A 72,089-nucleotide genomic window follows, 5' to 3' on the forward strand; every position below is an offset into this window, starting at 1 on the left:
TGGGTTGCGCCAATCCATGTGGTGCCTAAAAAGACCGGAATCACGTTGGTGAAAAACAAAAATGATGAGCTCATTCCTACTCGCATCTCGAGTGGATGGAGAATGTGTGTTGATTACAGAAAGCTAAATCTTGCTACACGTAAAGATCATTTTCCATTACCATTCATGGATCAAATGCTTGAACGCCTAGCAGGTAAGTCTTTTTATTGCTTTCTTGATGGATATAGTGGATACAATCAGATTGTTATTAATCCTGAGGATCAAGAAAAGACTACATTTACATGTCCATTTGGTACATATGCATATAGGAGAATGCCCTTTGGTCTCTGTAATGCACCTGCAACTTTTCAAAGATGCATGATGAGTATTTTTTCTGACTATGTTGAAAGAATAATTGAGGTTTTCATGGATGATTTCACGGTGTATGGTGATTCTTTTGATAAATGTCTAGAAAATTTATCTTTGATCTTGAAAAGGTGCATTGAAACTAACCTTGTCTTAAACTATAAAAAGTGTTATTTTATGGTAGAACAAGGAATAGTTCTTGGGCATGTTGTGTCTTCATGTGGATTAGAGGTTGATAAAGCTAAAATAGACGTTATTTCATCATTGCCTTACCCCTCCTGCGTGAGGGAAATTCGTTCTTTTCTTGGCCATGCAGGTTTCTATTGACGCTTTATCAAAGATTTCTCAAAGATTACAGCACCCTTGTGCAAACTATTAGCCAAAGAAGTGGATTTTGTGTTTGATCAAGCATGTAAAGATGCCCATGATGAGCTTAAGAGGCGTGTCACATCTGCCCCTATCATCCAACCACCAAATTGGGATGAGCCTTTTGAGATAATGTGTGATGCAAGTGACTATGCGGTAGGGGCTGTCCTTGGGCAAAGAATAGGGAAGAATTTGCATGTTATCGCCTATGCTTCCCGCATGTTGGACGGAGCACAATGCAATTACCATACAACTGAAAAGGAACTTTTTGCAGTGGTGTTTGCTCTTGAAAAATTTAGGTCATATCTACTTGGTACAAAAGTCATTGTTTTTACTGATCATGCAGCTTTAAGGTATCTTTTGAAGAAAAAGGAGTCCAAACCAAGATTGATTAGGTGGATCTTGCTTTTACAAGAATTTGATCTTGAGATCAAAGACAAAAAAGGTGCCGAAAATCATGTGGCTGATCACTTGAGCCGACTGAGGACTGAGGATATACAAACCGAAAACAATACGAGAGACATTCCCCGATGAGCAGTTGTATGTGTTACATTCCTCTACAAGACCATGGTATGCTGATTTGGTGAACTATTTAGTCACCAAAGAATTCCCTCCAGGTTTGTCTACATCCCAAAAAGACAAGTTAAGAGCTGATGCTAAATATTATTTTTGGGATACTCCTTATCTGTGGAAATTTTGTGTGGATCAAGTAGTTAGGAGATGTGTACCACAAGATGAATTTCATTCCATTCTTACCTTTTGTCATTCTCATTCTTGTGGTGGGCATTTTGGAGCAAAAGAACGGCCCACAAGGTACTTGAAAGTGGTTTTTATTGGCCTTCTATTTTTAAGGATGCATATCATTTTTGCAAATCATGTGAAAAATGCCAAAAAACAGGTAATATCACTCATAAGAATCAAATGCCTTTAACGAATATTCTTGTGAGTGAAATTTTTGATGTTTAGGGTGTTGATTTTATGGGTCCATTTCCTTCTTCTTTTGGCAATCTTTATATCCTTCTTGCTGTTGATTATGTGTCCAAATGGATTGAGGCGAAAGCCACACGAACTAACGATGCTAAGGTTGTTTTAGATTTTGTCAGGACTCACATATTTGACAGGTTTGGAATCCCTAAAGCTATCATTAGTGATCGTGGCACTCATTTTTGCAATCGTTCAATGGAAGCATTGTTATGCAAATATCATGTGACTCATCGAACTTCCACAGCATACCATCCTCAAACGAATGGCCAAGCTGAAATTTCAAATCGAGAAATCAAGTCCATTTTGGAGAAGACAGTGCAACCTAACCGGCGAGATTGGATTCTACGACTTGGTGATGCACTTTGGGCTTATTGGACTGCTTACAAATCACCTATAGGAATGTCACCTTATAGGATGATTTATGGAAAAGCATGTCATCTACTGGTGGAGCTTGAACACAAAGCTTTTTGGGCCATTAAAAAATGTAACATGGATTATGATGCTGCTGGGATTGCAAGAAAGTTGCAATTGCAAGAGTTGGAAGAGATTCGAAATGATGCTTACGAGAATGCAAGGATTTATAAAGAAAAGACTAAGAGTCTCCATGACCGAATGATTACAAGAAAAGAGTTTAATGTTGGAGACAAAGTCCTTCTTTATCATTCGCGTTTGAAACTTTTTCCTGGAAAGTTACGCTCTCGTTGGATTGGACCATTTGTTGTTTCTAATGTTTTTTCTTATGGTGCAGTTGAAATTACAAGTTTAGAAACCAACAAAGTACTCAAGGTCAATGGGCATCGCTTGAAACCTTTCTATGAAAGTTGGACGACAGAACTCACCGCTTCTGCGGAGTTAGCTGAACCAATCTATGAAGAATGAGCATGCAACATATCGAGCCAATGACATAAAATAAAAGCGCTTACTGGGAGGCAACCCAGCACACAAAAAAAAAAACAGATTTGCTTTCTTTTTCCCTTATCTTTTATTTTTTGCATTTTACTTTATTTTTGTCATTCTCCAATATTCCTTTTCTTTTATTTCAACATTAAGGACAATGTTGTGTTTTAAGTGTGGGGGTATTGGGAGAATGTTGGTTTTCTAATTTTGGTTTTCTTTGTTATTTTTCAAAATAAAAAAAAATTATGTTTGATCTTTTGAACTCCCATTGGTTTTTGAGAATATGAGTATTATGTATGAGAATTAGTTGAGATAGATGAAGATATAAATCAAATGAAGGAGTGTGCATGCAAGTTTTAAGGTTTAATTGGTTTAGGAATTGACTTTGAGAATATGTCATGTTGACTTTTATAGTGTTATACCAATGCAAGCTTTTGAGCCTTCAACATTATATTCTTTGATTGTGCCTTCTTTCAATGATATGTATCTTTAGAACTTGCTTCATATCTTGTTGAGATTACATTCATATTACATACATACATGAAGATGATAAAGGCAATAGGAATTTTAACCACTTGAGCCAAAAAGCCAACCTAAAGCATATTATCCTTAGTAAACCCCTTTTGAGCTTGTTTATCTTTTCTTTGCTTTATCCATGTATAAGCCTTAACTTTATATATGTTTTCCTTTTCCCTTGGCCAAGGATTAGTAGAGCATATACTAGTGATATTTCATGGAATTATGGTTGGAAATTATGTGAAAAGAAAGAAGAAGTGATGTTTGATGAAAAGATGGGCAAAGTTGCCAAAGGTAAAAAAAAAAAAAGGAAAAAAAAACAGAAAAAAGAAAAGAAAAGAAAAAGAAAAAAGTGTTCCTTTATGTTCTTAAGATTTTATATTGAAAAAGCTTGAAATCAAAAGAAGTTAAGCATTGGTGATTAAAGATGGAAAATTTATGTGCTTTGATGGAATATCTTGTTTGAAATATCATTTTTCAGAATGCTCTACTTTCTTTAGTTTGAACCTTTTCTTTTACTCTCTTTTACCTCACCTTTACCTCACCTTTACCTTAGCCCCATTACAACCAGAAAATAAGACCTTTTGATTCATGCATTGTTTGTAATATGTTATTAATGGAGATGAGATTAAAGAGCAAGCTTATGGTAGAACATATTCATTGATTGAATTTGAGAGATTTAAACACATAAGCCCTAAACACGTGAGTGTTGGAGTGTTTATCAATGAGAGGACCTATCACTTTGGCATGACATAGCTTTCATTTAAATCCCGACGATTAATTGAATTTTGAAGTATGTAAATAAATAAATTCATGAACATTTATACTCTTTATCCTTCTTAATTGTGTTCTTGTTTATAATGCATATATTCTTGGATATTGATGGGAGATTAGAAGATTAGTCATAGTGATTTCATTTAATTTAACTTCAATTTGATTTTACCTATCCTTTCTCGAGGACGAGCAAGAGCTAAGTGTGGGGGTATTTGATGCAACCATATTATTCAATAGTTTCACCCACATGTAACTAGTGTTTTGCCTATGTTTTATATATAAAATGCCTTGATATTCTTTGTTTTATGTTTTGAAGGCACTTTTGGATGAAAGATGCAAAAAGGAGTAAATTGGAGATAATTGGCAGATTTGACCTTCAGTCGATGTTTTGTGCATTGCGTGAGCTCTAGATGTTGAAATGAAGTGATTCCAGTGGCATTAAAAAGCTAACATCCATACCTTTCTGGAAATCTAAGGCAAGAAAATAAAATAAGGAAGATCATGGAAATCGCAGCCTTCAAAGTCAAATCTCGCAATTTGCCAGTGTTGACCTTCGGCCATTCCAACTTGAATATCTGGAGCTAAAGAAGTCCAATTGATGCAAACTCAATTTTTTTGGATTCATGACTAAAATTTATATAAACTCTCCAAATTGAAGCCAAAACCGATGTCATATGAGGGAGATATGATTTTTCAAAGATGACATCTGAATTCTGCCAGCAAACAGGTTTCGTGAAGAAACGAGTCCAAATTACGTTCCGAAGCATCTAAACCGATATCCAAGTTTTTATTTCAGCAATTTAGCTCCTCTAAGTCAAAGCTTGAAGATTTCATGCAAAGCTATTTCTCCTTTTTTAGGAAAATAGTTATTGAAGTACTTAAATGTAAACAGTCTACTTAATGGAGGACTATTTTGTAAAATAGAGACCTAGGGTTTCCTAAGATATAAAAAGAATGAGAGAAGAGAAGGGGGGCAGCCAGCCAAGAAGAGAAAAACGCCCCCTTCCTCTAAGAAACCTGAAATTATGCATTCTTCCTTCTTTTTGATTAATTGTTCAACAAACATGAAGGCTAAACACTTTTTCTTGGTTGCAAGGACACGGAAACCTTCGGATTTCAAGAACTGTGAGATTTATTTTACCTTTTCTTTTCAGTTTATATGATGAATATGTTTGTTCTCCTATGCTTATTTTTCCTATGATTGTTTATTTTAATTGCTAGAACGGACTCTAAGTTATTATTGTAGACAATCTATTGTTAAGTTTGATATCAAAACCGGAGTTGTGGTATATGAACTTGTGAAGCAACTGAGTTTAATAATTATGACGGATCTACGTTATTAATCTTAGGGAGAACATTCAATCAAATCAAACATAGACTGCGGACAGTTATGTTTTCTTGATTAATCAACTTATCTAGTTTTTAAGGTTGCCATTGAATTAAATTACTAGTGCGGACACTGTGGTTGTTTGATGGTTAGGGCTAGTTATACGGCGGATCCGTTAACTAACCAATGTTAAGAAGAGATAAATATTCAGAATATAAATTGATGTTTCGTTTCCATGATCAGTTTTGATTTCTGTAGGTGGATGTGTGCTTGTGACCAAGGTTTGTTCTCTTGATAATTTTCTGATTTTATTAAATTTAGTTTGATAGTTTTCTGTTTTCTTTTGCTTTAGCCTAGATAACGTCCAAAACCCCCCCCCCCAAATTGCATATCATCTAACATAAAAATCTGACTTGAATCTTCCTCGTGGGATCGACCCCTTGCTTACTCTATACTATCTTGTGTGTTGTGTTTGAAGCTAGGGTAATTAATTTGTGCGACCGCGACATCGCAACAATAATTTTAAAATATTTATACTATCTTTAAAGTATCCTAAACAGAAATCCTACTTACTTTTTTTTATAAATTATTTTTATAATCTTAAAACATTTAAACTATCCTTCAAGTATCATAAATAGAAATCCTACTTAATTTTTTTATCAATTATTTTTTAATTTTAGAACATTTAACATATCCTTCAAGTATACTAAACGGAAATACTACTTACTTTTTTATACAAATTATTTTATTATTTTAAAATATTTATACTACCTTTAAAGTATCCTAAACAGAAATCCTACTTACTTTTTATTATAAATCATTTTTATAATTTTAAAACATTTAAACTATCCTTCAAGTATCCTAAACAGAAATCCTACTTATTTTTTTATAAATTATTTTTATAATTTTAAAATATTTGTACTATCTTTAAAGTATCCTAAACAGAAATATTACTTACCTTTTTTTATAATTTATTTTTTGTAATTTTAAAACATTTAAACCATCATTCAAGTAACTTAAACAGAAATCCTACTTTTATTTTTTAAAAAAATTATATTATAATTTTAAAACATTTATCCTAAACAGAAATCCTAATTACTTTTTTATTCAAATTATTTTATTATTTTCAAATATTTAAGCAATCCTTCAAGTATCCTAAACAGAAATTCTACTTACTTTTTTATACAAATTAATTTATAATTTTAAAACATTTAAACAATCCTTCAAGTATCCTAAAGAGAAATCCTACTTACTTTTTTATACAAATTATATTATAATTTTAAAACATTTAAACTATCCTTCAAGTATCCTAAACAGAAATCCTACTTATTTTTTTTATAAATTGTTTTTATAATTTTAAAATATTTAGCCTATCCTTCAAGTACCCTAAACAGAAATCCTAGTCACTATTTTTCATATAAATAATTTTTACAATTTTAAAACAATTAAACAATCCTTCAAGTATCATAAACATAAATAGAAATCCTACTTCATTTTTTTATCAATTATTTTTTAATTTTAGAACATTTAACATATCCTTCAAGTATACTAAACGGAAATACTACTTACTTTTTTATTCAAATTATTTTATAATTTTAAAACTTTTAAACTATCCTTCAAGTATCCTAAACAGAAATCCTACTTACTTTTTTTTTTAATTTATTTTTATAATTTTAAAACATTTAAACTATCCTACAAGTATTCTAAACATAAATCTTACGTACTTTTTTTATAAATTATTTTTATAATTTTAAAATATTTAAATTATCTTTAAAGTATCCTAAACAAAAATACTACTTACCTTTTTTAATAATTTTAAAACATTGAAACCATCATTCAAGTAACATAAACAGAAATCTTTTTTATATTTGTTTTATAAATTATTTTATAATTTTAAAACATTTAAACTATCCTTCAAGTATCCTAAACTTAGTCACTATTTTTCATACAAGTAATTTTTATAATTTTAAAACTTTTAAACAATCCTTCAAGTATCCTAAACTTAATCACTATTTTTCATATAATTTTTTTTTGTAATTTTAAAACATTTAAACAATCGTTCAAGTATTCTAAACAGAAATCTTACTTCCATTTTTATACAAATTATATTATAATTTTAAAACTTTTAAACTATCCTTCAAGTATCCTAAACAGAAATCCTACTTACTTTTTTTTTTAATTTATTTTTATAATTTTAAAATATTTAAACTATGCTTCAAGTATCCTAAACAGAAATCCTTCTTATATTTTTTATATAAATTATTTAAAATTTTAAAATATTTAGTCTATCCTTCAAGTATCCTAAACAGAAAACCTAGTCACTTTTTTTTATACAAATTATTTTTATAATTTTATAACTTTTAAAATATCATTCAAGTATCCTAAACTTAGTCACTATTTTTCATGTAAATAATTATTATAATTTTAAAACATTTAAACTATCCGTCAAGTATCCTAAACATAAATCCTACTAACTTTTTTTATAAATTATTTTATAATTTTAAAACATTTAAACTATCCTTCAAGTATCCTAAACTTAGTCACTATTTTTCATATAAATAGTTTTTATAATTTTAAAACTTTTAAACAATCCTTTAAGTATCCTAAACTTAGTAACTATTTTTCATATAAATTGTTTTTGTAATTTTAAAACATTTAACATATCCTTCAATTATTCTAAACGGAAATCCTAATAACTTTTTTTTTATAAATTATTTTTGTAATTTTAAAACATTTAAATTATCCTTCGAGTATCCTAAACAAAAATCCTACTTACTTTTTTTATAAATTATATTTTTAATTTTAAAATATTTATATTATCTTTAAAGTATCCTAAACAGAAATACTTCTTACCTTTTTTTATAATTTATTTTTATAATTTTAAAACATTTAAACCATCATTCAAGTAATATAAAGAGAAATCCTTCTTATATTTTTTTGTAAATTATTTTAAAATTTTAAAATATTTAACCTATCATTCAAGTATCCTAAACAGAAATCCTACTTACTTTTGTTTATAAACTATTTTATAATTTTAAAACATTTAAACTATCTTTCAAGTATCTTAAATAGAAATCCTACTTACTTTTTTTTTTAAATTATTTTTTTAAGTTTAAAATATTTAAATTATCTTTCAAGTTTACTAAACAGAAATCTTACTTACTTTTTTATATAAATTATTGTCATAATTTTAAAACATTTAAACAATCATTGAAGTATCCTAAACTGAAATCCTACTTTCTTTTTTATACAAATTATTTTATAATTTTAAAACATTTAAACTATCTTTTAAGTATCCTAAACAGAAATCCTACTTACTTTTGTTTATAAATTATATTGATAATTTTAAAATATTTATACTATCTTTAAAGTATCCTAAAAAGAAATACTACTTACCTTTTTTTATAATTTATTTTTATAATTTTAAAACATTTAAACCATAATTCAAGTAACATAAACAGAAATCCTTCTTATATTTTTTTATAAATTATTTTAAAATTTTAAAATATTTAACCTATCCTTCAAGTATCCTAAACAGAAATCCTAGTCACTTTTTTCAAATAAATTATTTTTACAATTTTAAAACATTTAAACTATCCTTCAAGTATCCTAAACTTAGTCACTATTTTTCATATAAATAATTTTTATAATTTTAAAACATTTAAACAATCCTTCAAGTATCCTAAACAGAAATCCTACTTACTTTTTTATACAAATTATTTTATAATTTTAAAACATTTAAACAATCCTTCAAGTATCCTAAACAGAAATCCTACTTACTTTTTTTTATAAATTATTTTTATAATTTTAAAACATTAAAACTATCCTTCAAGTATCCTAAACAGAAATCCTACTTACTTTTTTTATAAATTATTTTTATAATTTTAAAATATATATACTATCTTTAAAGTATCCTAAACAGAAATACTACTTACCTTTTTTTATAATTTATTTTTATAAATTTAAAATAATTAAACCATCATTAAAGTAACATAAACAAAAATCCTTCTTATATTTTGTTTTAAATTATTTTAAAACTTTAAAATATTTAACCTATCCTTAAAGTATCCTAAACAGAAATCCTAGTCACTTTTTTTATATAAATTATTTTTATAATTTTAAAATATTAAAACTATCCTTCAAGTATCCTAAACTTAGTCACTTTTTTTCATGTAAATAATTGTTATAATTTTAAAACATTTAAACAATTCTTCAAGTATCGTAAACAGAAATCCTACTTATATTTTTTTTATAAATTACTTTATAATTTTAAAACATTTAAACTATCCTTCAAGTATCCTAAACTTAGTCATTATTTTTCATATAAATAATTTTTATAATTTTAAAACATTTAAGCAATCTTTCAAGTATCCTAAACAGAAATCCTACTTACTTTTTTATAGAAATTAATTTATAATTTTAAAATATTTAAACAATCCTTCAAGTATCCTAAACAGAAATCCTACTTACTTTTTTTATAAATTATTTTTATAATTTTAAAATATTTATACTATTTTTAAAGTATCCTAAACAGAAATACTACTTACCTTTTTTATAATTTTTTTTTTAATTTAATACATCTAAACCATCATTCATGTAACATAAACAGAAATCCTTCTTATATTTTGTTTTAAATTATTTTAAAATTTTAAAATATTTAACCTATCCTTAAAGTATCCTAAACAGAAATCCTAGTCACTTTTTTTATATAAATTATTTTTATTATTTTAAAACATTTAAACTATCCTTCAAGTATCCTAAACTTAGTCACTATTTTTCATATAAATAATTGTTATAATTTTAAAACATTTAAACAATCCTTCAAGTATCCTAAACAGAAATCATTCTTACATTTGTTTTATAAATTATTTTATAATTTTAAAACATTTAAACTATTATTCAAGTATCTTAAACTTAGTCACTATTTTTCCTCTAAACAGTTTTTATAATTTTAAAACTTTTAAACAATCTTTCAAGTATAATAAACTTAGTCACTATTTTTCATATAAATTTTTTTTGTAATTTTAAAACATTTAAACAATCCTTCAAGTATGCTAAACAGAAATCCTACTTACTATTTTTTATATAAATTATTTTTATAATTTTAAAACATTTAAACTATCCTTTAAGTATCCTAAACAGAAATCCTACTTACTTTTTTTTATAAATTATTTTTATAATTTTAAAACTTTTAAACTATCCTTCAATTATCCTAAACAAAAATACTACTTATCTTTTTTTATAATTTATTTTTATAATTTTAAAACATTTAAACCATCATTCAAGTAATATGAACAGAAATCCTACTTACATTTTTTTTATAAATTATTTTAAAATCTTAAAATATTTAACTTATCCTTCAAGTATCTTAAACAGAAATCTTAGTCACTTTTTTTATATACATTATTTTTATAATTTTAAAATATTAAAACTATCCTTCAAGTATCCTAAACTTAGTCACTATTTTTTATATAAATAATTTTTATAATTTTAAAACATTTAAACAATCCTTCAAGTATCCTAAACAGAAATCTTACTTACTTTTTAAAACAAATTATTTTTATAATTTTAAAACATTAAAACTATCCTTCAAGTATCCTAAACAAAAATCCTACTTACTTTTTTATACAAATTATTTTATAATTTTAAAACATTTAAACAATCCTTCAAGTATCCTAAACAGAAATCCTACTTACTTTTTTTTATAAATTATTTTTATAATTTTAAAACATTAAAATTATCCTTTAAGTATCCTAAACAGAAATCCTACTTACTTTTTTTATAAATTATTTTTGTAATTTTAAAATATATATACTATCTTTAAAGTATCCTAAACAGAAATACTACTGACACGATCAAAGAGTTGATGTCTTATCCCAAGTGCAGGAGTGTCACAGTAATAAATAACCCGGCAAGACCGGGGTCGAACCACAAAGAGGTTAATTGTATAAATTATAATTAATAAAACAACAACAACAACAACAATAACAACAATAATAGTAACAATAATAGTAATAGTAATAATAATAATACTCAGTACGTGGCGTTGTTATACCTGAGAATGATCTAAAAGATCGGGTCACAGGTTTCCAGCCTATATACTGAGTTTATGAAAAGATCAAAGAGATATATTATATAATATAAACAGATTTCTGATGCGAATGAACAAGGCAAGACCAACAATGTCAGGATCCTTGATCAAACACAAAGCATACTTAAAGTACATAAAATATAACACGAATATAAATAATAATAATAATAACAATAATAATAATAATAATAATAATAATAATAATAGCAATATTAGTAGTAGTAGTAGTAGTAGTAGTAGTACTAATAATAATAAAGAAGAGGAGGAAGAAATTAATGAGAACTTTGAGATGGAAGATTAATGTAAAGATTAAACAATGATAAAAAGAAATGTCAAGGTTAGAGGATCCACTAATAGTATTAGAGATAAGTAAAGTATAAACTCTTTATAAATTATCAACATAATCATATTAATCATCTTATTTACGTAACACCATACTTATAAATTTTATCAGGTATTCATGATGCTAACTTGTGTTGACAACAAATCAAGTTCCTCTCATAATAACGATGTCGGCCGAAGACTATGAAGGATCAAGTATTTGATGTACCAAGTGTTATACAACACAAATCTAGATTAACCATTTAACAAGCAAGGTATTAAAGATTAATAAGATAAAAATGATAAGACATGTTAATAGCAAACTTGTTTAGGATTTAAGCATTGAAGTCCATGTTGAGTTCATATTTTACTTATTCTAACACCATTAGTGAAACCTTGTCACCTTGACATAATTAACTTAGCTAGACATAATAAAGAAGAAAAACATAAATAAACAATATAAGAACATAAACATGATATAAGTTAACTAAGTATAGTAAAGGAAATGAAAAGCATGAACAAGAGATTAATGAAAATAAAACTTAAGCATTACAACAATAAAGAGAGAGCAAGAACATGATCTTGATCTTAGAACCAAGATTTTTAAATGAATGGCAAATGCCTCCTTTTATAGGCTAAAATTCAGAACTATTCATTTGGTAATTGATTATTGATGTAGTGGCCAACTATTGATTTAGTGGACTTGGTGGACAGCAGCACTCAAGCACTTTGGCTGGATGAAATGACATTGATCCATTCAGAATTTGGCAAAGTGTTCTTCATTAAAGTTGTTGGAAATCATCTTATCTTTTCACCCATAAAATTTCAGAGAATTTGGATCACTAGAGCTCGAGATATGGCTAAAATACTGAGTAGTGCTGTTGGTGGACGTGGTGGATAGACCTCAAGCTCTTGTCTGGACGAAATGTCATTGTTACCATCCGAATTTGAGAAAAACTTCTTCATGAAAGTTGTTGGAAATTGTCTTTTACTTCCACCCACCAAATTTCACGTCATTTGACCTTCTAGAACTCCAGATATGGGTAAAATGATAAGCAGTGTTTGGGCTGGATTACAGGACAGATTCCGACTTCTCTTTTGTGGCCAAACTTTGAATTTGAAAACGGAAGATTTGGGTCTTACACTATTCATGAACATTGTAAGCCTATTTCTTAGCTTTCCATCCATATAAATTAAGCTGAAATCCAAGATCTACAGCTCCAGATATGACCCAATAACTGAACAGTGTTCCAATTTGAATTGAATCGGCATCTCCTTTCTAAGCTTAGCCGTTTCTTTGTCCTTTCACTTTCAATAGTTAATCACATCAATCAATCCTTTGAATTGTGAGATATGCCTGCATTTAAAATGAACATTTACCATAAATTAAAGCTATCTTATATTATCAAATCTGTCATTTGGTCTTAGGGCATTAGGTGTTGAGACACCCCTTCGAGCTTAATAACTCGGGTTGCAGATACTGATACGTAGATAGTGCAATGTTTGATTCCCTTAAGCTTTTCTCCTTAACCCATGTAACAAGCTTTGGGCCAATAGCTCCCAAGTCAGTTGACTTTAGGGTATTAGGTATTAAAACACCCCTTCGGGCTTAATTGCTTAGATTAGGGAGGCTACGAAACCAAACTTATCTACGTTTTTTTTTTATTATTATTATTATATATACTTTTTTTTTTGTTTTGTTTTTTTTTTTTTTACTATCCCTTTTCCTTAGTTGTTACCTTTAACAAAAGAACATAAATAATGTAATAATCCAATATGCAACCCACAATCATATGTTAAAGTGTGTGTGTGAAAATGAAGGTTTACGAATACTTGTTAAATAAGTACATAAGCAGAGTCAAGTGATAACAATGCGAGAGTTTGTAAACCTGAATATTTCAAGAAGTGTAATAATAGACCTTGTTATGAATGTTTACTAAGATGCGTCTCAAGAGTCAATACTCATTACTCTGCCATCTTAATAACAGTTTTGCAAATAGTTTATGAAAAAGAAAACACATTAGGTTTTTTTTTTTTTTTTTTTTGTTAATATCAACTACTACCCTTTCCCCCCAACCAAAATGAGACATTGTCCTCAATGTCCTAAGGTAGAAAGATAGAGTATAGAAGACATCACCTGAAACAACGAATACTGACAAACCTGAAACACACTTAAACAAATATAAGAAATAACAAAACAAAATAATAAGATATGAATAAAACCAAAAAACACAAGGTTTCACAAACGAAGGCTCAAATCCAATCTAAGCTTTTTACGGCTTTCCTCAGTTGACCAATGTATGCGACTCATAGAGGGATCAATGATAGGGATGAAAGATTGTAGTTGGTCAATCAATTGTTCAGCAGTAGCAGAAGAGATTATGATTTGTCGTGCCGAAGATGTTAGAAATTCCTGTTCCACAGCTTGATCAAGAAAAGACAACAATTTATCATAAAAACCATTAACATTTAACAAACCTATAGGTTTATGGTGAATGTGAAGCTGGGCCGAAGAGGAAATATGAAAGATCTCTTCCAATGTGCCCAGACCACCTGGTAAGGCAATGAAGGCATCAGCATGTTTAAACATTGTATTCAATCGTTCAGACATTGTGGAGACCTGTAGTTCCTCTTCAATTGTTTTTCCAAGGAGGTCCTCTTTTGCTAAAGCTTTGGGGACGACCCCCAAAACTTTACTGCCTCCTAAAAATGCAGCTATTGACACACCCCCCATTAACCCAAGGCTGCCTCCGCCATACACTAAATGAATCTTTCTCTCAGCTAATACCTGACCAAGATGATTTGCTGATTCTAAAAACTCTATTTCTTTCCCAGGACTAGATCCACCGAAAACACAAATATTTTTTATTTGATGACTCGAGGAACCTGCCATTTCTACACACTTCGATATCTGTTGAATGTGTAAGTTGAGTAGAAATAAAGGGAAGGAAGAGAAGAATTTATAGATGAGAAATTGAAAATGCAATCATACCACCTATATGTAGGCCAGCTGGAGCCTCTCTCTCTTTATTATTTTTTTTATTTTTTATTTTTATTTTTTTATTTTAAAAATATGTATGTACAAGCAGTTGTGATTGTGGCTCACATCTTCCCTTGGTTTTACGTCCAAGAACGGCTTAAACGCCCTCTATGGGTCGGGGATATGCTTCCCATCCAGTTTTCTTAAAAACTGACAAACATGGTCTTTTTTAGTCAGATTCCCAAGACTATGTCGAGCATGTTCTTTATGGAATTGTGGCCATAAATCATGAATTGCACGATGCACATCTCCACTAGGGTGCGTCTAAAGAGTCAATAGAAGATTATCTAAAGACTCCTTACTCAGGCCATCCTTAATGAACTGTATTTTATCTTCACGATTTACAGATACCATTCCTAAAGAATGACATTTTGCATTACAAGTCCATCTGGCACATCTGTGACAGACTTGCAGTCGTTTTGCACGACGTTTCTTTGCAAAAGTGCTTTTACCTGTTCCAGGCATGTATGAAATGAAAGAATTGGAGGACTCACCTGATAATCGGACCTTTGCTTCAATTAGCCAGCGAATATCTTCAGGAATTCCATGGTTCATTAACAATCGCAATCTTGCACATCTGGCACGGTAAATTTTTGTAATCGCATTCTGAGGCAGAGCAGGAAAATACTTTTTCAATTTTTCAAGAGTGGTGTCCATTTTTTTAGATGAGAAGTGGAAAAGAGATGCAAAGAAAGGAGAAACAGCAAAGAATTGCACAAATATATACACAGATATCAGTTATCATGGGAAACTGAAAGAACCGACTTAAGAGTCACGGAGTACCGTTATCCGCCATTTGACCGGGGTGAGAGAAACTAGCAAAACAAAAGTCACACAAAAAGAAACACAAAAACAATGTGAGAAAAAGAATCAATCTTTATATACAGGAGTACCCAATTCAATAGAGTCATTTTCAACTGAAAAATTGTCAAAGTAAACTTTCAAACGATGTCCATTTACCTTGAAAACATTACCATTCTTTGGATTCTCGATATCACAGGCCCCATATGGATACACATGTTTCACAATAAAAGGACCACTCCATCTTGATCTTAGTTTTCCAGGAAATAAATGGAGTCGAGAATTATAAAGCAAGACTTTTTGACCAACATTGAATGTTTTTCTAAGTATTTTCTTGTCATGAAACTCTTTGATTCTTGCTTTATGAATTCTTGAATTTTCATATGCATCATTTCTTATTTCCTCAAGCTCATTTATTTGTAATTTTCGCAGCTGACTAGCATCATCAAGGTTTGAATTGAAAGCTTTAATAGCCCAATAAGCTTTATGTTCAAGTTCCACAGGCAAGTGACAAGGTTTTCCATAGACTAGTCTATAAGGTGACATACCTAATGATGTTTTATAAGCAGTTCGATAAGCCCAAAGTGCATCATTAAGTCTTAAAGACCAGTCTTTCCTATTAGGGTTCACTGTTTTCTCCAAGATCTGTTTGATCTCCCTATTAGCAAGTTCTACTTGTCCACTTGTCTGAGGGTGATAAGGGGTGGCAACTTTGTGTGTGATTCCATATTTCTTCATTAAAGACTCAAATGACTTGTTGCAGAAATGTGTTCCACCATCACTTATCATGGCTCGAGGAATTCCAAATCGACTCAAGATATTTTCTTTCAAAAACTTGATCACTGTTTTATGATCATTATTTCGACTTGGAATTGCCTCTATCCATTTTGAAACATAATCTATTGCGACCAATATGTACATAAAACCAAATGAAGGAGGAAATGGACCCATGAAATCTATACCCCAACAGTCAAATATTTCAATGACAAGGATAGGATTTAAAGGCATCATGTGACGTTTTGAAATAGACCCCAACTTTTGACAATTTTCACAAATCTTGCAGAATGCATGCGTGTCCTTGAACATGGTGGGCCAGTAAAATCCACTTTGTAAGATTTTTGCAGTTGTCTTCTTCGATGAGAAATGACCCCCACATGCCTCAGAATGACAAAACTTAATGACACTACTTACCTCGTTGTCAGGAATGCATCTTCGAAATATTTGATCAGGACAATATTTGAATAAATAAGGGTCATCCCAATAAAAGTTCTTCACTTCGTTCAAGAACTTTCTTTTGTCTTGGGTGCTCCAATGAGCTGGCAAATATCCTGAAACAAGAAAATTAACAATATTAGCAAACCAAGGCATTGTAGAGACAGAAAATAAAGATTCATCAGGAAAGTAGTCATCGATTGGTGTGATGTCGGATCTCGAATCTGTTGTTAATCTTGACAAATGATCCGCGACAACATTTTCGGTGCCTTTCTTGTCTTTGATTGTGATATCAAATTCTTGAAGTAACAAAATCCATCGTACTAATCTAGCCTTAGAATCCTTTTTTGAAAGAAGATATTTCAAAGCTGCATGATTACTAAAAACAACAACAGGTGAGCCAACAAGATAAGATCTGAACTTGTCACATGCAAATACTACTGCAAGTAATTCCTTTTCAGTGGTAGTGTAATTCATTTGAGCACTATTTAAAGTTTTACTTGCATAGTAAATCACATAGGGTTTCTTATCTTTTCTTTGTCCTAAGACAGCACCTACGGCATAATCACTAGCATCACACATTATTTCAAAAGGTAATGACCAATCAGGAGGTTGAATGACAGGAGCAGAAGTAAGCAAGTTTTTAAGTTTAACAAAGGCTTTTTCACATTGTTCAGTCCATTCAAAAACATTTTCCTTTGTTAGAAGGTTACACAATGGCTTAGATATGACACTAAAATCTTTGATGAACCTTCTATAAAAACCAGCATGTCCTAAGAATGATCTAACATCTTTAACAGATTTTGGTGTTTGTAAGTTGGCAATTAACTCAATTTTAGATTTGTCAACCTCAATTCCTTTTGATGAAACAATGTGACCAAGTACAATGCCGTTTGTTACCATAAAATGACATTTTTCCCAATTGAGCACAAGATTCTTCTCTTCACACCTGCTCAAAACCTTTTCTAAGTTAGTCAAACAATCATCAAATGAATAGCCAAAAACAGAAAAATCATCCATAAAAATTTCAAGAAAACAGTTCAACCATATCACTGAATATGCTAAGCATGCATCTTTGAAACGTGGCTGGTGCATTACATAAACCAAAAGGCATCCTTCTATATGCAAAAGTACCAAATGGACATGTGAAAGTAGTCTTCTCTTGATCTTCCAATGCAATTTCAATTTGATTATAACCTGAATAGCCATCTAGGAAACAATAAAATTCATGACCTGCAACTCTTTCTAGGATTTGATCCATGAAAGGTAAAGGGAAATGATCTTTTACTAGTCATTGAATTAAGTTTTCTATAGTCAATGCACATCCGCCAACCAGTAATGGTTCTAGTTGGAATTAACTCATTTTTCTCATTTGTCATCACAGTGACTCCAGACTTCTTGGGTACAACTTGGGTAGGACTTACCCATTTGCTGTCAGAAATAGGATAAATGATTCCATTATCAAGAAGCTTAATGACTTCATTTCTCACTACTTCTTTCATATTAGGATTAAGCCTTCGTTGCATTTCTCTAGAGGGTTTAGCATTTTCCTCTAAATAAATCCTGTGTGTGCAAATCAAAGGACTAATTCCTTTTATGTCAGCTATGGTCCATCCTAATGCATTTTTGTGCATTTTCAGAGTTTGTAATAACTTACCTTCTTGATGTGCATTAAGTTTGGAAGAAATTATTACCGGAAAAGTTTCATTTTCTCCCAAAAATGAGTATTTGAGATTGAATGGTAACGGCTTCAAATCAGGTTTTGGAGGTTGAACACTGGAAGGTATGTACTCAATCGATTGTGATGGCAATTCCTCAATTTGTGGTCTCCAATTACTTGCCTTTGATTCTTCCTGAAAATAAATCATTTGCAAATTCTCAGATTCATTAAACTCAATTTCACTTGGAAATAGTTTCAAATTGATCATGAACTAATTTTTCAATAAAGTCCACTTCCTGTAAATCAGTATTATCTCCAGGTTAGCTTGCAAATGTTGAAAATATTCATCTCCAATGTCATGTTTCCAAATGATAACTTCATTAGTCCATTCCTACAATTAATCAATGCATTAGAAGTTGCAAGAAACGGACGTCCTAAAATAACAGGAATTGAATTACATGTTTCAACAGGTTGTGTATCCAAGACAATAAAATCCACAGGATAAATGAATTTATCAACTTGAACTAACACATCTTCAACTATTCCTCTAGGTACTTTTACAGATCTATCGGCAAGTAAAAGAGTTACAGAAGTTGGTTTTAACTCACCTAGATTGAGACTCTGAAAGACTGAATATGGAAGTAAATTCACACTAGCTCCAAGATCAAGTAAAGCTCTTTCAATTTTATGTTCTCCAATAAAGCAAGAAATTGTAGGACAACCAGGGTCTTTATACTTCAAAGCATTATTGTTATGAAGAATGGCACTTACTTGTTCAGCTAAAAAGGCTTTCTTTTTCACATTCAGTTTTCTCTTCACAGTGCACTAGATCTTTTAAAAATTTAGCATAAGAAGGTACCTGTTTAATAGCATCTAACAAAGGAATATTGATCCTTACCTGTTTGAAAGTTTCAAAGATTTCAGAGTTGTGATTGACTTTCCTTTGTTTGGTCATGGCATGAGGAAATGGAAGTGCTGGCGGGAAATCAGTCTTTTCTTTGCAATGTTCAGATTCAACCCCTTCCTTACCCTTGGAGATTAACTCATCTTTCTCACAAGGTTCAAGAGTGGGTTTTTCAATAACCTTACCACTGCGAAGAGTGATGACTGATTTGACTTGATCTATGTGTTGGCTTCCAGAACTACTTGCGTTTGCATTGTATTGCCCCTTGGGATTTTGCTGTGGTTGAGATGGAAACTTACCTTTTTCTTGAAAACTCAGAGCAGATGTGAATTTTGCAAGAGCATCTTTTAAATCTGCCATGGTTTGAGCATTTTGAGTGTTGATTGTCTCCTGCTTTTCAATGAATGCATGCAATGTTTCCTCAAGATTTCTTCTAGGAGGTGGAGCATAAGGAGGTGCATATCCATGAGAATTTTGGAAATTATGGGGTGCTTGAAACGGTGGTTGTGAAGTTTGTGCATTATTGTTACCACTCTTCCAACTGAAATTTGGGTGATTTCTCCAACCAGGGTTGTATGTTTGCGAATATGGGTTATGACTGGGCCTTTGGAAACTGTTTAAAACATGGGCTTGTTCATGGAGGCATTCCTTGAAAGAAGGCAAAGTTGGACAGTCATTGGTTGCATGGTCATTGGTTTCACAGATTTGACACACAATGTCTTGAACAGATTTTAATTGACCATTCTTTTTAAATTCAAGTGCCTCAACTTTTCTAGCTAAAGATGCAAATTTAGCTTGGAGGTCATGATCTTCCCTAAGGTTGTACATACCTCCACTAGATGTATGAGGTTGAGTTTTACCTGGTGCCTCATAAGTGCCTGTAGTGTCCCAATTTTGAGCATTTTCGGCTAGCAAGTCTAGGTACTCCATTGCTTCATCAGGGTCTTTATTTTCAAAAGTTCCATTACACATCAATTCCACCATTTGCCTATCTTTAGGTGTTAATCCTTCATAAAAATGTGAAACCAATCTCCATGTTTCAAAACCATGATGAGGGCAAGTATTAAGCAAATCTCGATACCTATCCCAACATTGATAAAATGTTTCTCCTGGTTTTTGAGTGAAAGTGGTAATTTGTCTTTTGAAAGAGTTTGTTCTGTGAGATGGAAAAAACTTCTTTAAAAATTGTTGTTGCATTTCATCCCAAGCACGAATGGATCCTGACCTAAGATTCTGTAGCCATGTTTTAGCTTTATCTTTTAATGAAAAAGGAAAAAAGCTTTAATCTGATGGTGTTCATGCTACAATTTAAGTCATTATAGGTATTACAAACTTCTTCAAATTCTCGCAAATGCAAGTATGGATTTTCTAGATCTAAGCCATGAAAAGAAGGTAAAAGTTGAATAATGCCTGGCTTAAAATTAAAGTGAGATGCATCAGGAGGAAAAACTATACATGAGGGTGCACTTGTTCTTGTTGGATTCATGTGGTCTCTTAGTGTTCTCACTCGATTATTCTCATTATTCTCATTATGAAGTGATTGGTTATCTTCTTCAGCCATATTTTCTGGAAATAATGAGGATACCCTACAAAGTCTACCACTTAATGTACGTGACCAAACTCTCTCCCCGGCAACGGCGCCAAAAACTTGACACGATCAAAGAGTTGATGTCTTATCCCAAGTGCAGGAGTGTCACAGTAATAAATAACCCAGCAAGACCGGGGTCGAACCACAGAGAGGTTAATTGTATAAATTATAATTAATAAAACAACAACAATAATAACAACAATAATAGTAATAGTAATAATAAAATTAATAGTAATAGTAATAATAACAATACTCAGTACGTGGCGTTGTTATACCTGAGAATGATCTCAAAGATCGGGTCACAGGTTTCCAGCCTATATACTGAGTTTATGAAAAGATCAAAGAGATATATTATATAATATAAACAGATTTCTGATGCGAATGAACAAGGCAAGACCAACAATGTCAGGATCCTTGATCAAACACAGAGCATACTTAAAGTACATAAAATATAACACGAATAATACAAACAACAACAACAACAACAATAATAATAATAATAATAATAATAATAATAATAATAATAGCAATATTAGTAGTAGTAGTAGTAGTAGTAGTACTAATAATAATAAAGAAGAAGAGGAAGAAATTAATGAGAACTTTGAGATGGAAGATTAATGTAAAGATTAAACAATGATAAAAACAAATGTCAAGGTTAGAGGATCCACTAATAGTATTAGATATAAGTAAAGTATAAACTCTTTATAAATTATCAACATAATCATATTAATCATCTTATTTACGTAACACCATACTTATAAATTTTATCAGGTATTCATGATGCTAACTTATGTTGACAACAAATCAAGTTCCTCTCATAATAACGATGTCGGCCGAAGACTATGAAGGATCAAGTATTTGATGTACCAAGTGTTATACAACACAAATCTAGATTAACCATTTAACAAGCAAGGTATTAAGGATTAATAAGATAAAAATGATAAGACATGTTAATAGCAAACTTGTTTAGGATTTAAGCATTGAAGTCCATGTTGAGTTCATATTATACTTATTCTAACACCATTAGTGAAACCTTGTCACCTTGACATAATTAACTTAGCTAGACATTATGAAGAAGAAAAACATAAATAAACAATATAAGAACATAAACATGATATAAGTTAACTAAGTATAGTAAAGGAAATGAAAAGCATGAACAAGAGATTAATGAAAATAAAACTTAAGCATTACAACAATAAAGAGAGAGCAAGAACATGATCTTGATCTTAGAACCAAGCTTTTTAAATGAATGGCAAATGCCTCCTTTTATAGGCTAAAATTCAGAACTATTCATTTGGTAATTGATTATTGATGTAGTGGCCAACTATTGATTTAGTGGACTTGGTGGACAGCAGCACTCAAGCACTTTGGCTGGATGAAATGACATTGATCCATTCAGAATTTGGCAAAGTGTTCCTCATGAAAGTTGTTGGCAATCATCTTATCGTTTTACCCATAAAATTTCAGATCATTTGGATCAATAGAGCTCGAGATATGGCTAAAATACTGAGTAGTGCTGTTGGTGGACGTGGTGGATAGACCTCAAGCTCTTGTCTGGACGCAATGTCATTGTTACCATCCGAATTTGAGAAAACATTCTTCATGAAAGTTGTTGGAAATGGTCTTTTCCTTCCACCCACCAAATTTCACGTCATTTGGCCTTCTAGAACTCCAGATATGGGTAAAATGCTAAGCAGTGTTTGGGCTGGATTACAGGACAGATTCTGACTTCTCTTTTGTGGCCAAACTTTGAATTTGAAAACGGCAGATTTGGGTCTTACACTATTCATGAACATTGTAGGCCTATTTCTTAGCTTTCCATCCATATAAATTAAGCTGAAATCCAAGATCTACAGCTCCAGATATGACCCAATAACTGAACAGTGTTCCAATTTGAATTGAATCGGTATCTCCTTTCTAATCTTAGCCGTTTCTTTGTCCTTTCACTTTCAATAGTTAATCACATCAATCAATCCTTTGAATTGTGAGATATGCCTGCATTTAAAATGAACATTTACCATAAATTAAAGCTATCTTATATTATCAGATCTATTATTATAAAACATGCTCTAGTTAAGGAGTTATTAATACTTCAAGTGCAAAATGATGATATGAAACCTTGATAAAAATGCACTTTTAAGTACTAATCACTACTAAAAATCTTACTCTAGCTGCCACCTCTTCTTTCCTTTTCTTCTAGCCATCACAACCACTTTACACCGATCATCTCCCTTGTCTCCTCCATTTCAAGACTTGTTTTCAATGTAGCATAGCACTGCCACCTGACATCCTTCTAAACAAGCACAACTACACCAACTATCACTACAAGATTTTACAATTTTACCGACGGAAACTTTTCGTCGGTGTGAGATTCACACTCTATCAGCAAATGTTTTACCGACTAACTCTCCGACAAATAGCACCCGTCGGCATCCCTTCCATTGGTAATACCACATTTCATCGCTAACGATGTCGGTAAAAAAAAAGATTATCAATGGTTTCACAGACGAAAAATGCGCGCATAAAAAAAACAATTCCCATTGGAAATATACCGACGGATTTATTCCGTCGGTGATAGTGGCATATCTAGTAAATATTTTTCAGCTCCTGGTGAAATGTCGACGGAATATATATGTCTGTAAAGTCGTCGATGAGTGTGGCATTTCAACCACTCTCTGTGAAATGCCGACAGACTTTATCCGTTTGTAAAGTCGTCAGTGATTGTGGCATTTGCACCAAGCTACTGTGAAATGCCGACGGACGTTATCCGTCTATAAATGCGTCAGTGATGGTGGCATTTCCCGCTCTCTGTCAAATGCCGACGGATACATTCCATCTATAAATCCCTCAGTGGGTATTTTAAAATTTGTTTTTAAAAAATATTATCTAGACTAAATAATATAAAATTATATAAATTAATAGTATAAAAAACCAATTATGCAAATAAACTTTATTAAACATCAAAAACAAAAAATAAAGTTCAATAATATTCATTACAAATTGAATGTGTTTCCAAAAAAATATTAAATTAGCACAATGGCGGAGCTGGAGGAGGAGGAGGCTAGTTGTTCCCAAGACCATACGGCCAAAAAAGGGGCGCACATGTATCACCACTCTGTGATGTGCAGTTCATGACCAGTTGGCAAAGTTGTTAATAATTCATCGAGAGTTGCTCATATTTCTCGGTGAGATGTGCCATGTGTTGTTCATAATTCGTCGATAGTTGCTTGTATTTCTCGGTGAGATGAGCCGTGTATTGCTGCAAGGCCGCGAACTCCTTAGATTGGGTGCTCGATACTGATTGGGAGCTCCCAACGGTTGAGACACTACCGGCCGCCCGCAAGTTCTCGACCTTAGTGTTGGAGAGCTCGTACACCTGATTTTTATCGGGTCCATCAGACGTTCCTACCTCCATCCACAAATCCGGATCGAAATCCGGATGGGTCGAAGGATCGTCCCCATATCTCTCCCTCAATCGGCTATTATAGGTCTCCTAAAAATGAAAAAATAAATCATCATATTCAATTCAATAAAAATAATACTTACGAAATAAAATGGTTGAACGAACATACCACAAAGTGTTGAGCGCGGTTGTCAACGAACTGTTGCACCCCCTTTTGGCGGTCTTCACTCCACACGTGCGTCTCTACAAACAACTCCATTGGGCTCGGCTCACGTCCAAGAGACGTAGCCTGTAAGAAAAAAAATTAATTAAGTAACAACAAATTATTTAATGATATATTTCATTTAAATTAATCTTACCATCCGTTTCGCATGTGCAGTAAATGGAACGGAGGTGCCAGTGTGCGTTGTCAGCGAACCATGAATTTGCCGGTTCCGGTTACCAACAACAAACCATGAGCGTCGTGTGAACCGCTCAGACGTCACGTGCTCAATATATTGCGGCCAAATATATTTCGAGATGTGTAGCGGTTTGAAATCCCTCCAAACCGCCATGTCGTTCCAGCTTTGGAGACCTCTATCTCTCACATTTGTTTTGGCCTTTTTTTGTGCTTCATACCAAAAATCACGCAACCTACTTCCATAGTGACAAATTAGATTTAAAAACATAATTTTTTAAAAAAAAATATCTTATTGTTTTTCTATGTTACCTAGTTGTCGCGTGATTTTCCCACACCCTCCTCACAACATTGTCATGCGTGCTGTCCCACTCAAATTTGTGTTGTGTATAAGTAATTTATTTAAAATGATAATAATAATTTATATACAATTATATTAATAATTTATTAAAAATAAGCTGGGAAGTAGAAATTAACATCAACCTCAAATTTGTCAAACCATGCATCGATATTCGGTATCCATTCAGGATGTCTAGATACCTGACTCCATTGAAATAATGGAATCTCCATCGATGATTTAAACATTGATGATATTACTCGGGCGGCCTCAATGTTTGTGAACCTGAAAATAAATTAAATTAATGAAATATTGATTAGTTGTTCAAAAATTATGTTATAATTTAAAAAAAAAACTAAAACCGAAACAAACTTACATAGAAAGGTCTTCCTTCCAATGTGCCTCGTACTTGCGGGTGAATTCATTTCGCTGTGAAGGCACACCGCCTCTACACTGTGAAACCGTGCTTGAAGAGGTAGCATCGCGAGTCGCTGCAGGTGCCTCTTCTTGATCGGCACCTAAAGACATGTCATCCTCACTGCTAGAAGAACTAGTTGCAACCCTATGTGAGCGACGAGCTGTTGATTTTGTTCTACGCATCTACACAATTTTATACGAATAATTACATAATTAAATTCGATTGTTAAAAAAAAAAATTCGACAGCACCTCCCCTACACTGGAGAGACTACCCAAAGTTTTCAAACCTGCAAATATTGACAATAGCCACAACCAATTGACCCCATTCAAAAATCTTGTATATAACCTAACATCTATACAAATAACAATTAAAATTAATGAAAATAATTAAACACATATCATGAAATAATAGAGTAACATTGAGATAAAATAATTAAATTTAATCCTATATATTCAATTACTAATTACAAGGTAAATTCAACAATAAAAATTAAAATTAATGGAAATACCTAAACACATATCATGCAATAATAGATTAAAATTGAGATAAAATAATTACATTTATTCCTATATATTCAATTACTAATTACAAGGTAAGTTCAACAATAAAAATTAAAATTAATGGAAATACCTAAACACATATCATACAATAATAGAGTAAAATTGAGATAAAATAATTACATTTATTCCTATATATTCAATTACTAATTACAAGGTAAATTCAACAACAACAAATAAAATTCAACAAAGTGTTCAATTATTATGGCAATACAAACAACAAAATATATTGAACAAAAAAAAACTATAGACTTTAGGAATGAAAAATGCTTACCTTAATAATGTGTTTATTTCAATACTTTATCTACGTTATAAAAATACACCAAAACAAAAAACATAACAAAAATAGCAATAGCTAAAACAAATAACAAAAAAAAATCTTGAAGAAATGAAGTAGAGGATATACATACCTTTTAATTTGTTGAAGATATAGCTAGATATTAGAATCAAGAAGAGGAGATTTGAAGAAATGAGAGGGAAAAAAGCAAAAATGAGATGACGGAGATGAAGAAATGAACTAAAGAGGCAGTCGCTGGGATTTATACCACAGCTTTAACGACGGCCAATTTAAATAATATTATTTTTAATTATTTCGTCGGTGATGTTTTGAAAATCCGTTGGTAAATTTTGAATTTCGCACCAGGATTTTTCGCAGTCCGTCGGTAATTTCGTCAGCAACGGCACGCAGTCAGAGATGCATTTAATACCCGTCCTTTGAAATTCGCTCCGTCCGTCAGTGAATTTATCGGTAATGGTTAACTACCGACAAAGGCTGACGGACTGTAATCCATCTACAAAGTCATCAGTGATTGTGGCATTTGCTACTTTGCAATGCCGACGGACTATAATCCGTCCGCAAAGTCATTGGTGATGATGGTGGCATTTCCAGTGAAGCTACTGTGAAATGTCGATGGCCTATAATTCGTTTGCAAAGGCATCGGCGATGATGGTGGCATTTCCAGTGAAGCTATTGTGAAATGCCGACGGACGGTAATCCGTCTGCAAAGTCGTCGGTGATGATGGTGGCATTTCCAGTGAAGCTACTGTGAAATGCCGACGAACTGTAATCCATCGGTATGGACGTCGGTGATCGTGCACTGTGCATGAAAGATTATATTTGTATTGCCTATTTACCTTCCTGCAAACACTTAAATTACAAACTGTCCGTCGCACAAAACAATAACAACAGTTAACACTTATAAAATAAATATCTCGAATTCCAATATATCATCCATAACATATATTATATTATAAAAAAATACTTTACACTTTCTTTAATTCTGATAGTTAGTCAGAAATTTGGACGTTGTCAATCGAATAGTCATCAGCTCCATTGCAATCTTCAATATGATATCATCATCATCATCTTCATTGACATTTGCTTGTCCGCTAGAGCTCAAAACAACATTCAACTCCTCTGTGTCAACATCAACAAAACTATCATCGAAAACACGAAAATTTGAATTTTCTTCCAAGTCAAACGAAGGAGCAACTCGATATGGTTCAACCAAATCACTAACTTGAAAGACTTCATCTCGCACACTTGTGTCTTTGTTCTCATCCTGAACAACCTCGACACGACCCCTGGGTTTCGTTTTTAAAACGGATAACCAATCAACTCTTAATCGATCCTTTCTAAAGGAAGGGGTGTATGTGTAATAAATCTAGCTGCATCTGCATTAGGTTTTTCTTTTACAATTGGACATTGACTGACATTACCTTGATTCATTCTCATTGCATCCATAACCATATTCCTGTAAGGATTACTGTTGTCATTTACAACTCCATACACGTTGCTAGCACTAGAAGTTGACCCAACCACCCTTTCTCCTATTCTCTTATTACGAACAAATACTTCTCTGTGTGCATACCAACATAGGTAATTTTCCATGAACCCTTTGTGTAGAAGATGCATCATTACAACATTTGGATGCAGATACTTTTTATTTTCACACTTCCTGCATGGACACCTAATACCGCCTCCAGTAAAATTTCTGGGAATAGATGTTGCAAAATTAATAAAACCCTGAACCCCGTTACAATAATCCATCATCCACAATCCTTGGGGTGAATCCTGATACATCCATGAACAATCATCCATGACTTTTATCGAACCTCTATAAAATTACGATGACAACATGTAATTGATTTTTATTATGCAAAACAAGTAGTAGTTGATTTTTTATTGTCACCATCAATAGAAGATAAACCACTCACACACTTGAACACTCTTAGTTCAACCTTTATTGTAAGAGATAATGGAGCTTTTAGCTCTTCTTATTAAGAATAAAAAGGTATTTCCTTCAGACATCCATCAATGTATCAAAAAAAACACATCCTGACCACCAATTCACATCAAACCACTACAAATTTACAAGTCTCATAAAAATAATAAAAGGGAAAAATCCATTCCCTTATTTTACAATCTTAAAAAAGGCAATCAAAATAACCAAGACTCCAAACAAAATCTTATAAATATTAAATTCAAAGAATAAACAATTAATTAAGAATTTAAGATTACAAAACACAAACTCTTACCAACAAAACCCAAGAATTATAACCTTATGTGTAAAAATAATTAAAATAATCTTATTTGTCGCAACAATATATAGGCCATTAATATCCATTTATCAAAGCAAATTTGTACTGGGAGTGTCCAAGAAGGAATTTGTATTGGGCCATCACTCTCAATTTCTAAATCTTAACCCTAATCCTAAGATTTTTTATAGTTGCTTCAAGCATACCTTCTTCCTTAACAATAACCTCTTCAGTTATGAAGAAAAGGGGGACATGAAAAATCTAACATGAGAAAATAATTTTAATATCACAACAACAATAAAAAAAATCCTAACAAAAATAATAGATTGGAAGGAGAGAGATGGAAAGGAACACATAATGGACAAAGAGTAGAAGATAAAGGGGAGAAACATTAGAATGGTTAGGGGTGGAGACAAACATTTTGCATTTACCAATGGGATAATTATTTTTGAAAAAAAATAAAGATTTTTTTTAATTATTTTTTATATAATTACCAAGGAAAATTAATTTTGTCGGCAAATGGTAAGAAATAGTTGAAAAAATTAACAAATAAATTAATTTTTCATCATTATTTAACGGTGCAAACTAATCTCTCAATAATGGTATTGATAATAGTTTTTTTTAAGCTAATTCTTTTAGTAAGTAGTAGCAATTTAAAAACTTTTCTTTAAATAAAAGTTTTTTTAAGTTGTGAGTTTCTTTCAAACTACTTAAGTGTGATTAACTCTTAATTTTTTAAACTTTTATGTTCATGTATTTATTTCAATTTATTAACTTATATTATAAAAAATCCTCACTCTTTCATCACTGTGTAAACACAGAAGGAGATGCGTGGAGTTGAAAAGGCAGAGAAAAGAGCTCTCCGAATCATACACATGGTCCCACGAACACGTATCAAGATCTGAGAAAACTTAGCCGATTGCATCAGGCTTGGTCGGAGCTAAAAGGTATTGTCCTGTAGAGAAGATGTTAAGAGGAGCAAAACAGGTGGACGCAGCCCTATGTCAGTTTTGTCAAAAATAGCAAAAAATCATTACTGTCATTTAAATCTCTTATAAAAAGAACAATAAACATTGCTTTTGTGAAAGACAATTATATATATATATACACATACCAGTTCGCTGTGTTTCTTCCACATTTAATTCTTGCCCGCCAATGGTTATGATCTTCTGATCATGGTGTAGCTAGCTAGGGTTCGGACTCACCAGGTGATGCTGGTGTGACCTTCAACAATTCTAATTGGTCTACCCGATCAAGAACATTAAAAGAGCAGTCTTTGGGCAATCATGCAGAGTGTGTGCGTGTGTGTGTGCATGCATGCATATATCTGCCTCTATATGATTCTTCATATTTGGAAATATCAAAAAGCTGACTCCATGTGGTAGCTTCTTTTAATAAATAATACTATCCCGTGATGTTTAAGTTTAACTAATGCTTAATTATTTATTGTAGCAATTAACATTGTTCTGTCATTCCTTAATTTTATTAATTCTGTTTCGCCTCTCTGTTTGCCAGTTATGTTAGATTGATCCAATCCTATAAATTAATTAACGTTTATCCAATTATATATATGATGACATGTGTCAACCCATGTCTAAAAATATAATTTTAATTATATATTCATTTTACAAAAATAGTGATGAAATATATTTCATTGGTAATTTCTAACATAATAAAAATTCAATAAAAATTTCATCGGCAATATAACACCTTGGTACATTCTGACTGAATTGCTAATAGTAATTTTTAGTCAGTAAATTTAAAAGAGTTATAATCAACAGTTTTCTCCCCTCCCCTCTCGTTTCTTCTTTTCCTTGTTCTTTCGGCCAAAAACATAATAGCCCAACCTGAAAAATCTGCCCCCATCCTCACAAATTCAACTCGTCAACGTTCACCTACATCTATCAGTAATGTTAGCATATCTCTCTCTTGGTTTGATTTTCTATGAAGTTTGGTAAGTAAACTTATCATTTTTTTGTAACTCATTAATGGTTTAGATTAATTTATTGAAATAATCTTTATTTGTTATATAATTAAAATAATTTTATTTTTTTTATGTTTGAGGTATTATAGTTCCAACTATTCAACCCTATTACACCCGTGCACGGTGGTCAAATTACAACATCTTTTTTGACCCTTGGAGAAGATCTGATTCGGGACATGCTTAGTGCCGACAAAATGTATATTGTTCAAAAAAAATAAAAAATAAAAATTGCTTCATCCATTATATAACAAAATGTGTACTTTCATGATTTAACATTTTTATCTATTTGTTTTTCTTTTCATTTTGTACTCTTATGGCCATTATCATAGTGTCGGCCTCTTTCTAACCATGTTTTATAATTATTAATGTTAAGACATTGGTTTAATGATTATAGAGGGTAGCTCCATTATTAGCATGCTAACATAAAATGTGATTTTAAAATTTTTCTAGAAAAAATTTAAAGGGTATTTAAAAAAATAGTAACGTTATTTTTTAAAATATTTTTTATTTGAAAATATAATAAAATAATATTTTTTTTATTTTTTAAAAATTATTTTTAATACTAACATATCAAAACGATCTAAAAATATTAAATAAATTAATTTAAAATATATATATATATACACACCAAAACAAACATCATTAAAATGAAATACAGATGCTGCAACTTTTGATAAACAAGGTTTATCTGATACTAGTGTCCCTCTCAGGGATCATCACTTGAGATTCGAGTGCCTTTTCTCGTGTCCACATGCTCAGAGGGCTCAATGAATTTTTGAATCTGACCACACAAATGCAATAAGTTGGCTGCAAAAGGACAACGAGAACAGAACATGTTGCATGCATAATTTCATGTCTGTTCCTGTGAGGTTGTGTCATGTATTTGTAAAAGTGATTTTATTTGAAAATATATTACATAACATTTTTTATATTAAAACATTAAAATTATAAAAAAAATATATAAAAAAATATTAATTTTTGTATACAAATATATTTTTTAAAAATAAAACCAATCGTAATCCCAAATTTGTATTGACGGATTGCCTTTATTAGTTTCTTTCAATTTATTTTTTTTAATTAATATGAATATTCGAGTCAGTTTATATGTGTTTTAATTAATTAGTCTTAAAGTTAATAATTATATAATTATCACGTTGCTACAAAGGTAATCATAACCATTTAAGTGAAGAAAAAAAAATTTAATAAAAAGATTTACAGATCACATTCACTCGGATTGAGATTATTTTAATGGAAGCCACAGTAATGGAAGCCACAGTAGTCGCTTTACCATAGACATTTCTTATAAAAGGTATCCAAGAATCCTTCACCCCCACACCAAACCAAACCATGGCTTCCTGTATCTCTCTTTCCAGTAGCATCCCTTTAGCTGCCTCCTCTTTCTTGCCTTCCTTCCCAAAAACACACCGAGTTTCCAGATTTAAAAAGCCAAACCGTCACAATATCCCGATTGTTTCTTGCAAATCAGGCAAAAATGATCATGAACAAAACCCTGCCACCAGAAGAGATCTGCTCATTGGTCTCGGTGGACTCTATGGAGCAACTAGTCTTAGTGATCCATTTGCCTATGCTAACCCCATTGCACCCCCAGACATAACCCAATGTGAGCTAGTTACCCTGCCAACCGAAAGTGACCCCTCGAACTGTTGCCCTCCAACATCCACAAAGATCAAAAACTTCGAATTCCCTTCTGCGTCCTCCCCAATGCGCATTAGGCCTGCTGCTCATTTAGTTGATAAAGCCTACGTAGCTAAATACGCCAAAGCCATTGCACTGATGAAAAGTCTTCCTGACGATGATCCACGTAGCTTCAAGAGGCAAGCCGACGTTCACTGTGCTTATTGTGATGGTGCTTATCACCAAGCAGGCTTTCCTGATTTAGACCTTCAAATTCACTTCTCGTGGCTCTTCTTTCCCTGGCATAGACTCTATTTATACTACTTCGAAAGAATCTTGGGTAAACTGATTGATGATCCAACTTTCGCTTTGCCTTTCTGGAATTGGGATGCCCCTGCCGGCATGCAAATGCCAGCCATTTTTACTGACCCCAAATCACCACTTTATGACCCCCTTCGCGACGCGAATCACCAACCTCCGATACTGCTTGATCTTAATTACGCCACAGGAGATGCGAATCCAGACCCTGCAAAAGCAGAGGAATTGTATGCAAGCAATCTTAACGTAATGTACAGGCAAATGGTGTCCGGTGCCACGAAGCCTACTCTCTTTTTTGGAAAACCATATCGTGCTGGTGATGATCCAAGTCCTGGAATGGGTACAATTGAGACCACCCCACACACTGAGATTCACTTCTGGACCGGCGACCCCAATCAAACTAACGGGGAAAATATGGGCAATTTCTACTCAGCAGGGAGAGATCCCATATTTTTTTGTCATCACTCGAACGTCGACCGAATGTGGGACTTGTGGAAGAAAATACCAGGAGGCAAGCGAAAGGATTTCAAGGATCCTGATTGGCTTAATTCAGAGTTTCTTTTCTGGAATGAGAATAAAGAGCTGGTTCGAGTAAAGGTTAAAGATACTCTTGACACCAAGAAGCTAAGATATGGCTTTCAAGATGTTCCTATTCCTTGGCTGAAAACTAGACCAACACCAAAATTAACAAGGCAGGAAAAATCACGTCGTTCAGCTAAAAAAAGCGTTGTATTAACACCAATTAGTGCTTTCCCTGTTGTCTTGGATAAAGTCATAAGTGTGGAGGTTTCCAGGCCAAAGAAATCAAGAAGCGCGACGGAGAAAGAAGATGAAGATGAAGTTTTAGTTATTGAAGGGATTGAGTATGAAGAAAATCAATTAATTAAGTTCGATGTCCTCGTCAACGATGAACCTGATTCACCTGGTGGACCAGACAAGTCCGAGTTTGCAGGAAGTTTCGTCAATGTGCCTCACAAGCATGCAAAAAAATCAAAGACAACTATGGTATTGGGGATTACAGGATTGTTGGAAGATCTGGAAGCTGAAGGAGATGATACCCTTGTGGTGACTTTAGTGCCTCGGACTGGTGGTGATTCTGTTACCGTTGCTAATGTCAAGATTGAGTTTGTCGCTGACTGATCATGGTGATGAGAGGACATATGCTACCATTTTCTTTTCTTTTTTTTTCTTTTTTTCCTTTTGCCTTTTCTTGTTTTTTCTCTTTCTATGTTAGTATTCAGTGAGTTTTCTCTTTTTTCTTTCAAGATGCTCAACTAATGGACCGTATTTCAATTTGAATACTACAATGGCTTCTTAGATTTGTTGCCAGAAGGAGATGAACAAAAACAACTAGGTCTAATTAGACGGTGGGGCAGCACAATCATATAAACTTATGAAAACAAGTTCTCGTGTTAGCATGAGTAAGGCAAGGTAAAACAAGAGAAGGTAACATGCTACTCCTCGACCCCGAAAGGTACCTTCTATGAGAAATTGGAAGATGTCTCCCTTTTTTACACTTGGGTCATTGAGAAAAGTGCGTGGTCCAGTTTGCTTGCAATGTCCCCGAAAACTGGCAAAGCAACTGAGTATGAAGAACACAATAGAAAATCCTCGGCAATAGATGAAACAAAGGAACCCTCTTATTCAATTCCTAATTTGTTGATACCACCAACTACACAACCCTAAAAATAACAAAATTTTAAATCTTTAACTAGAAATAGCACAAACCTACAAACAAAAACCAATCCAAGACTAAAAATTAAGTTTTCTATGTAACTCTAGTTTATATTTGCAATTAAGTTTTGAATTTTAATAATATTTGCATTTAAGTAACAATATTTCATTCTAATTATGTTTTTAATTCTAAGCAGTTGTAAGAGAAAACAAAGGAGAGGAAAATACTCCAATTAAGGTATTTTCCAACCTCAAAATTGTTAAACTTGGTTTTTATGTGTTCAATTGACAAAGGGATTTATTTGATGGTGATAAAAAGCCTTAACATAGCAGAAGAAAGAAGATCAAGAATTCAATAATATAAAGATTTTTTTATTTGGTTGGGTTTTAAAGGTTTTTTTGGCTAATTTAGATGTATTTTAAGATTGAAAATGAGTTTATAGAGGTCGTTAGCATAATGTTTTAATGTTTGGAGGGGAAAATGAAAGATTTAAATTTGCACGACCAAAACTATCAGTTTAAAATTAATAAATTGCCACAATTTTGTTTTGTTAAAAAAAAGCTAGCTGCTGAAAATCTTACCCTATGTTAAAAAAAAGAACCTGACCATACCCGTATAAAATAAACTACAAATTAATGACATAATTAAATGAGTCTTAGACCTGAAGAGAGAAAGAAAAAGGTGATGGGTGGGATCAATTTTTTAGAACAGGGCTTCACTAGGAGAGGAAGTGCTTGTTACAAGCATTTCAATTTTAACTACGAGAGTTTAATGGGACATGTGGAAGTGGATCTCTAAAATTGGTGATGTTTTGCAAACCCATGATAAGTGTAACAATCCGGCTGTACGACTTGATCAATATTAAAAGATTCCAACATATTCTCTTAATTTGAGGGTAAAGTTTTTAAAAAAAAATCTACCAAAAATTCGGTAGTCACTACCAGAAATTCGCTAAATACCAACGGATTTACAGACGGAATATTTCTGTCGGTAATTTGAGGTCGAAATTACCGACGGACACTTTTCTGTCAGTAATTCAGTCGGTAACTATCGACGGACCATTTTCCGTCCGTAATTCAGTCGGTAACTACCGACGGAAAATTTCCGTCGGTAGTTACCGACTGAATTACGAACAGAAAAGTTTCCGAATTAAAAAAAAAGGCAGGTCGCTGACGTGGAGGTTTTGGCGGGTTATTTTTTTCTGACAGAATCACCGACAGATTCAAAACGACAGCCCGTACAGTGACGTGATAGGTTCGCCGTTTAAATTGCCGACGGACTCACCGAGGGATTTGAAATGGCAGATCCGTACGGTGATGTGTCTATGTGTCCGTCAGAATCACCGACAGAGTGTCCGTCGGTGAAACCATCGGAAAAAGTTAATATATGTACATGTCAGCTCTGCTGACCCTCTCCTCCCCTATTTCTCCTTCTTCTTCCTAATCCCAACTCTCCTCATCTGCAAACAACCAGCCCCCCCTCCCCCTCCCCCCAAAAAAAATCTTCCTCATATCAGCACAACAAGTTATATTTCTTGAAGTTTTGTAGTCACAGCATCCGTGTTCTGATTTACCGATGGATTTTATCAATTTTTGTAAGTAATTCTATCTTTTTAAATTTTAACATTTAATTAAATGTCAATTTTATTGTTTTTTTAGTATATGTATTTTGTTAGTATATGAATTACATGTGCTATTTTGAAATAATTAATAGCTTGCTTAATGGGTCCGTTTAAAGTTTTATCAATGGTATTGCGGACTGGTAATTTCTGTAAATTTATATATTTTAATTCGTATGGACGTTGATAAATAATTATGAATATTTAATATTTATGAGAAGTTGTGATTGGTTTGTTGGATAATCTCGAGGTAAAGTAATATTTTTGCAAGTTTATTTACCTAACTTAGTTAATTAATACATGATGTCATCATAATTTTATAGAGGTTCGATATAGGTCATGGATGATCGTTCATGGATGTATCGAGATTCACCCCAAGGATTGCGGAGGATGGATTATTGTAACGGGGTTCAGGGTTTTATGAATTTCGCAACATCTATTCCTAGAAATTTTCGTGATTTGTTGCCAAAGGGAATATGGGATGCACTCACGGAGATCAGTCATTTCTTCAGAGATATATGCTCCAGCAAGTTGAATGTTGATCACATTGAGAGGCTTCAAACGAATATCGTCGAGACACTATGCAAACTTGAGATGATATTCCCTCCATCATTTTTTGACTCAATGGAGCAACTCCCTGTACATCTACCGTTCGAGGCAAAAGCTGGAGGACCGGTCCAATATAGATGGATGTACCCATTCGAATGGTTAGATATTACCGTTGCAATGTAATTCATATATAAAAGTATTTTATATGTTTTTCTTAATTGAAAATACTTGATTAATATTTCAATGCAGGTACTTGTTTAATCTCAAGAAAAAGGTTAAGAACAAGACGCATGTTGAGGCTTCGATATGTGAGGCCTATATTGTTGAGGAGATCTCAACATTTATCTCGTACTATTTCGAACCTCATCTGAGAACGAGAATCAATCGCGTTCCACGGCATGATGATGGCGGTGAAGTGCCTTCTAGTGGGAACTTGTCAATATTCTCCAATACTGGACGACCCACACCTAAAAATGCTGTAAGAGGAAGATATTTGACGGAAATAGAGTTCAAACAAGCACACAACTATGTTATATTTAATTGTGATGAGCTGAGACCTTTTATTCAGTAAGTTTATACTAATTAAACTTTGTTAGTAATATATTGTTAATTATATATTGTAATATCATACACTCATTATCACTTGCAGGCAACATCGTCAATATTTGCTCTCCAATAACTCACAGCTGACCGAATCCCAGATCTTTCAATTACATGATGAGCAGTTTGTCACGTGGTTCAGAACACATGTAAGCACTATCACAAACTCATTCTAACTTGTAAAATTACTGTACGTATGCATGTCATTACGAGATTCTCGTTCATTTACTGTTTATTGATGTACATTACATACAAGGTTTATCAAATGGGAAGGAGTGCACCTAAGTCATTGTCTTCACTAAGCCTGGGGCCTGAAAGAAAATGTAAGTGCTACAACGGGTATTTTGTCAATGGATATGTTTTCCATAATGAAGAATACGGGCAAGGAAGAAAGACATACAACAGCGGTGTTTGTGTTAAGGGATCCACTAGTAGTGAGTTAGAAGTTGACTACTATGGTAGATTAGAAGAGGTTGTCGAACTGCAATATCATAACGAGCAGAATATAGTGTTTTTATTCAAATGCTATTGGTATGACACGACTGACAGAGGAATCAGAGTTGATCCTGCACTATGGTCTGGTCGAAATCAACTCAAAACCTAGACTCCGCAATATAAACGATGTCTTTGTTTTCGCAAAGCAATGTCAACAAGTTTATTACACATACACCCCTTCATTTAGAAAGGATCGATCAAGAGTGGATTGGTTGTCCATTTTAAAAACGAAACCCTGGGGTCGTGTCGAGGTTGTTCAGGATGAGAACGAAGACACAAGTCTGCGAGATGAAGTCTTTCAAGTTAGTGAAGTGGTTAAACCATATCGAGTTGCTCCTTCGATTGAATTGGAAGAAAATTCAAATTTTCTTGTTTTCAATGATAGTCTTGTTGATGTTGACGCAGAGGAGTTGAATTTTGTTGCTGTCCAGACATTTGAACTGTTGATGTCCAACCGTTGCTGTCTAGACATTGAACTGTTACTGTCCAACTGTTGATGTCTGAACACTCATCATATTTTTAACTATATCTAAAGTTCTAGAACTCCATTTTAAGTGACATTGATCTCATTGCAAAGCTAAGACACGAGGCTACAAGTTCTCTGAAAGAAGGAGAACCCAGTTCTACCTCCAAGATAGTCAAAATTGCTCATCAACTAATCAGTCCTACTGCTCTACAGAAACAGTCATGACTCAGTCTCGGTTGGTAACCCATAACTGGAGTTCTACATCTCCAAATTGAGCAAGAATAATTTTCTTGGTTAGCTAACATCCAAATCTACAATTTCTATGAAGGAACCCGATCCTAATTCCCTCATCCTCCTACCTGAAATCTCACTGAAAATTAAGAGACAAGTCTATCCAGATTCGTCACCCCCTTCCCTTCACACAATACTTTCATAAACTACATACCACACATGAATTAACTTAATTTTAATAATATGTACTTTTACCCCAATTCATGTCTAAGAACCCTAACCTATAATTCAATATCAAGGCATCAATTCATTATCGAATTTGAAATGAATTTTTAAGATCATGTTTAGAACACCTTACCCGGTACGAATTAAGATTTTGATCTTCAACCAGTTGAAGATTTTCAACTCCCTCCTTTTTTTTTTCTTGTTCAATTTCTTGTTAATTCCTTGCTCACAAGTGTTTATCTCATCTATAAACCCTTAATCTTGGATGGGTTCTTGAAATTTTAGTGTTTCTCTCTTGATTTTGCAAGAATGGGTATAAAACTCTCTATTTTCTCTCCTTATGGTTCCTGCAGATTTTTGGTGAGAAGAGAGTATTTATACTCTATAATTTCTCTTATTTGCATTTAGGTCTCATTTCCTTTAAGTGTATTGTTCTCTTCAATTAAATCCAACCCTCAACATTACCGGTTTATTATAATGTCTCGAATTATTTCGCCAGGAAATTATATTCAAAAATTTTTGAATTCCTGTCTTTTATTTAACCATACGCATGAATTTCTTCACTTTTATTTCTCACGTAGTTAGTTTTTAATTTAAGCAACCTTTATTTATTTATTTTTTCCGGGATTTACAATAAGAGAAATTATGTTGGAATAGAGAGAGAGAGAGATTGTGTTTGAAAAGATATAATTTTTATATGATCTTGGGTGTTTTTGATATGTAATATACAAGGATAATTTGGTCTTTTTATTTTATTTGAGAAATTATTTAGACCTATAATGTAAACTATAATTTTTAAAAAAGTATAAGCAAAGTAAAAAAAAAAAAAAAAAGAACTAAACTATAATCAAGTTCATCGATGTCCTCGCCAACGATGAACTTGATTCACCTGGTGGACCAGACAAGTCCGATGGTGATCTTGTTACCATTGATAGTGTCAAGATTGAGTTTGTCGTTGATTGATCATGATGATGAGCAGGGTTGTGCTATCACTTTTTTTTTTAATCCTGTTTTCTCTTTCTATGTTAGTATTCAGTGAGTTTTCTCTTTTTTTTCTTTCAATTTAAATACGATAATGATTTCTTAGATTTATTCCCCCCTAGAAAATAAAAAATAAAAAGTTCAAAAGAAATCAATTGTGGTTTCTTTTCTTTATAAAAAAAAATCCATCTTCCTCTAAACTTTTATGTGTCTGGCTGTGCACCGGGCGAGGTGAGCTTGTATAGAAATATAAGACCTGAATTGAACATCTATCTTATTCAATATAGTAGATGTATACGACCTGAATTAAATCACCTTGTTCAAAATTCAAGCACGCTAACCTTATTAACTTAAATGTTTTTTTTTAATTAAAACATTTTTATTTTAGATTTTTTAAAATGAAAAATAAATATGATTTTTTAAAAAAATCTATTTTTTCATAAACCAGCTTAAACTAGATTTCAAATTAAAATTACTAAGTTAACCTGAGGTCTTATATGACTAGGCCTATCTGGACAAACAAAAAGTAAAGGACAAAAGTTATGGGATGGAAAAGAAAAGGAGAGGACAAAATGTATCTTCCCCGTTAAATTTATAATCATCCTTAGCTTAAATGTATTTACCTTTACCATACTATAATACATTATCAGGAGTAAATTAGTCTTGTATCCTTAATGTCTTGAAATATTTCTTGAGGTTTATTTTTATTTAATTATTTTACAATTTATATATATATATATATATATATATATATTAAGTAAGTTAGTTATTCTTTTTTTACTCATGTTTTTTACCAAAATAATTTTTATTAGTAGCGTGTTTGTTTAATTAAAACTATAGGTAATTAAAATAATTTCTCTCTCTCTCTTTTTTCTTTTCAGTATCCTAGAGGCGGCTTGAAATCCGTGTTCATGCTTTTTCTTGTTTTTATTCTCTTTGGTGAGTTTCAATTTTTCTCTGCTATCATAAGTTCAATTAATGGGCCCTATCCCATTGTTTTCTTTAAAGACTTCAGTAGATTTGTGACGCCTAGTTAAAGGTCGGAAGAAATAACTTGCTTTCTCTATTCAATAAAATAAAATAATAAAAAATAAAAAAACCTCTCTCATTCTTATCCACGAAGGAAATGGACAAAAGATATGGGGTGGAAAAGAAAAGGAGAAAAGAGAACTATATATAGCTTCTCCATTTTCAAATTTATATTTTTATATTTTCATATGCAAATATAAAAATATGTTGTTATTAATTTATACTTTGCCTTTGAGCATGGATAATACATTACATTTCATGGAATCGTTACTTTAATTAAAAACCCAGCAACACCGTGAAGGAAAAAATAATAATAATAATAATAAAAGCAAGAAGAAGAGGAATAAGAGTGCAAGACCCCGAAAGGTACTTCCTACCTCGTGAATGATCTTATGAGAAATTGGAAGATCTCTCCCTTTTTTACACTGACGCCGCGCTTGATCATCGCAGGTGGGTTTCCTAATGCGGCGGTGGACGAGGAGTGTTTCGATTGAAAAAGAGGAGGTTTTTCCTTCTACTTTTAAGAGAGAAAAAAAAGAGGCAAATTTTATAAAATTCTCATTGCAATGGACAGATAAATAGCCAATTTTCTACACCTCTCGCCTGTACTACAACATGATATACAGTATAATTAGTACAAAAACGCAAGGCAGTACTATGTTAGAGGTTTTTTGTTTCTTTTTTTCTTTTTTCTTTCAAAAGTGAAGTATATATCTTATTCCCAAAAAAAATCTGCCTTTTCTTTTCGTAAAATCGTTTTTGAAAAGGCAACGTAGTTCTACTTCTATTTCCATAGAGCAAATATTACTAAAAAAATGTTAAAATTCAATCCCGTGTGTTTGTGAAAATCAAGTACATGCCTAGATACATAATAAAACATTAAAATTAGGTGTGATTATTTTAAATTTGTTCAGTTTCGGGGTAAAAAAACAATCAAATCATAAATTTTATATTTTAGATTTTATAATCAAACCGAACTGAAATCAGTCTAAACTGTAAACCTCTAAAAATTTAAAAATAAATTAAATTAAATTAAAATTAAAATGAGTTTAAATATGTGATCAATAGGTAAGAAAAAAAAATAATGGAATGAAATGGTGTTGTTGTAAACCTTTCAATACGTTACATGAAACGGTATTAAATCCATAAATGAACTAAATGATGAAAAAATAAAATAAATATATTTTGGAATAAAAAATGGTCTCGATGAATTATTGTAATAACTGATACGATCCATGCAAAGATAACACAAAAAAATTCAGATTTCGGCATAAAATTATATGTCGATCAATTTTACGCTATTGAGTATAATTCTCAATATGACTATCGGATCATGTTGAGAAATCTTACAAGGAGTCTCCTAACACAGTTTTCTATATTAGGTTAAAATTTTAGAGCAATCAGAGTATAGGAAAGTTGTACAAAAATGTCGACAGTCGGATAAAACATATCATGTGGGCTCAATTGTTAAGATTTATTATGCAAAAGAATTTGAAATTTTGAAAGAATACCTGCTATTTACTACTGAATTTTATTTTTTAGATTTCATAATCGAACCGAACTGAAATCAGTCAAAAATGTAAACTCTTAGAAATTTAAGAATAAAATAAATAAAAATAAAAATGAGTTTAAATATATGGTCAATAGGTTAGAAAAAAAAAAATGGTATGAAAAAATATTGATATAAACCTCAGATAAAAATAAATAACACCTTGCACACCTAATTTGCAGAATTTATGAGAGCACCCTTATTAGTATGGTACTACACAACCATTTACTAGTATTACACTGCTCACACCTAATTCTCTATTGAGAATTTATGGGCACATTCTTTATTTTTTTGACATTATGCGACCACCTACTAGTATTATTACGAGATGGACACCCACTTCTTTGTTGTGGAGCTATTTGTGAGGGTGCATAAATTATTAGCACGAGCGTCTACATGTCTCATTAATGACTAGTACGATGCTATCATATCTATCAATCAATGGTATAACATAATAATTAATAATTTATTTTATAAATTACCACGCAACAAAGATAATTATTTTCATTAATAATTATATTAATTTTTAAAAATTAGATTTATCATCAATATATAATTTATATTTATATTATTTTTTTTATATTTATACTTAGTAGGAATTTGAACAAAATAAAAAATATTTTAGATCTCATTAACCTCACATTAACCTATTGAATGAATAGATTTATGAAGAATCTAGCCTTCTTAATGGAGAAAATATAAGTTAGGAGATTTTTGAAGCACTTTTGTCTACTTTAACTTTAGAGGATGAAGAGATATGTTTTGATGACGAGAATGAGTTTGGTGAAAATGATCAACTATTAAAATGTTTAGTTGGTGACTTTCCCTACATACCATCACAAGATCAAGATCTTTATTTCATTTTAATGATGGAGATGATAATTGATTTATGTTTTTTTTAAAAAAAAATTTTACTTTCATAATATTTTGGTATTTTATTTAAGTTGAATTACTTTAAGTTAAAGTTCTATTTAATCTTGACTATTTATAAATATTTTAAATTTTAAAATTATATTTGTTTGATGTTTATATTGTATGATTTATAATTAATTTATCATAAATTTAAATTATATTTGTTGAATTACAGTTTTAAAATATCATGCAAAACTGAAATATTTTATTTTAATTAAAAAAACAAAATACTTTTCAAAACAGAATCAGAATTGACAACTTGAAGAAAACTAGTTGCCATCATATTCCTTCTTCCAGTCTAATATAGCATGTGAAGAAAATGCTGTACGCATTCTCGTGCACCACTAACGTCGCTGTCAGCCTGTGCCACCACTGGTGACCGTAATTAATATGGTTATCCTCTACACAGACACTTGCTATGCGACGACAGTTTTTTTTCTAAATGCCAAAAAAAAAATATGGACTGGTTGTCGTCTAGGCATTTAAAGGCGGGATAAACGAATATCCAATTGCTAATATAGTCCAAAATATCAATTCTGCCTTTGAATTCTTGTCTTGATAGCTGGGTTCTTACCAAACTATGGACAGCTAAAAGTCTTCCATTTATTATTGTTTAATTCGGAAGCGCTGCCCTTCTGTGAAGTTTTTCTGTGAACTGTTTCTAGTTACTTGTTTATGTTTAATCTATGATTTTAGTCGTTTGGTTCGGTAAGAAAACATGAAAAAGGAAAAAATCATTAATTTTATATTATTTTATAATCATTTCATTTGAACGTGCTTATATAAAATAAATTTTAAAATATTATTTTAATACATTAAAAAAATCATTGGTACATATTTATATTTTATATTATTTACTTTTGTATTATTATATTTGTCGTGTCATAATTGATAAAGTGATTAAGGGCGGTGGCTGTGATTGCGTTCCTAAAAAATTTGAAATTTTTTTTTTTACTAAAATTTAATATGGTTTGTATGTTTTGGATCGTTTTGATGTGCTGATATCAAAAATAATTTTTTAAAAATGAAAAAACATCATTGACATGTATTTTAGCACGAAAAATTATTTGAAAAGCACCCACAACCACACTATCAAACACGAAACCTATCCTATATCAAAGAAAAAAAAAAGAAGATGACGAGGAAGTGCCTGATGGATGACGACACGTCACGATCAAACCGGCTCGATGCAAGTGATGAAAGAAAACTGTCCCGCTCGACACAGGATAACTACTGGTCCACCGTGGACAGATTGGTGCGTTGGCTGAAATCAAACACGGTGCGAAAGTTCAAACTGAAATTTGATTTAAGTGTTTGATGAGTTCCGTGATTGACCATCGCCCAGTGGACCATGCTTTCATTGACTCCTTCAACTTCAGTTTTACCAACCACCTGTTTGTCGTTTCTCAAAAAAATTATTATTTTTTATTTTAAATTAATATTTTCATATATGTAAAACATAAATTTTTAAAATAAAAAATATTATATTAATATATTTCTAAATATAGTGGTTGCTTTCTAAATAATTTTTTGTACGGAAATACATGTTAATTATGTTTTTTTATTTTTAAAAAATTATTTTTGATATCAGCACATCAAAACGATCCAAAACATACAAACTATATTAAATTTTACCAAATAAAAAAAATTAAATTTTTTAGAAACACGGTTTGCACCACGTTCCCAAACGCATTCCAAGTCAAGAATCCACAGGAGGGTGTGCTTAATGGTAAAATTTAAGGATCTTATATCTACCCAAAATTATATTTTCCAGTTTTTTTTTTCATGATACGAAGTATCTTATATCAACCAATATATATATATATATATATATATATATATATATATATATATATATATATATTGGATTTGAGAAAACTCCATTCTTCGGAAAGCGTACTTTGTGGATCCAGGTGAATGAGTAAAATCTCGGCTATCCAAAGCTCTTACAAGAGATGCACGCCCTGACTCGAACTCGAGACCTGCTGTGCAGATCTCAAACCCTTTATCATCACATTACGCCTCTTGAGACATACATATATATATATATATATATATATATATATATATATATATATATATATATATATATATATGATATGATGAGAATGTATCACATCACAACCCTTAAGTTTTTTCCATGAAATCCAATCTTAACTATTTAATTCAACATGATATTAACTTACAACAATCCTCGACTCTTTAATGTAACCTATCACAATTGACATATGAAATAATTTTTCAATTATAAGAAAATAAAGGCAAAAGAAGATGTGTGTCCCTCTCGCTTTCGAACACGTAATGCGTCGACCAAGAAAATAAAGGCAATCAGGTGCATTCATTCAATCAGGCTCTCACGGATTTGCTCTTTCGAAATACAGAACAAGAGAATCACGTAACTGGTTATTGTTAATTATCTAGTCAAAAAAGTGGGTCTATAATTTGTTAATATATATCCAATACAAGAGCAACACGCAGCGAAGCCAGAATTTTTAAATAAAGAGATAAATTATTAATAAATACTTGATATTATATATTATATAGGTATATGTTATATAGAGAAATCAATTTGAAACATATATACTAAGGCCATGTTAGTTTTTGCATTTCAAAAATATTTTTGAAAAAATTGAAATTATTTTTTTTTGCTTCAAATTAATATTTTTGGTGTTTTTTAATCATTTTGGTACACTGATATCAAAATAATTTTTTAAAAATAAAAAGACAACATTTTAATATATTTATGAGTGAAAAACACTTTGAAAAACAACCGTAACCATACTCTCAACAGGCTCTAACTCATATCAAATGAAATTAATTTAAGAATATTTTTTAAATAAAAAAATTACATTATAATTGTTATCTTCGAGTTTTTATATTTTGAAATCGCTTTATAATGATTTCATTATCAATTTCATCGAAGATATTTTTCTCAAAATAACTCAAACTATATAAAAACAAACGTTGCTGGAAAAAAGATTTTGTAGTGATTTTAATATAATGCATATAAGAAAATCCAAAAATGGATGATTTTCCATAAAAAATATATTTGATTTATTTGGATGTGAAGATACAAAGTATTCTTTTTCTCTTTTTTATTTCTCATATTTTCTGTAGCGGATATTAATTGGATATTTTATTTCACATAAAATACAAACAGAAAAAGAATTGTATGACACGCATGCTTAATTATTAACTTCAATCCTGCTATAGAATGAGGGGAAAGGAAGAGAGAGCAAAGGGAACTGGTGGTGTTTTCGATCGAGAGTTCTGAGCACAATATGTTGTTTCAAAGTACAACCAGCAGGTGGAGGCGGGGAGCACCCTTTCATTCATGGAACTTTTCAACTCCTAATTTATGTTTCTGCACATAAAATGTGCTTATAAAAAGTTAAGGGGGCAGTTGCCCCCTTATGCCCCAGTGTGGCTCCGCCCCTCAACACGCATCATAATTTTGAATGACCAAGTATGAGGTGAGTGCTTGTTTGTTATGTTTTAAAATTATTTTTTATTTGTTTTGTTTTTAATATATTAATATTAAAAATAACAATAAAATTAAAAAATATTTTTAATATATTTTTAATTAAAAAATATTTTAAAAAAAATATTTATGACCGTATTAGCATACATTCACCATCAAAATACATGATGAACTATCTATTCTCTCATGGTCTCAGTAGTGTTTAATATTGTGTTAATAATTATTTTTTAAAATTTTTTTTATTTGAAAATATATAAAATAATATTTTTTATTTTTAAAAAAATTTATTTTTAATATCAACACATCAAAATAATTTTAAAATAAAAAAAAAATTAAAACAATAAATTTTTTATAAAAACACAATTCCTTCATGAAAACAAGCATTATCCTCACAATTTGAACGGTTGCTATCGTTGCTATTTTCCCTTCTATACAGGATTTGCTTTACAGCTAGATTGATGTATACGTGGCGGAGTTTTTTTATTTTTGTTTAAAATTAATTTTTTTAGTTTATTTTAATATATTATATTAAAAATAAAAAAATATCATTTTAATTTATTTATAAATAAAAAATATTTTAAAATATAATTTTTATCATCCTCTTACATACACAAATAAAAAAAAATACATCTTTGATAATATTTAAATGAACTTTTTTATTTTTGTATTTTAAAAGTGTTTTTAAAAAAATTAAATTTTTTTTATTTTTTTGTTTTAAATTAATTTTTTTTATGTTTTAAAATTATTTTGATATATTAATATTAAAAATAATTTTTAAAAAATAAAAAAATATATTATTTTAATATATTTAAAAAAAAACACATTAAAAACCACACTTCCAGATATCTTAAGCACGTTTGCGGTGCTATGTCCACGTGCAGCGTATACATAAATATGTTGATGAGATAATTTTAATTAAAAAAAAAAATTGTTGAAGTGATCACTATATGTGACGTGATAGTTGATGTATTGGAATTGCTAATAATCACGTCTGCGGATCTATCAAGGGTTTCTCTTCGATACCTTGGCACTGAGACTGCTTAAATATTTCTTAGCAATTAGATGGGGCTAGGTTAGTTTAAGCTTAAATATTTTGTTATTTACGATTAGTGAGATTTTTTTTTTAATCTTTTATATCATAACAACCGGTTATTCCTAATTTAGAATTTTCCAACACTAGAAGGTGCTATTAATATATTAATTTTTTTACTATTTGTGCTTGTAGGTGACCTATTCTATATCATTTATATTATTTTACATTCTCTAGGTTCTTTGTTAGGTCATTAATCAAACACCCTAATACCATATTAAATGTAAATAGTTGGGTTTAGGTTCTATCCCAAAAACTTAAATCTTATTGTGGGTCCTTCATTTTCAATATTATATGTTAATATTCTATTTTATATAATAGAAGTGAGATTTGTTGTTTTAACACTACTTTTTTTATAAATTTTTTTTTATTAAGTAGCTTGGATTTTTTTGAAGCTTCGATAGCATATTATATTTATTCTATTCAAAATACTTAAATCTTACCATGGTATTATTTATAACCGACCTCAACATTATTTCTCATGTTTTGTAGTGAACAATTAGTATTCTTACTTAATTAACATTTAGATCACTATTAGAAAATTAACAAACATAAATGAAAATACCGACAGAATTTTTCCGTCTGTATATTACGATGACCTTTACCAACAAAAAATTATCTAATTACGAGTTAGTTGTAGATTAAATGGTTGGGTCATGTAGTTCATCTAAGAATGCCTATACACTTATGAGATAAGTGGTTCCTCGTGGACAATCATGTCAAAATTAGACTAAGCTTATTGTAGAGTCCATTATGTAGGCATATCATATTCAAAATGAGTTGGAGCACTTTTAAACATTTTCATTGGAGTTCTTGCTACTATAATATATCCTAAAACTTTCATTCTAGGTATTTAGACAAATGAAGTACCCTAATCAACTTTATCTTAACTTGTAATATCTTTGATTGAGTTGATCAGTCAAAGCTTGGTTTTATTGAGTTCATAAGAAGCCATTTGTGACTGTTTAGAGTCTAACCAAACTAATTATGACTATTTGATCATGTTATCAAGACCTAAAAATAGATAACTATAAGGTTATGCTAGAGGCATGAAAATGTTATTGTACATGCTCTATAGTCAGTGAGTGGTTAAATATAACACAAACTTTATTCATATAAAACATATATTTTTTTTATAAAAGCATTTTTTATCTTTAAAGTTTATTTAAGTTTAACTAATAAGTCTAGAATAAAGATAAAGTTTTTGAAATAAAAATATTTTTCATAGTTAATTATAAAGTAATTATAGTTATGAGGATTTGTGTTGCATCAAAATATTTTTCTTAAATATTCATATTTAATTCTCTATTAAGTCTGAACATTAATTAGAGCTATTGATTTTGATCCATATCATGTTTTTTTTTCTTTATGAAAGGAAATAAATGTTTTAATAAGTTAAATTATTAGGAATTAATGGAACTAATATAAGTACATGCTTGTCAGATGATAAGTATAATAAACTGACCCATTTAAGAATCTCATAAGGAAAGATTATCCATATTTATAAAAAGACTCATGTTGAAGTTGTGTGAATGATCTTTAAACTCGAGATTACCAATTTATTTATGAAAATACTATGTTTTAATCTTGACTACAAGTTTCCTTAATCAAAGGTAAAAAAAATATGCATATATTGTGTATGATATAAACTATATGAAGATATTTTAGTGATTAAGAGATGATTTATCATCCTAGATAAATTAGAAAAAATATTTCATATATTCTTAAATAATATTGATTATAAAATCCTTGTGTTTGGTAGAATAAAAATGTTTCAAATCTTATTTAAAAAATTAATGACTATGATATTAAGAACAAATATGGTTTGATAAAGTAAATACACTTCATACTCAAATGTCTAAATTAAAATATTATAGATGAAGAGACAAAAGTTACGTGAGAAATAGGCAGCTGAAATGTTAAGTCAAACTATATATGATTTTTTTATATTTGAGAGATCATGACTTGTTACTAGAAAATTAAACTAGGAAAAATATTCCCTTCAAATAAAAAAACTAGAAAAGAATCATAATAAAGAATAGGAAAATAAAAATAAAAAATTATTTATTTTTTTTAAAAAGCTCATGTATCAGTCTCTCTGGGTTGGAAGGAACCCTCGTTAAGTTCATTCTTCAGTTAAAAATTATCATTCATCAAGAAGATCCTTTTGTGGTTTGGCCACCTCTACATAATTTCTTTGTGCGGGTTACCTTATTGTGAACCCTTAACATAACACTTTCATGTGGGTCGTCTTATCATGGGTCCCGATATCAAAATTTTAAATGAAAACTATAACACAGTAGTTCTTGGACCTCTTTTTTCCGAGGGGAACCTTCTTATCTCATTCTTCACAAGCACATCATATTTTTCAATATCTTCTAGTCATGGTTGTTCTGCAGCATATAACAAATAAAAATAACCACCAATAATCATTGGGCTCTGATATCAATTAATGTAGACGAAAACAAAAATAAAAGAATTTATTACATGTCAAAACCCTTAAAGACCAAAAAACACCATAAGTATAAGAAGACTTTCAAAATACTTACTTTTATTTAATAATATCTCTACTTGTCAAAAGGTAAATACAACCTTTTATATATATAAAAAAATGAAACCCCTAATAATACCGAATAAGAAAAAGTAAGCTAGAAAAAAATTTCATTCAAATAGAAAAAAAACTAAGAAAGCATCAAAATAAAGAATAATAAAATATTTGTTTTTTTTTAAAAAAACTCATCCATTACTATTTTGAGAAATCTCATTTGAACTTTCTTAACACCAGAATCAATAAATGAAACATCATACTTATAGCATTTAGCTGGAAAATATATAATATTTAAAAATAAGAAAAGCCACATTGTGTTTTATACAATAATAATTAATAAGTTTATTGGTCGCATTTTATTATTTTTTATATAATAATTAATTAAAATTTTAATGTCCGAGGACCTCTTTTTTTTTCTTTTAGCATGAAGTACTATTTTGTAATAAGATCATTTGATTCCAAGCACGAAAAGTAAATAAGATTTTAGTAGAAAGTCTGAATGCAAGAGAATCGAGAGAGAGAAAAAAGTGTACGGGTGGAAGGTAGCCTGCTGCGTGATCATCCAAAATAAAACGACCTTAAGAAAAGTCAAATTGATTTCGCCACTTGTCAAGATCTCATTGGTAATAGCAATATTTCGTTATCAACTTTAATTAATAAGTCACTGAATGAAAAGTAGTACTGTACTAAAATTAGTATTCCCTCATCTTATAAAAAGGGCCTCTAACTTTTTCATTATCCATCACAAAACAACCAATTTCCAAACCATGGCCTATAACCTTTCTCCTCTCACCACCTCCCCGTCTGCTATTTCCACCTCCTCTCTGTGCCCCTCAATCCTGAAAAAACACGCTCCATTTGTAGCTAGAAATCAAAGCCATCCCAATTTTCATACAGTTTCATGCAAAGCCAGAAATGATGATCACCAGAACCCTTCCACGAGAAGGGATGTCCTCATTGGTCTAGGAGGTCTCTATGGGGCAACTAATCTCAGCGATCCATTTGCTTATGCTAAGCCAATCCAACCTCCGGACATAGCTGACTGTAGCGTAATAAACGAGCCTGATCCTGAAAATCCCACAAACTGTTGCCCTCCATTAACCAGGAAGATCATCGACTTCAAGCTCCCTTCTCAAAATGAGCCATTGCGAATTAGACGCCCTGCTCATCTAGTTGATGATAACTACATTGCCAAATATAATAGAGCCATTGCTCTAATGAAACAACTCCCTGAAGATGACCCACGTAACTTCACACAGCAAGCCAATGTCCACTGTGCTTATTGTGATGGTGGTTATCACCAAGTAGGGATGCCAGACTTGAATTATCAAGTTCACTTTAGTTGGCTGTTCTTTCCCTGGCATAGATACTATCTCTACTTCTACGAGAGAATCTTGGGCAAACTGATTAATGATCCCACTTTTGCTTTACCATTCTGGAATTGGGATTCCCCTCAGGGCATGCAAATACCAGCCTTCTTTGCCGACCCTAAATCGGCAGTCTATGACCCGCTCCGTGACAAGAGTCACCAGCCACCAAAAATTATTGATCTTGACTTCCCCGGTGTAGACTTTCCTTTGCCAGACCCAGTTCAAGTGGCTAGCAATCTTAATGTAATGTATAGGCAAGTGGTGACTGCCAAGTATCCTACGCTCTTTATGGGTCGACCATACCGTGCCGGAGATGAACCAGAACCTGGAGCTGGTTCACTCGAGGATGTCCCACACACTACAGTTCACATCTGGACCGGTGACGCAGACCAACCGAATCGTGAAAACATGGGTGTTTTCTATGCAGCCGCGAGAGATCCCATCTTTTTTGCTCATCATGGGAACATTGACCGATTGTGGGAAGTATGGAAGAAATTACCAGGTGGAAAAAGAGAGAATTTCACCGACCCTGATTGGCTCGACGCAGCATTTCTTTTCTACGATGAGAACGCTAATCTAGTCCGAGTTAAAATTAGGGATTGTCTTGACACAACAAAGTTGAGATATGGGTTTCAAGATGTTGCTAGTCCCTGGATCAATGCTAGACCAAAACGAAAGCCAAACAAACCAAAGCCGACAGTGCCAGTAGATACGGCAGACCCAACAAAACCAATCGGTCTGTTAAACAAAACTGTAAGTGTTGTGGTTCAGAGACCTAATAAAAAGAGAAGTAAGAAAGACAAAGACGAAGCAGAAGAAGTTTTAGTGATTGAAGGGATTGAGTATCGAATAGATCTATATATAAAGTTTAACGTGCTCATAAATGACGTGCCTGACACACCTGGTAAAGCAGACGACGCAGAGTTTGCCGGAACCTTTGTCAATGTGCCTCATAATCGTAACAAGACAGTAAAGACAAGTTTGAGGTTGGGAATTTCTGAGCTATTGGAGGATTTGGAAGCTGAAGATGATGAAAGTGTGGTGGTGACTTTGGTGCCGGTAACAAATATAGGTGAGGCTACCATTGGCACTCTCAGGATTGAGCTTCTCAAGGATTGATCATCATAAAAGGAAACTTATCCTTTCGTTTTTAATCATGTCAAGTAATTCGGTTAGCAATTTTATTCCTAGCTAGTAACTTGCACCGAAAAATTTACCAGGTCAGAGCTTCTGTTTCAATAAGGTCCATGTTTAACATGAGTGTTTCATTACTACTCTTGTAAACAAAATCTGATCGTCAATAAAAAGAAACCTTGTTTTTTCATGTTCTGTTTTCTTCACTTTTTTTTTTTTTGTCTTAAATAAGATATGACGTTCTTCTTTGCCTCGAGTAATTTGGCCGTTACCCGATATTATTTCGAAAATTAATTCCTCATAGTATCTTTGTAGCCGTCTGTTTCTCAAACGAGCAAAAAGAGAAAGGGATTATTATCCTTTACAACAGCGAATTAGTATAAGCACCCTGTCTCTCTGACTAACAAAAAAGAAAAGAAAAAACTAATGCCCATCGCATTTTCACCATGGAGGACTGTAACTGTGTTTTTTTTTTTTCTCTTCATCTTGATTCTTTTATATTTTTTTTATAGTTTTTTTTTTCAATTTAATCCTTTAAAATTAGGGTTAATTATTTAACTCGGTTAGCTTCACAACGGTTTCTCACAATATTTAAAAGAGATTTCAAGATTAAATTGATATTCAATTTGGTAAAACCAAATTAAATTTCATTGATTAAATATAATTAAAACTATGAGTACAAAAATTAACATGGGAACAAATTTATATAATATTTTTTCTTGGGATTAATGTAGTTGTGGTACGTTTTTAGCATTTGAAGTCCCTAAACTTATTTTTTTTTGTTTTTTTTTAAACCCTATTTTTTATGCTTTTTAATTTTTAGTCCAAGACTTCATTTTCTTCATGTTTTGGTCCCTAAGATGAAAGGGAATTTCTGGAAAAAGATGAAAAATAAAAAGAGATCGGTTGTTGCGATTCTAACCAAAAAAATGGACAAACTTGGTTTCAAAGTGTTTCTCTTAATGAGAGGAGTGCCATAAAGGTGTTGGGCTTCTATATGGACTGAAAAAGTAGACCGAGATGACAAAAGAAAGTTTTTATGCCGTTGATTTTGTACTCTTAGGCCTTTTTTTGTTGATAAATTGTTTTCTCTTTGGGTTCTAGGGGTGTTTATTAGTTATTTTATATTAAAATGAGTTGAAAAATATTTTTTTAGGCCAAAAAACACCACTATAATTTTCTGGTTACCTCTACGATGGCCTGATTTCGAGCAGGCAGATGAAAGGAAGTCTGTCATAATAGGCGCATGTTGCTTGCTTCTTATTTTTTTCAAAAATAGGACGGATGATAGGTTGTCCATCCCTGAAAAAAATAAACTAGCTCAAGCATGCGAGCTTGGCCCAAGCCTACAAGTCAAGCTTTTTTATATTAAGGTCTAGGTGCATTGGACCACCTAAGCCCGGGCGCTTTGCCTATCCTATTTTTTAGTGGTGCCTTTTATTTTTCTTATGGTTACTTAATTTATTTTTCAATCTACATTTAGTTGATTTCAGGTTAGGGTTGATGATTTGTTTTTCTCTAATTTTATCCTTCTACATTTAGTTAATTGAGAACTGAACTTTATAATTTATTTTGGCTTACATTATATAGGGTTATCGTTGTTTCAAACAAATATCCTAGCATTATGTGCAAGACCCAATATTATCCCTTTTTTTTGGATAAATTGGGCAATTAACACCTAAAATATAATTAAATGCTGAAATAACACAAGATGAAAAGGTTTTAGCGAAATAGCACAGTTCAAGGATATCGTGGTTTAAAAACACAATATTTCAATAATGTTACGGTCTAGAACTGCGACAACTAATGTCATAGTACACAACAACAAAATTAATAAAATGTCACATTTCTGAATCGCGACATCTAATTCCAAGTCACAGTTCAAAACTATGACATTTTCAAGGAGACTGTTTTGAGAAATAGCTAGACATTTGATCAAATGGTTGGACAGTTGCCAAAACGGTCAAACCGTTTTGACCACTGTATGGTTTTGGGTCATTTTTGTGTTTTAAGCCTGAAAATGTTTATAAAATCATGGTTTTTGTTAATCTAAAATTTATTTACTTTATGATTTTAGAGAGTTAAAATATTTACAATTTTATCAAAATTTGGACAAAGTTTCCTTTATATAGAAACCATACCTAAAATTTTATTTTGCTTAAAAAAACCTACAAAAAAACCACAATAATCGTAATAAATAAATTCTAACCAAACTCAACATATTTTTATATTCCATAATCACAAATAGCCATAAGAGTTAAAAAAAAAACATATATACATGCAATATATATATAAAAAAATTTAAAAATACAATATTCAAGTAATCCCAAAATATATAAACATAACTCATTTATCTATCTATGTCTATTTCGTTTACTGGATGATCCAAGCTTATCAGTAGCATGACTGGATCCACCTCCTGCTCCTACCTGAGTGGCCTCGTCCTCGACCACAGAATCATCGAGAGTTAGCCTCTCTTCAAAGGTTACAAGTCCAGTGCGGCAAATATTTAACCACCGGGATGCTATGATGTGAACTTCACTTTCTTCTTCAGTTCTACAAAGATAAGATGCAGCCTCCCGACCCTCCCGTAGCAAGAAACCAACCTAATATAAATAAAACATTAATGTTAAATAAAAAGATAAATACATAAAACTCAATGGTTAACATATATTAATCATAAAAAGACTTTATTACTTACATGATGTTGAATCCGCTGGGTATGTTGCTCGTACTGTATATATCCAAGTGGAGGAACTTTCTCGGGATCCTAAGTAATGATCCGTCGTGCTATACTCATGTACCAAATCATATACTCCTCACCAGTAATCACATTATGCATCTTTGTAAAATTCTCAAAAGTAGGTCATTTGTTACCTGTTTTTGTTGTTTTTTTTATTTGTTTTGATTTATATTTATGTTTACAAGCATAAAAAAGAGGTTCGGAATGCTTAACATGTAATGTTGCATTCACGTCTTTGTTGTTATGGTTTTTATTTAATGAAGTTATTGTAAATTGTTTTTTTATGTTCCTGGTATATTAAAGTTGTTTAAGTTTTCTTTTTGATATATAAATGTTGTTTTAGCTTTGATTTAGCTTAAGCTATGCATGTTAAAGCAAATGTGTTTATCCTAAGCTTGTTATGCTTGTTCATGCACAATATAGGTTCAGAAAATCAATTTTGAATCCATGTTGCATGTACATGTAGGCTATTTTAGGTTGTTAGTTTTTGGATTTGGTACCTCATGCTTGATTTTGATGTTTGTTGTTAGTTTTTTGGATTTAAACGTGTTTGTGTATGGTATTGTGACTTGTTGGGATAAAAAAAAAACATGTTTTAGAATAAGCTTGGTAATGGCTGTCATTTCTGGGCATGACTGTATTTTTTATGGGTTTAGTAAATGCTTTTCATGTTCTTAGGAAGAACATTGTCTTAACCCCTAGGTATGGACCAATTTCAATCCATTAATTTGCACAGAACCATTCCTTATTCGTGATTAACCAATAATCTAGTGTTTAGTTGCATCAATAACATGATTTTAATGGTTTTTAATCTTTGGGTTCCGGTTTAGAACCACAACCCATTTTGATAAAATCATGATATTTAAGATATAATTGAATGGATGCTAGATTATCGATCCTTGCATGATTTCAAACATTATGTGCTTTTGTTTTGACTAAATCTATGTTTGTTTTGGGTTCCATGTTGCTAGGTTCGTTTCAATGTTTTTTATTGTTCTTGGTATTCTTTATTTTTTTTTTGTTTTTGAAATGTTTTGTTCAAGTTTTTTATTTGTTTTCAGTTTGGTTTTGTTTTTGGGTTGTTTTTTGGTCAAACCAAGGTCTTTGGTTCAGTTTATGGTCGAACCAAATATTTCGGGTCAATTTAGGTCAAAATTTAAGATCCTGTTTGCTTTGCCATGTTTTTGTTAAAAGGTCTTTTGATTTAAGGGTGTGTTTGGCAAACACCCCTTAGGCCTATTTGAGTAGTTTTATTACAAGAAAAAAAATGGTTTTTGCCAAACAAAGCCTAAAAAAATAAAAAAATATATATTTTCTTTTTTTTTTTCTTTTACATATGGCCAAAAATACTAAAATTATTTCAGCATCTTTTTTGAAAGAAAATTTAAAATATTTTTGCATGTTTTAAAAAAATATAGCATGGATTTTACAACAAGTTTGCAAAATTTCAAAGGATTTTGGCTTATATTAAAAAAATTATTTTTGGCAAAGAAATATTATTCATTTTTAATATAAGGATAAAAAACCTAAAACGGGTTAATATCCAAAATATTATTAGGGATAATAAATATTATTCACTTTTAATATAAGGATAAAAAAACCTAAAACAGGTTAATATCCAAAATATTATTAGGGATAATAATTTTATTACTCACTTTAATATAAGGATAAAAAACATGTGTGGGGTTAATATCCAAAATATTATTATTAATAATACAACTCATTCACTTCTAATATAAGGATAAAATATGCAAGGAATTTTATCTGAAATATTATTTGGAATGACCCGGTAGTGAAATTCCAGTTTTACCCTAAAAGAAGCCTCAACAATAATCGAAGATATTTCACTTTTCCAAACCGAGTTTTTAACCTAGAAAACTAGGGTTTGTTCATCGTATCAAACCTGTTATAGCAGACTAATAAAAATAGACATCATCAAACCATGTCAAATAAAAAAAACAATGCAGCTCACCTCAGGGAAGGCATACTAGGGGTGTTAATGCCTTCCCTTTAAACATGCAGTCCCTTGCCTAGAATATCTGAAAAAACTAGTTAGGGTTCCTAATAGCCATAATACTAGGTGACAACTCCTCAACCAACCAAAAGACCTCCAGGACCCTGCCCGGGAAGGGTCGCCACGACATCGTGCTCTCACAACTAGGGTACGACAACCACAAACCAATTCATCATCCTCTTCACTTAATTTTGATGACTTATATTATTAATGATGTTTATGTCATTGTCTATTATGAGGCCTTTTATGCCTAAATGTTTTGAACTTTAATTGTGTGCCAACTGTTTTCATATTTATCCCTCAAGTCTTCTCCTTTAGTTAGAATTGCATGACAAGTTGGATACTTGTATGCTTTATACAGAGGTTAATTTGTCAAATTCTAGTGCTAATTATTTGGCCTTTCCACAATCTATATACCTTTAATTGTGTGCAGCATCCATGACTAATTCTAGCTTCTATTATGATCGATCTTGTCTTACTTTCTATAATTTCCTTTTACTAATGAGTCCTTCTAGAAAGGGAGGTTATCCATATTTATCATCTATTTGAAGAAGCAATTATGATTAACCTTAAATGCCCTCTAGATCTGATTCCTGATGATAACACAACTATTAATTTCATGTCTTATGTAGTATTTCTTTCCTTTTATATGTTTAGTAATAAGGACCATGTGTTTTCCAATAAACTTGATTTGCCCTGTAAACCCTTGTGTGAATGTATGACTAAATGTAATAAGACTTTGACGAGTTGTGGAAACTCAAGATGAAAAGAGATAAATAAAAAATGGGAATAAAAAAAATACATCTGATGTGTAAATGGAGGGGATAACCTTTGTAAGTAAATTTAAAGGTATATGTTGTTACCCATTTTTAGGTTCTCACACAAAAATGAAAAAATTCAAAAAACAAATTCAAAAAATATTCGAAAGAAATCCAAAAAATAATAGGAGCGAGAAAAGGATGCTGGAATGCCGAAAAATAGCCAAAATTGGTTAAGGAGGTTAAAAAATGCAAAATGTTGAAATTTTACAGTATATTGTTGACTGATGAGAGTCTTGTTGACAAAGAAAATTCAATTTTGAAAAAATATATTCAAAACCAGATATTTATGGACTCAATTAAATTTTATCTAAGGTTTAATTGAATTTATGGAGGGTTTGATTGCAAAAAAAATTGATTTTTAAGTCAATTTAGGCTTTTATTGGAAGAAGTTAAAATTCTGGGGTCCAATTATAATTTTGAAGAGTTAATTTGGCCACATCAGGGGCTTAATTGCATAATTATTGAAGTTTGATGGCCAATTAGGGACTTAATTGAAACGATCCAAAACCAAGGACCTAATCAGAAAAGGCGCTAAAACCAAGGGATCTGATTACAATTTTTTCGGGGGGCTTGATTACAAAATTGCATAAACATCCAAGTCCCAAATCAGAAATATCATTTAAAGCTGCAAAATGATGTCGTTTCATTCAACGCTGTTCACTGTCTCCTTTAGAAGACGTTACGTGCAGGTGGCCGAGAAACGTTTGCAGCGGCGAAGGCACGATTTGCTTCAATCAAGGGGCATGTTTCACGGCTACCATGATGCCCGCCTGCCGTTACTCCATCCCTGCAACAACAAAGGGAAAACGCCTGCATCCTCTGGCTATAAAAGCCAGAGGATGTACTGCACCGAAGGGGAGAAGGTGGGGAGAACGAGACAGCAGAAACAAAAAACATAGAGAAGAGAGTGTAAATAAGAGAGAGGCAGAGGGAGTAAGCAGGATAAGAGAGAAAACATAGAGGAGGCGAAACTAACAGAGGAATCGAGGACCGGCAGAAAACGCAACACCAACAGAGGAGTTGAGCCACCATCTGCTCTTTCTTTTCCAGAACGAAGGAAACAACAGAGTAAGCCACCACCACCATCGGCTCCACTTTCTTCAAAACCAGATCTGCTTATTTCCTTTCTCTATCTATACAAGAATTGACGCATGTTAGTCTAAAAAAACAGAAACAGAGAGAAAACGCAAGAAACTACAAGAATCCATCTGCACTTTAAACAAGGGGCTCGTTTTTGCTATCTGCAAAAACGAGCATGAACAGTGCGATTCCATGCACGCGTAAAATTTTACGTGTGCATAGTTTGTTTGGGTCACTGGCTTGGGCCAGTGACCATGCACGGGTGGCTTGGTCCAGCCCAGCCACATGGGCCGGGTTGGGCCCAGCCCGAAAAAAACATTCTTCAAAAAACATTCTTTTAAAAAATCTGTGATTTTCCGCAAATATTTTACTGCATTTTGATCAATATCGGTTTGTATTTTTATACTGTAAAGATACAAATCCGGTATTAAATACCTGGTTTTCGTAAAAAAAAAGAAAAAATAATAATAAAATAAATAAAATATTTTTTTTGTTTTTATGCATACAGCCAAGTCTCTCAAAAAAAATTCATATTGTATTTTCATATAACAAAGAAAATTTCAAAAAGATGTATTAGCATGCATTTGGCTTTAATAACCAGTTTATTAAAGTCACGACAACTAGGCCAATATTTCAAAAATTTCAAAAAAATTATTTTGTTTTCTTTTTAGTATCTAGGGTTACGACCTTATACGTAAGACGTATTCCAGATATTAAATTCTTTTGTTGACGTTAGAACGGTTAGGTTTTACCCGATAAGATAAGGATCTCCTTACCGAGGAGAACTTTTCTTAAATCATAGACGGACCAACAACTAGAAAACACGACAAGATCTTAGATTTTATCAGACAATAAAACAATGCAGCCTACCTTAGGTAAGACGTATTTAGGGTGTTAATACCTTTCCTTTACGCAACCAGTCCCCGTACCCAATCTCTGAGACCAGTTAGGGTTCCTAGTGATCAAAATACTAGGTGGCGACTCCCATTCTATTTTTACACTAATAAAAGACAAGAATTTCTTATCTCCCTATATTTGCCAGATAGATAGATACATATATTAGATAACAGAATTTGAGGGTGGATTTTTCACCGCGACGCCACACACGTGCGACAGTATCGATGAAGTTAAAGTGAGGATTAAGAAATTTAGTTTAAAATTCATAACATAAGTGAAACTATAAATGAGTTTCGAAGAATAGAAGAATTAGATTAGAATTTTTATATAAATGTTAGGATTTTAGATGACGTGTGTGAAATGAGTTTATACACATAAAAAAGAAGGAAAGGGGTGAAAAATTGTGTATGTCAAGTATGGAATTATTATGCGAAATACCTTGTTGAAATTAGGTAATTAGGTATACGGGCGAAAGAACTTTCCATTTAAATGGAAATTTGTAATATACTATGAGATAGCTAGAGAAAAGTGGGTTGTTACAAAGCCCAAATGGAAAGAAAGTTGGTTATTACGACAACCCAAATAAAAGGAAAAGTTGGTTATTACAACAACTTAAATACATGGAAAATAGGCTGTTACGACAGCCCAAACGCATGAGGAAGTGGGCAGGGTAGCTTAGATGTGCATGTGTAAGTTAATAACTAAATGTTTGGTAAAATAATGATATGAAAGGAATAAGTGGAAAATTGAGTATACAAGTTGAAAAAGAACTGATGTGGCATGTTAAATTGTTTTGGACCAAGTCATTAGTTCTTTGGGTTGCATTGAAACAGGAAAGATTTAATTTATGTTGTTGTTGTGTTCTTTATTAATATGGAAGTTGCTGAAATTGTTTTTGTTTATGTAATGAGGACATATATAAGTAAGATGCACATTGTGAAAGAAATGAGATTGCATATATGATGTAAATGGGGAGTGGAAACTAATTGGATAAAAAGTATGAATATGAACTCATGTATTGTGTAAAACTTCAAGTTTTATTAATCAATATTAAACATATTTCACGATACATCAGGATAACAATATCAATTTTTTATATATATATATACTTTAAAACATTTTTATTTTTTCAATAAGTAGAGTGATATCTTATCCTGAGTAACATTCAACAAATTAAATTCTCAATTTATCAAGAAAAGGTTTTCATTTTCTAACAAGATATGATCCTTATTATAAGCCATAAAATAAATGCATATATAAACTATCTTATTATCTTGAACTAGTTTCCTCAACATAATCCTTACCCTTGTTCATACGGCTGACCAAACCAATTTCACGTAATGGTAGCCCCCAATCCTGAACTAGTTTCCTCAACATAATCCTTACCCTTGTTTCAAAATATTAGCTCCTGCTCCTACACCCAACTAATTAATATATATAATCATCGAGGTGGTGGCCCAGTGGTAAGAGCTTGGAACCAAGAGGTTTGCTTCCTCTGTGGTCTCAGGTTCGAACCCTGTGGTTGCTCATATGATAGCCACTGGAGGCTTACATGGTCATTAACTTCAGGGCTCGTGGGATTAGTCGAGATGCGTGCAAACTGGCCCGGACATCCACGTTAAACTATATATATATATATATATATATATATATATATATATATATATATATATATAATGGTGGCCCCCGATCCTACAACCGGCTCATCAATTATATTTTAAGAAATATCAGCCCCCGCTCCTGCAGCCGACTGAACAATTTAATAACAATGGCCCCTGTCCTTATGGCCAGCCAAACCATTAAGTTTCAGAGAGTAATAGCTCTTGTTCGTACGACCAGCTAATAGTTTAGTCCCAGATGAATTTAAGAATTCCTAATCTTCCTTATATTGTATTTGTTAGCCCCTGCTTATATCCAGCACTTATATCATATCCAGCACTTGTACGAAACATAATCAATACATGGTTTAACATTACATATAACCAGTATTTACATATTCCAAATACATAATTTTCCAAAGCACCATTTCACACACACAATCTACTAGTTAATTCTAACAATTGCACATCATTCAAATAATTCAACCCTTCCCCATTTCCCTCCATTTTGGCCAGCCACATCACTCAACCAAAACACATAATTTTTCCTTCCATTTGTCATTATTTTGCATCATTCACAATCCATTTCATCCTAATTGCATAAAACATCATCAATTCTACATTTACCCCAAATTCTTCCAAGAGCCCTAAATCAAAAATCTCAACAATTATGCATAATTTCTCCCTCTCTGTTTCACTTAATTCTTTGCTTGATTGACTGTTTAAGGTCTCACACTTCCTAACTTTAGGTTTTAGTTCAATTTATTCCTTCTCTTTCTAAGTTTTTTAGTTAATTTTACTCCTCCCTTTCATTTTCTTGTTTTTTTCTCCAGCTCAATCGGCATATTTAAAGAGGAAAAGAAGCTGGTTGTTTAATTTTTTTAGCCAAATGACAATTTTTCCTTTAATGAGTCCTTTATGATTCTAGTCAACAGTCAATATATATATATATAGTTGAGAATAATGAAATGTGTTGGGTTGTGCCTTAGCCAACCTTCCTATTTATATAGAGGCAGTAGAACACTGCAGTAACTGTAATGATTACAACATCCTATATTAATTTTCTATTCTGATAGATACATGAGTAATTGTAATGATTACAACATCCTATATTAATTTTCTATTCTGATAGATACATGATATACATTCTATAATATTCCCCCTCAAGCTGAGGGTGGGGGATCAACCCGAAGCTTGAACCGAAAAGCAGTAAAGGATGCAACAGGAAGCGGTTTAGTGAAGACATCGGCAAGTTGATCCCGAGAGGGAACAAAACGAATCTGAATTTCTTTCTTGGCAACACGGTCACGGACAAAGTGATAATCCACTTCAACATGCTTAGTACGAGCATGGAAGATAGGATTTGCTGAGAGATAGGTAGCACCAAGATTATCACACCAAATGGTAGGAGTAAAGACTGAGGGAACCTGCAAATCTGTTAACAAGTATTGAAGCCAAATGACTTCAGCGGTACCATCAGCAAGGGTTTTATACTCAGCCTCAGTAGAGGAGCGAGCAACAGTGCGTTGCTTGCCGGATTTCCAAGAAATCGGCGTCTGACCAAAAAAGACAAGATAGCCGCCCGTAGACTTGCGATCATCAATACTACCAGCCCAATCTGCATCTGTAAAGCCATGTAGAGCAAAGGAGGAGCCTTGAGTGATATGGAAACCATAAGATGTCGTACCTTTAAGATAGCGTAAAATACGTTTGACAGCGGCCCAATGGGAATCTGTAGAAGCATGCATAAACTGACAGACTCTGTTAACAGCAAAGCATATATCTGGACGGGTGAAGGTAAGATATTGAAGAGCACCCATGATTTGACAAAATCGTGTAGGATCAGAGAATGAATGATCCGGTTATAAAATGACTTTCGAAGGGGAGACTGGAGTATCAACTGGTTTGCAGGAAGTCATACCAGCTCGGGTGAGGATGTCAAGAATATATTTATGTTGACGCAACATTAAACCCATACCGGTAGACTGAACTTCAATACCCAGAAAGTAGTGAACAACACCTAAGTCACGAAGCTTGAACTCAGAGCTGAGTAATTGTATAAGGTGATGGAGCATAGCAGAGTTGCTACCCGTGAGCAGAATATCATCAACATACACCAGGAGATAAAAGATATTAGTATCATCAGATAAGATAAACAGGGAGGTGTCAACCTTGGAAGCTCGGAAACCGATGGAGAGCAAAAAATCACTTAGACGAGTGTACCATGCTCTCGGTGCCTGTTTCAAACCATACAATGATTTGTGCAATCTGCACACATGAGATGGAAGAGAAGAGTCAACAAAACCTGGAGGCTGTTTCATGTAGACCTCTTCAGTAAGAACACCATTGAGGAAGGCATTATGAATATCAAGCTGATGAATCTTCCAATTTCGCGAAACCGCGATAGAGAAAACCAATCGGACAGTGGCCTGCTTAATAACTGGACTGAAGGTTTCAGAATAATCAATACCTTCCTGCTGGGTAAAACCTCTAGCAACAAGGCGCGCTTTATAGCGCTCAATACTACCATCAACACGACGTTTGATCCGATATACCCATCTACTACCAACAACGTTCATAGAAGAATGAAACGAAACCAAAGACCAAGTGCGATTTGAGCGCAAAGCAGCGATCTCATCACACATAGCATTATGCCAAACTGCATACCGGTCAGCATCAGAAAATGCAAAGGGCTCAGAAGAAGGAGAATGCAGTACCCGTGTGGAGGCAGAGGTGGCGGCAGCGGAAGCAGCCAGGTTTGCTGTCTTCGGCTGCCGCGGTCTGAGAGTCATAGGATGGCTGCTGCGTGGTGGTGGAGACGTAGGGGAAGATGGTGGCAGTGAGGAGACCTGTGGCAGCTGATAAGAAGATAAATCAACCATAAGTTGCAGACCTGCAGGAGAGGATGATGAAGAAGCAGCCTCTAGCATAGGACTGTCAGCAGAGGAGGGGCTGTTGGCAGAGACCGAATCTGCAGGAATGCTGGCCAGGGTGGGCGAAGCAGAGGAGGGGCTAGAGAGTGCCCCAAGACCATGAGGAGATGAGATCAATTTACAACCTAAACCTGCATCATAAGGGTTAGATAAACAAGCATGTGATGATGGCCAAGGGATGGTCGGGAGCTGTGGTCGGGTGGCTGTTTGGAGTGGCAGAGCTGTGTTCTGTTGGCTGTTTGGGTGGCTGATGGAAGTGGGTGGTGGTGGGTGGTTTAACAAGTTTGGAAGGGTAATAGTAGCGGGTGGGATGGGGGTTGTGGTGGAAACCTTTGCAATCTGTTCAGAATTATTAAAAGGAAACACATGTTCATGGAAACGGACATGACGGGAAATATAAATACGGTGAGATGCAATGTCAAAACATCGATAACCAAGATGGGAGGAACTATATCCAAAGAACACACATGGAAAGGAACGAAAATCCAATTTATGATTATTATATGGACGCAGAAAAGGAAAACAGAGACACCCAAAAGTACGCAGAAAATGATAATCAGGAGACCAGTGAAATAAACAATCAAACGGAGAGCAATGGGCAAGAAAAGGAGTAGGCATGCGATTTATAAGATAAACAGAGGTTTCAAAAGCATAATTCCAAAATCGAAAAGGACCTTTACATTGCCCTAAAAGAGTAAGACCTGTTTCCACAATATGCCTATGACGACGCTCTACTGTGCCATTTTGTTCATGAGTGTGAGGACAAATCAGACGATGATGAATACCAACAGTCTGAAAAAATGTGGATAATTTGCGGTATTCACCGCCCCAATCAGTTTGAACAGATTTTATTTTTAATGAAAATTGACGTTCAACGAGAGTCTGAAATTGATGAAAAACAGAGTAAACATCAGACTTGGCAACGAGAGGATAATACCATACATATTTAGTATAAGCATCAACAAAGATAACAAAATAACGATAGCCATCTAAAGAAAAAAGAGGAGCAGGGCCCCATACATCATTAAAAATTAATTCAAGCGGAGCAGAAGTTTTGACCCGTAGGTCCTAAAGACAAACGTGATGATTTTCCTAAAGGACAACTTTGACATTGAAAATTAAGACGTTTGTTGTTACAAATGATCTTATTTTTCGAGATTAACAATTGAAAAATACGTGTAGTAGGATGACCTAGTCGACGATGCCATAAATTGGCAGAGGCGGAAGTGCAGGGAGACCAATAGGCTTGAGGAACTGACGTGACGGAAGACTTGGTAAGGGCATAAAGACCATCTTTACTCTAACTTGAGAGAAGGATTTCATGGGTGTTGAGATCCTTGACATAAAACACACGAGGGTGAAATTCAAAATAAACATTATTATCAAGACAAAATTTCTGAACAGAGAGCAGAGGTTTCGTAATTGCAGGAACATGAAGAACATTAGATAAGGTGAAAGAACGATGTGGTGTATATATTTTTGTATGACCGAGATGAGATATAGGGAGGCCCTTACCATCACCAACATGCAAATTATCATTACCAAGATACGGTTCTGAAGCAGTCAAGGTGGCAAGATCAGGTGTGACGTGTTGATTGGTACCGGTATCCGGAAACCAATCAACAGAACCGGTTGAGGAGAGATTGCGCTGCACCAGATTGGCAGTAGGCTGTTGGCCATAACCTCGCTGCTGGAATTGAGGGCAATGGGGAGCTGTATGGTCGAAATTCTAACACAGTTGGCAGCGTGGATTCTGCCCCCTATTGCGCTGCCAAGAACCTTGCCTATTGTCACCGAAGGAGGAGTTTTGGAAGCTACGGTGATCAGGTCTAGAGCCAGCAAATCGGTTGCCTCTGCCGTTGGACTGGTTGGGACACCAGCAACCGTTGAAGCGGCCCCTGCTGCGGCCAGAATTGCCAAAAGTCTGGCGCTGCGCAACAAGAGCAGAAGATGAAATGCTGGGTGTGGGTAGCAGAGGAGCATGTATGGCAGCAAAAGATTTATGAAGAAATTCATGTGTGAGGAGATGGCTGTGAAGATCTGCATATGATAAAGGTTCAGCCTTGGTAATAAGACTGGTAACTAAGTCTTTAAACTCTCCCCGAAGACCACGAAACACATATAAATTGAAATCTTCAAGTGAAACTGGCCGACCAGCAGTGGCCAATTCATCAAATAAGGCCTTCGCTTTTTGCATAAATTGAGTTACTGATTCATCACCCTGTCGAAGATCCTGAAGAGAGCCGTGAAGTTGCATAATACGAGAGTTGGAGGTAGAAGCGAGAGCTCGCTCAAGAGTGCCCCAAGCTGAACAAGAACTTTGACAGCCAACAACAAGATGCAAAACTTCCATAGATAGGGAGGAAAGAAGAGCACTTAGAATGAGTTGGTCCTGTTGTTTCCAGGTTTGAAAAAGTGGATTTACCTGAAGAGAGATACCATCATGGGCAAGAACATGTGTTGATGGACATGTGTTGGAGCCATCAACAAAACCAAAAACTCCTTGGCCTAGGAGATAAGGCAGCATCTGTATACGCCAATATAAATAATTGGTGTTTGTTAATTTGAGGGAGATGACTTGATGAGTGTGAGAAAGGGAGATAATGCTTGCGGCAGTAGAGGCAGCAGACGTGGGCTGCAAGAGGAGGCGTTCACCAGCCATGGCAGAGGAGAATCCAGGCGGTGATGCAGCAGAGGAAAGCATAGGAGGCGCTGCAAGAAAAGAGGGCTGCACTGCCGGAGAAGAAGAAAGATGGACTGCTGGTGCTGCAGAATTTAAAGATGTATGTGGCGGCTGTTCCATTGAAGAAGGGAGGCTGGGAGGCTGTGAGAAAAGTAGTTTTAATTTATTTTAGGGTTTTATGGCTCTGATACCAAGTTGAGAATAATGGAATGTGTTGGATTGTGCCTTAGCCAACCTTCCTATTTATATAGAGGCAGTAGAACACTGTAGTAACTGTAATGATTACAACATCCTATATTAATTTTCTATTCTGATAGATACATGAGTAACTATAATGATTACAACATCCTATATTAATTTTCTATTCTGATAGATACATGAGTAACTATAATGATTACAACATCCTATATTAATTTCCTATTCTGATAGATACATGATATACATTCTATAATATATATATATATATATATATATTGCAACTCTTCTGAATTCTGATTGTCTTGAAAGTTTACCCAATTGTGAAACAATATGTAACAATCCCAATTACTGGGACAAAACAACCACAATTATACTTACTAAAACACGATGATTTTTTTTAATCTACTAAAATATAAGTAAAGTCTCTCTTGTAATAAGAGATCCTAAGTTATTGACAATAACCTATTACACTTTTATTTCATATTTTCCATTCAAGATCCAATCATTCTCGATTGTAACCACATTAATATTACTCATTTTTTCACCCAAAATCTCAAGAAAATATTCGTAAACAATTATGTATCTTAAGGAAAATACAAATCAACATATGCATAAGATTATGAGAACGATTTAATAATAGGGTTTGTTTTCATTCATATACATGTCACTTCTAATTTATGATAACGAAAGTGGAATAAGATATGCATACTCCTGTCGTGAATGGCATGGTTTTGAAAAGTGCAACATAGATATTATTATAAATGAAGCAATCTTAAACAATAATGAATACATTTAAAACAATATGGATATATTCAATCCTTTGATTACAATCCAATATTAAAAACTTTAGTCTTTAATAATGATTTCCTTATTTTATACATTTCTCCCTAATTCTCATATCTCCCTTGATTCTCTAGGGTTAAGAAAAGAGTACTCATGACTTCCCTATTAATCATTAATGATTAAAATTCTTTTTTTTATTTCCGAAGAGTCCATCAAAAATATTTTAATACTAGGTCACTAGTATTAACTTGTCATCATTTCTTAGGAGTTTAATCCAAGTCCTGAAAATCCGTCATTATCAAAGTACCCTCTTGTCCTTGATATTACTAACTTTATCAAATACCCAAAATTAATAAATTAGTTCCTTCCTATTGTCCCAATTATATGGATTATGTCGATGCTAATAAACCTATTAGCATAATTAATCTTCTTTATTTAAGATTAACTAATCAAAGTCAACAAACAATGCTAATATCAATATGATCCATTGATATCATTATTTATCATGGTCTAGAACAACTAATCAATCCATTTACGGGTATATAAATTTGTCATCTGAAAATACTAATGACCTATTGACATCATTAGTCTCAAAATAGGAGTAGCTAGTCAAATTCCACATAAATATCGATATAATTGAATGTCCCAACCTCGAATAGCTAATCAAATTCCATATAAATATTAATATCAATACAACCCATTAATATCATTAGCTATCCAAGCTTGAAATAGCTAATCAAGTTCTTTTAAATACCTTAATTCATCCTTCCTTAATTAGTTACATCATTAGCCTCCAATTTAGAAGTAGCTAATCAAGATTTTTCTTCATCCATATAATTCCTTTTCTTCTATTATTCATTTATTTACTTATCTTCCACATTAATACCGAGAACAAGAGAATAAAATTCAACAGTAATAACAACAACATAGTTTCACAATTTAATAGGTATTAGGTACCTACCTATTGTGTTAGCAATCTCTCCTCCGGCACGAGTGATCAATGGCTCAACTGCCAAGGTACCTCCTGCGAATCAATTTATTCATTGATCAGCACTACCCTTAGTAATTAAAAAAAAATCATTTCTCTGTCTTTTTTGTTGTTATATCTTCTTTTTTTTCCATTCTAATGTTCCAATTCAATTTCCAAAGAAATTAACCATATTATCTATATAACTTCGTCGCTATATTTCTTATTAAACTCTTCTTATAGAGATCACAAAACTGCATGTAATTATTCTATTAAGCTTTCATCTTTGTACCCCCATTCATTTATATTTTAATTACGTTGTTCATCATAACTTGTTATAATCTCCATGCCAATTTAAAACGTGACTAACTCAATCCTCTATTCACTACTATTTGTCGGCTCTATAAGAAGGAAAACATGAATTTACCAACTTCTATAATTTTTTACATAGTAATCCCTTTTTCCTTATTCATACTTTCAAAATGTTTCATGATAATTTTCCATACCAATTTAAACATATCTTTTACACATTTAACCATTAAAATCTTTCATTAATAATGTCGCACGTGAGTGACGTCGCGGCGATCGTCCACCCTCGAATGTATGGGAGGATATATATATCTGGTAAATATAAGGAGACAAGGAATTCTTTGTCTCTTAGCAGTGAGATGGTGTGGGAGTCGCCACCTAATATTTTGGTCACTAGGAACCCTAACTGGTCTCAGAGATCGGGCACGGGGACTGGTTGCGTAAAGGGAAGGTATTAGCACCCCAAATACGCCTTACCTAAGGTAAGCTGCATTATTTGATTGTCTGATAAAAAAAGCTAAGGTATTATTGTATTTCTAGTTGTTGGTCCGTCTATGGTTCAAGAAAAGTCCTCCTCAATAAGGAGGTCCTTATCTTATCGGGTAAGACCTAACCATTCTAACGTCCATGTAAAAATCATATTTTTAACATCCGGAATACGTTTTACGTATAAATTCGTAATCCCATATACTAAAAGAGGACAAAAAGATTTTTTAGAATTTTTGAAATATTGGCCTAGTTCTCATGGCTTGAATAAACTGGTTATTAAAGCCAAAATGCATGCTAATACATATATCATTTTGAAATTTCTTTTGTTGTGTGAAAATATGATGTTATAATATATATATATATATATATATATATATATATATATATATATATATATTGGAGAGACTAGGCCGTATGCACGAAAACAAAACATTTTTAATTTATTTTATTTTTTATGTCTTGACGAAAACCGGGTATTTTAATACCGGATTTGTATCTTTACAGTATAAAAAATACAAACCGGTATTGATCAAAATACAGTAATAAAATTAAAACAAAATCACATATTTTTTGAAATAATTTTTGCAGAATTTTCTTAATTTTGTTATATATATATATATAATACAAAATATAATATAAATAATATATAATATTAAATCGGGCTGGGCCGGCCCAACCAACTGGGCCGGACTCAGCCCCAAAGGTGTTGGGCTGATCTCAGCCCAAAATGGATTGGGCCGATCTCGGCCCAACAAAGTCTGATATTCTCTTCTGGGCCAGACCCGGCCCAGAAGACAGGGCTGGGCCAGGACCAACCTGGCCCAGCAACAAAACTGGCGGGGGGAATTATTTTCCCCCCACTCTCCTGCATGCAGAACGCTATTCGTTCTGCATGCAGGGAACAAAACAAAACGCCACAATAAAGGGGGAAGAAGAATTACCTGGTGCGGAGGAGGCGGTGTGTCGCTGGTCTGTCGGCTTCGCTGGTGGTGCTGCGGTGGAGGCCGGTGGCGGTGTCGTGGCTCACGGACGGCGGTTCCAAACAATGGCTACTGTTTCGAACGTACGGCGGTGTTACTGTTTTTTTCCAGTTTTCTACCCGTTTCTAGCTTTTCCCTCCTCTCCCTATGCTTCAGTCCCTTTTTCTTCCCTTCCCTCTCTTCTCTCCGTCTGTTTTTCTTTCCTCTGTTTTTTTTCGTCTTCTGTCCTCTCTCCTGCCTTTGTTCCCCTGTTTTTTTTCGTTTTCTCTCCTCTCGGTTTCTCTCTTCTCTACACTCTCACAGTACCTCTCCTCGTTTCAAACTTCCCTCCCCTTTCAGTTTCAAAAAGTCTCCCCTGTTTTTTTCGTTTCTTCTCCTTCTCTCCCGTTTTCCTCCTCCTTCCCCCTGGTTTTCCCCTCTCCTCCTTCCTTCTCTCCCTTCTTGGGTTCTATTTATAGAGCCAAGGGCGTGGCTTTTTACTGTTCTCATGGGGAGCAGCCGGCTGGTCGGCCATTGGGCGCGACTGCCAAGGTTTGGCTCCCCCCGGTTTTCTGGCAGGTGCGTGGTCGGTGGTCGGCCAGTGTGTTCGGTCGGTGGGCTCCAGGCGAGAGAGGGCCCGGCAAAATTCAAACAAAAGCTCCTTTTTCCTTCTTCCCCGCTTCATGTTCGGGGGGGAAGAAGAAAGAGGAACAGTGTCATTCAAAACGACACCGTTCTGCTCTTTTTTTTTTGATAAAATGCATGAAACGGCGTCGTTTTGGAGAAAACGCGTCGTTTCATTTAAATGTGGCGCCAGAACGCGCCAATTTTCAAATCAGCCCTCAATCATCTTTTGTTCATTTCAATTGCATCCCTGCCAAATTCGGTCTCCGCCCCTCTTGTTGGCCGCGTTTTTCACTTTAGTCCTTGGCCTCTGATTTATGCAATTGAGCCCTTAATTGATCAATAAACTTCCAATTTCTTCAATTAGGCCCCTGATTTCGTTAATTACAACCCCTATACTTACGAGTCTTCTCCAATTTGGCCCTTGGTTTCAGATTTCTTCAATTAAGTCCCTAATTGGCCCTTAAACTTCAATATTTATGCAATTAAGCCCCTGATTTGACCTAATAAATTCCTAAAAAATATATTTTGGCCCCAGAACTTAAATTTCTTCTAATTAAAGCCCAAATTGACTTAAAAATCAATTTTTCTTGCAATCAAATCCCCTATAAATTCATTTAAAAA

The 72,089-nt window shown here is 32.7% G+C and overlaps 3 protein-coding genes and 1 pseudogene across 3 annotated transcripts; 3 read left to right on the plus strand and 1 right to left on the minus strand.

Annotated features, from left to right (window-relative positions):
- Positions 1-20,280: 20,280 nt before the first annotated feature.
- Positions 20,281-20,391, plus strand: LOC127904927 (small nucleolar RNA R71; annotated as a pseudogene).
- A 3,484-nt stretch (positions 20,392-23,875) lies between these two features.
- Positions 23,876-24,953, minus strand: LOC127905552 (uncharacterized). Its single transcript, XM_052454516.1, has 3 exons — positions 24,589-24,953; positions 24,399-24,518; positions 23,876-24,319 (listed from the first exon to the last, which is right to left on the minus strand). Exons 1-3 carry the CDS (start codon positions 24,895-24,897, stop codon positions 23,978-23,980), a joined length of 771 nt encoding a protein of 256 aa, XP_052310476.1. The 5' UTR covers positions 24,898-24,953; the 3' UTR covers positions 23,876-23,977.
- A 6,703-nt stretch (positions 24,954-31,656) lies between these two features.
- On the plus strand, positions 31,657-33,731 carry LOC112324931 (polyphenol oxidase, chloroplastic). The gene has a single exon (XM_024589595.2). The coding sequence runs from the start codon at positions 31,809-31,811 to the stop codon at positions 33,552-33,554; it is 1,746 nt and encodes a 581-aa protein (XP_024445363.2). The 5' UTR covers positions 31,657-31,808; the 3' UTR covers positions 33,555-33,731.
- A 16,863-nt stretch (positions 33,732-50,594) lies between these two features.
- LOC18095468 (polyphenol oxidase, chloroplastic) lies at positions 50,595-52,557 on the plus strand. The gene has a single exon (XM_006370066.3). The coding sequence runs from the start codon at positions 50,631-50,633 to the stop codon at positions 52,350-52,352; it is 1,722 nt and encodes a 573-aa protein (XP_006370128.1). The 5' UTR covers positions 50,595-50,630; the 3' UTR covers positions 52,353-52,557.
- The last annotated feature ends 19,532 nt before the right edge of the window (positions 52,558-72,089 follow it).

The sequence above is a fragment of the Populus trichocarpa genome, chromosome 1 (assembly GCF_000002775.5).
Source record: "Populus trichocarpa isolate Nisqually-1 chromosome 1, P.trichocarpa_v4.1, whole genome shotgun sequence".
NCBI classification, from domain to species: domain Eukaryota; kingdom Viridiplantae; phylum Streptophyta; class Magnoliopsida; order Malpighiales; family Salicaceae; genus Populus; species Populus trichocarpa.

Coding starts and splice junctions, on each gene's coding strand:
- LOC127905552 (XM_052454516.1), bottom strand. CDS start 24,897: ATGTTTTTAAATCTAATTTGTCACTATGGAAGTAGGTTGCGTGATTTT. Junction 24,519..24,588: donor CTGCACATGCGAAACGGATG/GTAAGATTAATT, acceptor TTTTTCTTACAG/GCTACGTCTCTTGGACGTGA. Junction 24,320..24,398: donor ACCGCGCTCAACACTTTGTG/GTATGTTCGTTC, acceptor TTTCATTTTTAG/GAGACCTATAATAGCCGATT.
- LOC112324931 (XM_024589595.2), top strand. CDS start 31,809: ATGGCTTCCTGTATCTCTCTTTCCAGTAGCATCCCTTTAGCTGCCTCC.
- LOC18095468 (XM_006370066.3), top strand. CDS start 50,631: ATGGCCTATAACCTTTCTCCTCTCACCACCTCCCCGTCTGCTATTTCC.